Source organism: Tachyglossus aculeatus, chromosome X1, assembly GCF_015852505.1.
Source record: "Tachyglossus aculeatus isolate mTacAcu1 chromosome X1, mTacAcu1.pri, whole genome shotgun sequence".
NCBI lineage: Eukaryota > Metazoa > Chordata > Mammalia > Monotremata > Tachyglossidae > Tachyglossus > Tachyglossus aculeatus.
In genome coordinates this window covers 22,268,038-22,339,694 of record NC_052101.1, presented here as the reverse complement: position 1 = coordinate 22,339,694, position 71,657 = coordinate 22,268,038, and the positions used below count along the sequence as shown (strand labels likewise).

Genomic DNA, 71,657 nt, shown 5'->3' with positions numbered 1-71,657 from the left:
GTCCAGGGGATTTATCTGTCAGCCTGAAGAGTCTGGGATTGTCCAGCAGCTGAGGTGACTTGTAGTTTCAGATGAGGCTATTGTGGAAAAGCAATGTTTCAGGAATTGTATTATCAATCGATCAGTGGTGTTTATTGAGTGCTTACTCTGGTAGACACTTTTCCTGCTCACAAGGAGTTTACAATCTAGAGGGAGTTCCTGTGAGACTGGCTAAGGGGAAACCACCCAAATGCCCCTCAACTTTGCCCAGCCACTCTCTTCACATCCCTATTCTATGGCATTAAGGATGGGATGATTCCTCTTGCCCACAGGCCTCAGACCTTTAAAGCCTTTAACCCTGTTGCTGTAGCACACTCTGCCCCAGACTCAGTTCCCAAGGCAGCCCTGAGAAGATTGTAGGGAGGACAAGATGGGTCAGAATGCCTCCATGGCTGGCTGTTTTGGGGTGTGGGAGCAAGCCAATCACCCTGTTTTGATTCTTCCGAGGAGGGATATAGTCCTGGAGAGTTGGGACTGTGTGGATAGATTTACGCAGATTGGGCATTTGTATCATCTGGGATATCCTGGGATCCGAGGTCATGAATCCATCTGTTTGCATAGATTCATTCATTCATTCATTCATTCAATAGTATTTATTGAGTGCTTACTGTGTGCAGAGCACTTGGGAAGTACAAGTTGGGAACATATAGAGACAGTTCCCTACCCAACAGCGGGCTCACAGTCTAGAAGGGGGAGACAGACAACAAAACAAAACATATAAACAAAATAAAATAAATAGAATAGAACAAAGGAACCCTGGTCCAGAGGGTCTCTGGCCTATACTGGCCACAAACCCACCCTATAGGGATCATTCATTCATTCATTCAAACGTACTTATTGAGCGCTTACTGTGTGCAGAGCACTGTACTAAGCGCTTGGGAAGTACAAGTTGGCAACATATAGAGATGGTCCCCACCCAACAGTGGGCTCACACAGTCTAGAAGGGGGAGAACAGTGGTTTGAAGACCATTTTAAAGTCTGGTGGCAACTTGTGCTCTTCTCTAGACTGTAAGATGGTTGTGGGCAGGGGATGTATCAGTTTGTTGTTATAGTGAACTCTCCCAAGTGCTTAGAACAGTGCTCTGCACAGGGTAAGTGCTCAATAAATATGACTGAGCGACTGACTGACTCGGCTTGCCCACCCATGGTCCCGTCAGGTGCCTCGGCCCCTACTCCCGACTGCTGAGTCTGCTCAGAATCTTTCTCTGCTTGATTGGCAAGGCCTGGTGCCAATGATCCAGTTTGTCTCCTGACCTTTCCCTCTCCAGAAAGAGGGGCCAGGCCCATCACCTGATAGCATCGTTCAGAGGCTCTTTGTTGGATTTGCTGCAGACTCTGAGGTAGCATCTCTGCTGCTCCCTGGGTCACTTGTGCTTTATGACCGCGATCAGAGCACTGGAGGGCCATGCATGTGCTGATAGGTTGGGCTGATCTGGTCAAGAGCTTCATGACGTCACAACTTAAAATGTAAGAGAAAGAAGGAGGGAAAGGGAGAGGGAGACAAAATTCTTTTATTTTAATCTGTTCTCTCTATATAATTGTCTTAGTTTCTCTCAGTCTCAGAGAATAAATTGGGGCAGAAACTGAGAGACAGGAAGTCTCTGGCCATTTTCAAGATCATCAATCACTCAATTAATCAATCGTATTTATTGAGTGCTTACTGTGTGCAGAGCACTGTACTAAGCACTTGGGAAGTACAAGTTGGCAACATATAGAGACAGTCCCTACCCAACAGTGGACTCACAGTCTAGAAGTCACATCATCATCAGTGCTATTTATTGAGTCCTTGATGTGTGCAGAGCACTGTACTAAACATTTGCAAGGGTAAAAGATGAGTCTGCTATTTGAGGCCTTTTGTGAGTGTGAGATTTCCCGGCCAGACAGAACAGCTGGCTTTCCCCTCAAGGGTTGCTGTTGAGGAGGGGCTGGTTCTGGAGAAAGTACCAAGTCTTCAGTGTGCTTGCAATCTGGGTTTAGAACTGGTGTGGTTCTTGGTCCTTGTTAAGGTAGCAAAGAGTGCCGGGGGACTGGCCTTTCACAAATTGCTGTACTATTGGGAGAACTTGGGTTAGAAGTAATGCAGCCACGACTTCAGTTTCCACATATGTAAAATGGGAACAAAATACTTATTCTCCCTCCTTCTTAGCATGAGGCCCCTTGTGGGACAGGGACTTGGTCTGATGTGATCATTTTGTACCTACTAGAGAAGCAGCATGGGTTAGTGGAAAGAGCACGGGCTTGGGAGTCAGAGGTCATGGGTTCTATTCCCAGCTCTGCCACTTATCAGCTGTGTGACTTTGGGTAAGTCACGTAACTTCTCTGTGACTCAGTTACCTCATCTGTAAAATAGGGATTAAGACTGTGAGCCCCATGTGGACAACCTGGTTATTTTGTATCTACCCCAGCCCTTAGAACAGTGCTTGGCATATAGTAAGTGCTTAATAAATACCATCATTGTTATTATTACTATTACTTGGTGCTTAGGACAGTGCTTGGCACGTAGCCAAGCATGTAGTAGGGAGGACATAAGGCTGACAAGCAGAAGCCCAGAATGGGCCCAGGGCAGGTGAAGTCACCTGGCAGACTCAGGAATTCCAGGATTTCCTCAGGGCAGTACCTGCCAACAGGGAAGTGCATTGTGGCCTCGTAGATAGAACAGGGGCCTGTGAGTCGGAAGGATCTGGGCTCTAATTGTGGACCCACCACCTATCTGCTAAGTAACCTTGGGCAAGTCACATCACTTCTGTGCCTCAGTTACCTCATCTGTAAAATGGGGATTAAGACCGTGAGCCCTATGTGGGACATGGACTGTGTCCAACCTTACTGGTTGTATCTACCCCAGCACTTAGTACTGTGCCTGGCACATAGTAAGCTCTTAACAAGTACCATTATTACTATTATTATTTTTTAAAGGGAGGAACCCTCAAGGGAGCCCCGCCAACTCTGGTACTTGCTTCCACTTGTGCTTTGTTCTATCAGCCAAGGGACTTGGCAAGAGGCAAGTCTGATAACTTTGGGGTGTCCTTCACCCAAAGATAGCCAGGTGCCAAAGATTTCAGGCGTAGTTCAACAGGACTGCTCTGAGCACTGCTTCAAACTCAAGGTACAGACGTTCCTGGAAGGAAAGGGAAGGCTTCGTCTCTAGGGGAAGGGAGAAATGGGCACATGGCTGAGGGGAAAAGAAAGAGAAACTGGACAGAGAAGCCAAGGGGGAGGTTGGAGGGAGAGGAATTGGGGCAAATGGAGAAAAAGGAAGCTCAGAAGGTGAGCCCAGGATGCCAGAACCTAATGAATGTGGGAACCAGCAGGTGTTTATGTGGGAAGGTGGCTGCAAGCTGCCATGGCAGGGGCTGAGCTGAACAGGCCCAGCTCGGTATCTGCAGGGCAGGCTGCGGGCGGGGGCAGGGGCAGCCCAGCTAGCCACAGCCCATACCATAGGGCCTACTGGCCACGCGGGCCCTAGGGGGCATACGGCTTCCTTCTCTGGAGTGTGGCATCAGTGGAAAGTTGTACCCCGAGCCAGGGCGGCCTCCAGGGACTCAGTCTAGCTGCCTCACATTGTTCAACTCAACTGCAGCCCCGACACCAGCACCAACTCCAGCCCCAACCCCAGCTCTGACCCTCATCCCAGCCCCATCCCCACCCCAGTCCCGACTCTCATCCCAGCCCCAGTCCCAGTCCCATCCCCAGCTCCAGGGACACTGAGCGCCTGACAGAATGACTCAGTGGGGGTCCCGGTCCCCTCTCCCCACCGGGGGGCCGGGGGCTTGTGGGACAGCCAACTTCAATGAGTTGTTGATGGTTTTGGGAAAGTCACATCTTGTCTCAAGTGACAAGAAGGAGCCCAGGCAAGGCCCAGGCAGTGTGAAGGCCCTAACGGAGCGGGCTCAGTGACAGCCTGAGTCTGACTGGCTGGGGTGTCCTCTCCTGCCACTGGACCTTGCTGGTGGACAGCCGCTCCCACTGGCCAGCGGTTTGAACAGAGACTCCGCTCATTGTCCCGGGAATTTGAGCAGCAGCAGCAGCAGCAGACTGGAGGCAAATTTAGCCCTTCTGGCCTAGCGGCACAGCCCTTGGAGCTGGGAAGCAATTTCCATAGGAAAATGGAACGCGGGGAGCCTGTGTTTGCACAATTAACAAGGCTCTCTCCTTCCCCAAGAGCAGAATAGTTTATTGATTTCTCTGGTGGGCCCACCCCCACCTATTCAGGAATAATGACCCTTCCAACCCACCTCTAAATCATCCCAGCCTGACTGGCCATTAAAGCCCCATAATCTTTAGAGGTTGTCGTGAGTCCGGTTATGCTTGTGAAGCTTTAGGGTCTGTCAACACTGGATGCTGCTTGGCTTTATTTGTCCATTGGTGGCCCACACAGGGAGGGCCTCGATTACCATGTCTTCCTCGAGGGGCTTCAGTTAAGGTCACGTCAGCACTTCCAGTTTAATTTTGGCCGCATGGGTTTGGGGCTCTGAGGAAGAAATCCCGGGCAGGCTCCCAGCCCTGGGGCAGGCTGACCAGTCCAGCCTGGCCACTCAGCATTATGAGAGAAAAATCTTGTTCTAAAGGGAAGGGTTTTCTCAGAGAAACACTTGGCTTTAAACTGGCTTTAGATTTCTGTGCCTTGATGGAAGAAATGCAGTCAAATCTGGTGGTACTGGAGTTTTTGAAGTTGTGTGCCTCTGTATTTTCCTGACTGAAGAAACAGCTTATCTGTCAGTGAAAAGGGACCCATTCCTTCTTTCTTTTCTCTCTCTCTCTCTCTCTGTTCTCTCCAGTTCCAACCCTAAAATATGTCTGCAGTTGTCTATCTCCCTGGTTTCTATTGTGAAAGAACTTGATTCACGCTCTCTGAAAAATGTCTCATTTTCAGATACACCTGAGCACCTCTAGACCGGCTCTTGGGCTGCTGAATCTGTAATGTTCAGTTTCTCCAACACCCAGCTTAATTTGGACCCTGTTAGTACTGCATGTAGTGATTGCTAGGGTTGTAATTAGAATCTTGTCTTGCTGAGAGGAGGAGGAATGAGAGAGAGAGAGAGAGAGAGAGAGAGAGAGAGAGAGAGAGAGAGAGTATGTGTGTGTGTGTGTTGAGGGGAGGGTGACCTGGACAACAATGGCAGTGCTGCAGAGGAGGAAACCCTACATCCTAGCTAGAGTTCATACTCTGGCTCTCATCCTCCATTGTGTCCTGTCCTTTCCTCTGGGAAGAGGCAACCTCCGTCCTTAGGGAATGTTGTCCTTGAAGAATAGGGAATATAATATACTAGCAGGCTGTATGCAGGTGCTCCAGGACTAGGATAATATTGGAGGGAGACTGAGAGTCTGGCCATATTTTAACACAAAACTCTGCAGGGTAACAATCTGTTCCCCACTCCCTCAGCATTGGGGTGAAATTCCACCTGAAGTTAGGTGGCCTAAACACCTGATTCTAGCTGGGAAAAACTCCCCAATTCTTCCTGAGGAGAATTAAAGAGAGTCTGGGGAACTGGGGAAGGACAGTGTGAGGGAGAGAGAGAAAGAGAATCTCTCTGTCACACAGAGAGAGAGAGTTTATAGTAAGGAGGGAAAGTGGATGGAGAGTTTCAATGAAGACTGGAAGGAGAGACTTGGGCCCTAGACAGTAACTGCTTCTGAGGGGCTTGGATATGAAGGAAAAGGGCATCTTGAAGAACACTATGGATTATCACCCCTTGCATAGGTGCAAAGATTTAAGGACTCACTCCTCTGTGAAGAGGAGAGTTGAAGCCTAGGGTGTGGGGAGGGAAAGTGTCTACCAAGTTTATTGTGTTGTACTCTCTCAAGCTCTTAGTACAGTAAGTGTTCAATGAATGCCATTTCTTGATTGACTATGAATGATGTTTGAGTGAATGGAGAGAAAGGAACAAATTAATTATTAAGGTGCCTGGGGCACCTCCTGACAGTGGGGGAAGCAGAGAGGTTAAGGACGTGTTGGATTCATAAAACACCTAGATGCTTCTTGTCTGTATTAAATAGTGAATGGGAGGACTCTCCCATTCTTGGTTTTGGGTTGTCCGTGAGTCAAGGGACTGGGTTCTAATCATAGCTCACCACTTCCCTGCTATGTGACCTTGGGCAAGACACTTCCCTTCCCTGTGCCTCAGTTTCCTCATCTGAAAAATGGGGATTCAATAGATGTTCTCAGACTGTGAGTCCCATGTGACACAGGGACTGGGTCCCTCCTGATGATCTTAAGTCTGCCCCAGCACTTAGTGCAGTGCTTGGCACATAGTAAGTGTTTAACAAATATTATTATTATTATTGTTATTACTTTTACTATTATTAGTCTCCTTTAAATTTGTTGGGCAGGCATACCTCTGACCCTAGTAACCTGGATTAAGTGTGGCCTCTTCGGGAAAAAAGTTAAGAACTGATTCATTCAAAATTGGGCCTGAAGGAGATAGCACAAGCAAGCATGTATCTGACTTCTAGTGTCCAGAGGTGTCTATTCCAGGAGCCAGTGAGGATTGTTGCCCATCTATGTTACCAGCTATGGTGCCAAAGCCATCGTTTTTGCTCATGCAGATTTTTGAGCTGGACTGCAAGTAGGACTGAAAAGACACCAAAGTGTGGCTGAAAAGATCATCATCATCATCATCATCAATCGTATTTATTGAGCGCTAACTATGTGCAGAGCACTGTACTAAGCGCTTGGGAAGTACAAATTGGCAACATATAGAGACAGTCCCTACCCAACATTGGGCTCACAGTCTAAAAGGGGGAGACAGAGAACAAAACCAAACATACTAACAAAAAAAAAATAGAATAGATATGTACATACTAACAAAAAAAAAATAGAATAGATATGTACAAGTAAAATAAATTAATAAATAAATAGAGTAATAAATACGTACAAACATACATACATATATACAGGTGCTGTGGGGAAGGGAAGGAGGTAAGATGGGGGGATGGAGAGGCGGATGAGGGGGAGAGGAAGGAAGGGGCTCAGTCTGGGAAGGCCTCCTGGAGGAGGTGAGCTCTCAGCAGGGCCTTGAAGGGAGGAAGAGAGGTCTGTTCTTTTTTTTTTCTCATGGTATTTGTTAAGCACTAACTATGTGCCAAGCACTGTACTAAGCACTGGGATAGATATAAGCTATTCAGTTTGGACACAGTCCATGTTCCACATGGGGCTCACAGTCTTAATTTCCGTTTTACAGATAAGGTAACTGGCACAGAGAGGTGTAGTCACTTGCCCAAGGTCACAAAGCAGTCAAGTGGCAGAACCGGGATTAATACACAGATCTTTCTGATTCCCAGGCCCGTGCTTTATCCACTAGGCCATATTTCTTCATTTGCCCCACTAGCTCTCAGGTGTCAGCCTGCCTCTCTCCAACCTCATTCTGCCTGTGTTCCCCTAACTCCTGCTTTCCCCACATTTATGCTAATCCCAGCATCCCCCAAACTCAAGCTTTCATGCCTTTGGAACCATGAAAGTATTAGATCGAGAGGCAGGAAAGTGTTCAACATGGGGGTTAGTAGAAATTCTCAAGATGATTTGGAAGTGTGTGTAAGTGTTGGCCCGCACAGCGCTATGGGCTGAAAGGAAGACTGAGAAAACCCTTTCCACTGATCTTCTATAACCTAGCCCTTGGTCCTATTCTGCTAGTTTATCCGAATTCTGCTGTCTATGCCGTACATAATGCATAGATAGATGAGTGTGTATATATAACAGCCCTGTGAGATTCAAAAATGACACAAGTGATGGGGAAATTTAATCAGTTTACATGAGTGTGGCTGATGATTCTTTCCACCTTGTGAGCATGTAAAAATAACCTTTGTCACATTTCATTCCTGCCTTTTCTGACTTAACTTTCATTTCTGTCTCTTAGTGTCACATTTCTTTTCAAAGACTCAGTTCTAAGAGAGTTGTACTCAGTTCTAAGAGAGTTGTACTATTTCTAATTGCAGTACACCAGGTTGGTCTGTCTTTGGCTGCTGTCTTCCCAGCTGCCCTCAGAGCTTTCACTTTGTCTGAAGTTTTGCTTCATTATGTCTTTAAAATGTTACTTCTATTCTCTTTGTTTACTGCTTCCTCCCCACCTCCCAACTTCAGTTCACTAAACAGCAGCTGTTTGGGTTTCCGGCTGTCACCAACTCTCAGCCAGCTGTTTCTATCCAGAGGAGGTGTGATGTAACAAGTTTTGCTTCAGTACTGGTGAACTGACTGCAATTGAACAATTGGTTATGATCCTACCTTGCTATTTGATGTTGAGTTTGGCATATAGGTGACAATAATGAAAGTGCTCCAGCTAGTAAGAGGCCATAAAATTAAGGTGTCACAGTGTTTGGAAACAATTGCTCTCTAGATCTCAGATTCTGATTGAAGTTTGATGTCAGATTGGCACCACACTGTCTTTTGGTGTTCCAAAGGAGTTTCCGATTTGAATTTCTACTTTGTCTATTCTTATGTCATTGGATAATGTTCTATTTAGGTAGAAGAATTCGGTGACAGAATTAAACTCTGGGTTGCCAGGTTTACCAGGGATAGAATATTGATTTTCTTCAGATTACTTCTTAGAGTATAGAACTCTAAAGATCCTTCAAGCATGTCTCCTTGGGTGTGTGCTTCTAGTTCACAGTTAAAAGAAGTAGAAAAAATGAATCAAGAAAGTCTTTGGAGGTTGACAGACAAAGATTGGTGATAACCCAAGTATTGGGACATTATATGGCCCTGTTCATGCCATTACCATACATGTGAAGAGTGAAGATACCTCTCAGTCTCATAATTGTTAAGAATCAGTCAATCAACTGTATTTATTGAGCATTTATTGGGTGCAGAGCACTATAATAAGAAATTTACAGATAATTTAAGTGACTTGCCTAAGATTACATAACAGACAAGTAGGGAATAGGCGGGAATAGAACCCAGGTTCTTCTGACTCGTAGGCCCATCCACTAAGGCCATGTTGCTTCTCTTTCCCCACTCCCTTCTGTGTTGACCTTTTACGTGGATTTGCACCCTTTAGTCACCCCTTCTTAAGTCCCTCAACCCCACTTACATAGGTAGACATAATTTATTTTAAGGTCTGTCTCCCCCTCTAAAATGTAAACTCTTGTGGGCAGGGAAAATATCTACCAACTCCATTATATTGTACTCTTCCAAGTGTTTAATACAGTGCTCTGCACACAGCAGGTGATCAATAAATACGATTGATCGATTGATTGATCGAGAATCCCAGAGTCTGCTGTATGCAGAAGACTGTGTCCTAGAGGCACACCCTCAAAAAGACATGGAAATGACTGTAAACCACTTTACTTAATCAGCTAGACACTACTAACTGACGTCTAAAGAAAATTGAAATGATGTATCTGTCTGCACCAGGCAAGTCATATTCATAACCAAAATTTTATATTGGCAACACAAAGCTAAATGATGTCACAGATTTATTGTAGTAGTAGCATTAGTTATTGCTGCTTATTCACTCCTTCCTACTTGGGCTGAGTCCACCCTGATTAACTTATAACTACCCCAGTGCTTAGAACAGTGCTTGGCACATAGTAAGCGCTTAATAAATGCCATCATTATTATTAAGAAGTATCATAATTATTAATTATTATTTTTATTGAACTCCCATTACGTGCCATGTACTGTGCTAAGTTTTGGGCAGTACCCTGACCAGGGAAGTAATGATAGAAAAGCAAGTAGAAAATCAAGAAGGCCAGCACATCCTTTGGTACAACTGTCAAATGGGGCATGGAGCAAAGTGGATTCAGCCTCCAGACCAAACTTAAAATTTTCAGAACTGTGGTGCTGTCCAACCTCCTGTATGGCTGTGAGACTTTGACCTCACACAGAGAGCAAAGGATGGATTTTATCATTCATTCATTCATTCAATCATATTTATTGAGTGATTACAGTGTGCAGAGCTCTGTACTAAGCGCTTTGGAAGTACAAATTGGCAACATATAAAAACTGTCCCTACCCAACAATGGGCTCACAGTCTAGAAGGGGGAGACAGACAACAGAACACTGTACTGGGTGGTTGGGAGAGAACAATACAGCACAGTGGATAGACCCATTCCACCACATCTGAGTCCTCAAGTAGTTCTTTCAGCATCATTTATGGGCTATATTTAACATCAAATGGCAAGACAAGATCATAGACTATGATGTTCTGGAACCACATCAGTCTCCTACCTGGACTCATCTCACCACAACACTCGGTGGAATACATGAGAATGAAAAACAGTAGGCTACTTGCCTTGAGAGCTGAAACTGGGAAACCAAAAGTAGGGAGGATAGGGGTAACATTTTAAGGACGTGGTAAAATAAATCCTCAGATGATGCTGCATCCCAGCTAAAAACTGAGTGTCTATTGTTGAGGATAGACCAGCTTGACATACTACTCTTAATTTAAGATCTGCTCTTTTGGAGCAGAAACTTCATAAAAATGTGACAAGGAGGCAAAACCTAAGTGACAGGCCTTGAAAATAGCAAACATGATAACACAAGGGACAAACTTTTTGTGCACCCAATGTGACTAGGACTGTGGGTCCTAGTATTGGTCTTTTTAGTCACACACACATATATACACACAATAGGTGATCTTCATCATCAGAGTAAGCATGCTGTAAATATGACTGAATCAATAGGAGGCATCTTTTTCAAATATAAAGGACAATTCTGTAGGTGACAGCAGAACATCAAGCTTCTTATGAAACTGAAAGCCTAAAACACTATAATAATAATGATAGCATTTGTTAAGCACTTACTATGTGCAAAGCACTGTTCTAATCTTCTAAATGGCTTTGACACTTAGATCTGCCACAGAAGGTGTATCTTGCTTCTCAAGCATTTTTAACAGAGTCACCTATGACCAACATCCAACAACAAATTGCACCAATGGTGAAGATCTGGAATGTTGCCAATTCACCAGCGTTGAGGCCAGGCTTGTTGCAGTACAGCCTTGACAGGGGGGGCACGCTGGGAGAATGGATGAGAAGGCAATTGATTGATTGATTGATATCCAAGAAACTGCTGTTTGGTGAACTGAAACGGGGCACCCTCATGCAGAGGCTGCAGAAAACATGATAAATCGTTGTGCAGCAAAGAGCTACGGAATTCTTTCCTTGACAGAGGGTTATAAAGAAGCAGATTTGGAAACACCAACAGATGCTGCAAGTAGCAAATGATCAGCAGAGCAAGTGGCAAATTGTGTACACCCAATCACTGATTCAGTGCACTGAACTAAGCACTTGAGAGAGTAGAGAAGCAGCGTGGCTTAGTGGAAACAGCACAGGCTTAGGAGCCAGAGGTCATGGGTTCTAATCCCGGCACCGCCGCTTGTCATCTGTGTGACTTTGGGCAAGTCATTTAACTTCTTGGTGCCTCAGTCACCTCATCTGTAAAATGGGAATTGAGACCGTGAACCTCAGGTGGGACAACCTGATTACCCTGTATCTACCCCAGCACTTAGAACAGTGCTCAGCACATAGTAATCGCTTAACAAATACCAACATCATTATTATTATTATTAAAATACAATTAATCGATGGTATTTACTGAGCACTTCCTGGTTATGGAATACTGCACTAAACACTTGGAAAAGTGTTGGTAGACAAGTTCCCTGCTCACAAACAGCTTATAGTCTAGAGGGGAAGAATAGATTTGGTAGACTTGATTCCTGCCCTCAAGGAGCTTACAGTCTAGTGAGGGAGGCAGACATTAAAATAAATTACAGATAGAGGAAATAGCAGACTACCTACAGTGTGGAATAGATTGTCAGTTGGGCATTGTGGTTTTCAGAAACACTATAGTGTCACCTTCAAACACCAAGGACAGCTAGGTATATTCCAGTTCTATTCCTGAAAGAAGTGAAACCGAGGCTGTGATGAAGTAGCCTGGTGGACAGTCATGACAGCAAAGGCAACAGATTTGTTCGCAGCCCAGTGTTTGGTAGAGGAGAGGTAGATGTGGTCAGGTGTTGGGGCTACACACTGTATTCACACCCCTTATCCCTGTCTCTGATAGTCCATTACTACTAATAATAATGATGGTACTTGTTAAGAGCTTACTATGTGCAAAGCACTGAACCAATCAGAGAACTTGCAGGTGGGCTTCGCAAAGTGTTCACAATTCACAGGTCATTAAGCTCTCCCAGGACCCATTTCTCTAGATTCTTTAAGGGACAGGCATCCTGGGACACTTCAGAGAAAGGGAGTTATCTGTCAACCAGGATCATAACCCAAATGCATGAGATCCTCAAGAGTCAGGATGTCAGCACAAATGGATGCAGTCTCAGTGGATTCCAAAGATTTAGAGAAGGATGAAATGATGTGGGATGACTTTTTTCTCCCCGAAGTCTCAGGCTGATGAGGAAGGTTGCCAGAATGAAGCACTTTGGGAAAAGATGAGAGAACAATGGATAAAAAGGTGAAAGAGGCAAGGAAGTAATGGAAACTCTACTAAAGTAGCTGTGATTGAAAATGGAAAATCCATTGTTTATTTATTTACTATATTATTGTATTTAGTTATTAATTGTTTATTGTATTTGAGATCCCATGTACTCTGTTTTCAAGATATTCTAGAGAAGTGTGAAGAATAATAATGATGGTATTTGTTAAGGGCTTACTATGTGCCAAGCACTGTTCTAAGTGCTGGGGTAGATACAGGGTAATCAGGTTGTCCCACATGGGGCTCACAGTTTTAATTCCCATTTTACAGATGAGGGAACTGAGGCACAGAGAAGTTAAGTGGTTTTCCCAATGTCACACAGCAGACAAGCAGCAGAGCTGGGATTAGAACCCAAATCCTCTGACTCTCAAGCCCGTGCTCTTTCCACTAAGCCACACTGCTTCTCTAAGAGACTAGGGTACTAGAAACCCACACATACCATAACCCAATTCTCAGAAGGGATTCTGAATCTGTAAAGGAGACAGTGGAGTTGTGAGCAGCAGGAAGAACAAAGGGTTCACCAAGGGCAGAGTCTTCTGGGTAACTTTGGGGAGGAGCAGACGAAGGTAGCAGTATCCTTCTGAGAAATGCATTTAGGTTTGATGCCTGAAATATCTAAATGGCACAGACTAGTCTGAGGAGAGTCCTGCTGCTGGGAGGAGAACAAGGGGGAAGAGGCCAACTATTTCACTGTCACTGTGAGAAAAGAAGAGTTTTAAGATGGCCCAAGAGGACATCAGTAAGAGGTAGAGGGTGAAGTTGAAGAAGGGGCTGTTCTGATGCTCAGGGATCAGTCTCCCAAGGGGGTGGAGGTTGCGCCAGAGCTTTGGCCAGGTCACCAGGGCCTGGATGACAGCATCATTGTAGCCATTATCATCATCATCATCATCACCTCAATATTTATTGGACACTTACTGTGCCCACTGTACTAAATACTTGGGAACTTAAAATAGAAGTATAAGACATAGTCCTAGCTGTTGAGGGAATAATAATAATAATAATAATAATAATAGCATTTATTAAGCACTTACTATGTGCAAAGCACTGTTCTAAGTGCTGGGGAGGTTACAAGGTGATCAGGTTGTCCCACGGAGGGCTCACAGTCTTAATCCCCATTTTACAGATGAGGTAACTGAGGCACAGAGAAGTTAAATGACTTGTCCAAAGTCACACAGCGGGCAATTGGTGGAGTTGGAATTTGAACCCTTGACCTCTAACTCCAAAGCCCGTGCTCTTTCCACAGAGCCACACTGCTAGGAGAAATCACCAGAGTGTTGTCCAGTCAAGAATCACATATCTCATCACCAGGAAAACCATCCTGAGAAGTTCCTTGAGGGCCCAGTGCTGTTGCCCAGGGGAGCTGTGTGTCATTGATGGCTGAACAAAAGTAAGCTCCTTGTAGGCAGGGAATGTATCACTTGCTTGTTTTGCACTTAGTAATAATAATGATGGTATTTATTAAGCACTTACTATATGCCAAGCACTGTTCTAAGCGCTGGGCCCTGTTCTAAGCGCTGGACAGCACACTGAACCCACTGGGGAGTCAATAAATAGTAGGTAGGGATTGTGTTATACTGTTGTCTTGTACTCTCCTGCACATTTAGTACAGTGCTCTGCACACAGTAAGCATTCAGTAAATAAGTTTGACTGACAGACTGACTATGACTGATATTACTACTATTAGGACCCTGGAGAAAGCTTCAAAACTAGGGTGGGAGAGGAGCTGCCAGCCCAAGAAGGAGACTGTGTGTGGTTTACATGTCTGCTTGGCAGAATGGAAAGTGCTCCTGATATGGCTGAATTGATCTGAAGAGTTAAAAAAAAAGGAAAAAAAAAACAGTGTTGTGCCTTTCAAATGGAAATCAGACATATCCCTCTCATACTTCATCAGGGTTTCCTTGGTGATATCCTGGGATGGGCAGGACAGTGACCACAGCCCTTCCTTCCTGTGGGGGGTTTCCTAATAAAGGAGATGGGAAAGAAACAGACCCAACAAAGGAGAAAGGGAGATGAAAAGAAATAGTTATTTTGTGGGGGTGAGGGGAAGGCTGGGGAAGTTCCCTCTGGGAGCTGTCTCCTGTCATTCCAAACCTCTGTTTAGAGCCCAGTGCCATCCTAGAAAGGGAAAAAACATTCTCTTGTCCATGATTCTCTCAGCCTTGGGAAAGTTGCCAGCCCCAAGACAGAGCCCTGGTGGGAGAAGTGAGGAATATAGAATCAGGGGCACTTGGCTGATGTGATTTCTTCTGGTGCTCCCCTAAGGCCAGGAGGTCAAGTAAGTGCATCTATCATTTACTCACCTCTCTGCTTCTTCTCCACCACATCACCCTCCACTGCTTCACAATGCACTATACCATTGGCTTAAAAAGCAGCCAGAGGGATTTAGGGGAGACACAAGGAAGAGGTTTCTCACAGTTGTCAAAGGTGTGGAATTTCCTTTCTGGGAGAATGTTTATAATGTGAGAGGCCCTCATTTCTCTGGCTGTGGGTGACACCATCCTGCTGTATTGCTAAGATCCTGTGATTGGGTACGATGCCCAAATCTGAAAGTTACTGTGCCATCTTGCCTAGCAGAGAATCAGTGAGGTGCCTACTATGAATCTCAAGCAGGACAGGACTAAAACTGAACATGGATTCAATTCTGGTGGCAAAGGGGAGAGGGGTTTCCAGGATTCAACACTGAGAGGCAAGTGAGGGCTCTGAATCCCAAAGGGCTTAGCAGAGAGCCCTGACTATGGCTATTAGAATGTTCCAGACAATGGACCATACTAAGCTATTAAATCTGCAATTTTCTACCGATCCAGGGGCACCTCCAACATTTAAACTTTAATCTATACTACAAACTCACTGTGGGCAAGGAACGTGTCTACCAACTCTGTTTTATTGTACTTTCTCAAGCACTTAGTTCAGTGCTCTGCACACAGTAAGTGCTCAATAAATATGATTATCCCTTAAATAACTTTGCCAGACCAACACTGGAACTTAATCCTATTCAAGGGGAATTTAACACTCAATCTTTTGCTCTTTTTCACTTTATCCTTCTTTATCTCTCCCTCTCTACTTTTCTTTTAGCCATCTCTTTAATCATTTTCTTTCTTGAGTCCGAGAACAAAAGCATCTCTCTGAGAAAGATCAGTGCAGTATTCTCATTGTATTTCACCTGGGACCTCGGTTTACTAGGAGTGCATTTGAACAGTTGTACATTTTAACATGATATTTGATTTGGAGTAATTCATTCATTCATTCAATTGCATTTATTGAATGCTTACTGTGTGCAAAGCACTGTACTAAGTATTTGATTGCTACTTGCACATCAATAACCACCCAAAGCAGCCCCAAACAGTGAGATCATCAGTTTCAGAAGGCAGATTTTCTTCAGGGTGCTTAATGGCCCTTGTAGTGAGGCCTCCTGTTCCCAAGTCTGAAAGCCAAGGAACCAGTCCTCCATAGAAGCTAGAATTTATATTTTTCAGTTCAATGAAGACAGAATCCAGAGAGAAGTGAATAAAAAGTTTAAGACTGATAAATATGATTCTCTGCTAACTGCTCTCCTCTAGAGGTAGAGTTGACCAAGAAGAGTACTGAGGCATCATTTTATAGGTGTGAAGAGAAGAGCTCCTTTAGAGTCAAGTATGGTGGTTTTTGGGTTTCTTTTTGGCTGCAGGTAGAAACTGAAATGACAGATGATCATCATTGCTATTTGGTCTTGTGGAGAGCACTGTTCTGGTAAGAGTTGAGGCTGGCTGCAAAGGACAGTGGGGCTCTGACTGACTTTGTAACCCCAAACCACTTCCTGGTGCACTGCACCTATCACCTGAGGGGACCATTTCTATGCCAATCCATCACTCATTCAGTCAGTCACTAAGTCAGTCAGGGAAACACCCCTCCCCTCCCTGTAGAGAGGGAAGGGGAGAGAAGAGAAAGGTAAAATTCAGCTAGGGACATTCAGAGCTCTGGTCCCACACTCTCTCCTTGTAGAATAATAATAATAATTATTATTATTGTAGTATTTGTTAAGCACTTACTGTGTTCCAGGCACTGTGCTTAGTGCTGGGGCAGATACAAGGAAATCGAGTTGGATGCAGTCCCTGTTCCACATAGGGCTCACAGTCTTAATCCCCATTTCACAGATGAAACTCAATAGGTCCCCTCGTTCATGTCACCCTATGTGCCAGAGGTGCTGCTAAGGGTGTTCAGAACAGGTGGAATGAGGAGAAATGGTAAGCTGATATCTCCTCACTGCAGAGAGAGCTAAAATCCGGGGGTGAAACCAATTTGGTGCCCTTGTTCTCTGTCTCCCCAAACACCAGACTGAGGCGATCCAAATGGGTGCGTGCACAGCCCCCTCAGATCCATTAATGTGCCATTTCCAGGAGAACTTTATCGGATTTCAGCAACTACAGCAGCTTAAAATCTTTCAATCAATTCGTTTTTGAGCTGCTCAGAATGAATCAGCCTGTTCATGGGCTTGAGTGCATCAGAGCACAGAAGAGAATCCCCAGGAGATCCTGTCCATTGTAGGTATGAGTGGCTCAGGAAGCTGTGAACCCCACTCTTGACAGATTTCTGGGGTTCTTTGATTAAACAGGGTGGTTATCCCAGGATCATCTCTGATTGCTTGTATTTGCGTGTGAGTGTGGGTGTATTGTTTTGGGGACAGGATCAGGGGAAGTGTCCTCTGCTCTGGGCTAGGTCCCTTTGATTATCTGATGGAAACTTCTCTGAGAATGAAAGGATGGAGAGGAGAGGTGGGGGTAGGGAAGCCAGGCTGGGGCTGAAGAAAGTGTTCCTAAAGAACTCAGGTCCTGATGTGTGTGTGTGTGTGTGTGTGTGTGTGTGTGTGTGTGTGCATGTGTGCATGCATGTGTGCGTGCACACACACACACACGTGTGCATGTGTGCATGGAAAGGTGTGCAAGGAAGGGCAGCTAGGCTCAGTCAACCATATCTGCCTTTCAGCCTGTTAGAAGAAAACCACGTTCCCAAAGGGCTGAGAAATAATTATATCCCCTATTGGGAGGCAGTGAAAAAAGCCAACTTTCAAACTGCTCTCCAAATTACTATTTGGTCATTTGTTCCTTGGGCTATATTGAGCCCAGCTTCAGAAGATTTCCATGTTTTTCTTGTATCTAAGAACTCAAAGAATCAGGTTGAGTTAGTGGGTAAAACAGGTGCCACAACCTGTTAAAACCCTCTCTGTTCATTTGCCTTGGCTTTGCAGCTGGGAAGGGAACAGCTGTCTTATGGTAGTTTTGTAACTACACTGGATCTAGAGGTGGTCTTTGCAATTTTCTAATTTATTCAACCAAAGCAAATTTTGCCCAAACCAGAGAAGAAATAAGATGGATTGTTCCTTTTTACATTCCCAAGATAAACCCATCAGTTATTCTCCTATTGACCTCACTGCATTAACTTTGTGTGTTTAGAAGGTCATGGAAAAAATCATTATTATGAGGTTGGGTAAAAGACTTAAAGGTAATAACTGTTGCCTGCTTATCTGAGTGGGTTTTTGAAGGGACTTTGGATCACTTGATTTGTTTGGCCTTCAAAATCAATAAGTCCTTTAGTGAAAGAGAATATTTTAGGTTTAACAAGGCCTGAAGACTCTGAGGGATCTTTTCACTGATGTATTTTGAGGAAAAATGTTATTACCATTCAAAGCAAAGAACTGAAAAATTCAAGGAAAACGACTTCAATGCAATTTCTTAATATAATTGCATTTATTGTCAAAGGAAATTGCATAATATAAATGAAATTTTGCAGTCAATATATTTCAGTAAATTTAGGTGGCAGATATCAATCAATCAATCAATCAATCAATCAATTGTATTTACTGAGCACTTACTGCATACAGAACACTATACTTAGCATTTAGGAGAGGACAATACAACAGAGTCGGTAGACACTTTCTCTGCCCACAGTGAGTTTAGGTAACCTACGCTTAATTCTCTCTTCGACTGACTGCTCGCAGCTGCTTTTTCTCCAGTCTGATCTCTGAGGGAAGGCTTCTAGAGCTGTGGAATAGTCAGTTTGAGCTATAAAGAAAGGGAGGAAATTTTTTAGGAGAAAAAAAACTGGAACCATAGTAGCAATTGCTTCTCGATCACTGTGAGAATTTAGGAATCCCATCAGAAGTTAAAAACTATCACTGAGAAACAGTCTTCTAAACTAAGGTGTCCAAAGTGTGTAGAACAAAAGTGGAATTTCAAGAAGTGCTTTTAAGCCTGGAGGAAAATTGTCTTTTTTCTTCATCAATAGTTTGGTGAGTCGGCTCCTGAGCAATCTCCCAAGGCTGATTTTGTGGGGGTCATCTGTGAATGGAAAGGAAATAGCAAGCCTTGGACTGAACCTTGGTTTCTGTGATAACAGAGAAGTGCTTAATACAGTGCCAAGTGCTTAGTACAGTGCTCTGCATACAGCAAGTGCTCAATAAATATGATTGAATGAATGAATGACCAGGACTAGTGAGGTACAACAATAATAACTGTGATATTTACCAAGCACTTATTATATGTCAAGCATTATAGTAAGTGGTAGGTTAGATAAAGATAATCCTGTCTGACGCAGTCATGTCCCTCATGGTGCTCACAATCTAAGGGAGGTGATGAGCAGATATTTAATCCCCATTTTGCAAATAAGGAAATTTACAGAGAAGTTAGGTGCCTTGCCCAAGGTCAAACAGCAAGCAAATGGTGGAGCTGGGTTTGGAACCCAGGTCCTCTGAATTCCAGACCCATGTTCTTTCTATTTAGGCTATACTGCTCCTTGGTTGTAAGCAAAGTCAAAGGTACATGGAAGAAAATCCAGAATCATCTAGATTTTGGTTGCCATAAACTAAGTTGGAAATCATCTTGGAACATTCCTAATCAGAGTCTAAAGAGGCCAATATGCTCACCATTGCCTTGGCAGCTTTCATCATAGGATCCCTGTTTCACACTGGACTCCTAATCTAGGCAATAGGTAAAGCAGCTATATTATCCTCTTTTTATGGATGAGGAAACTTGAAATCTAAATGATAAGCTCCTTAAAGGCAGGTATCCTGTCTACCTACTCTACTGTATGGTACTCTCCCAAATTCTTTGTACAGTGAATGTTCTGCACATAGTAAGTGCTCAACAATTATCATTCATTGATTGATAAAATCTTAAAACAGTGGAAGCAGGACTTCACTGGGAATTCCACCACTCTGGGGAATTTTGCTCAGTTTCCTGATTTTGGGGAGGATATTTCCTTAGTGTTTTAATGTTTTTAAAAACAGCACTAAAAGAGAGTTCTCCTGTAGCAGCCCATTTAAGATTGGTGGTCATCCCTTTCATGGAATGACAGGTTAGAATGAGTGTCGAAGAATGCCAGAGGTGCAGTTTGCATTTTGAGCCTTTCCTGGCTATGCTTGAGGGATTAATTTCTGATTCTGTGTATTGAGAAACCCCCCTCCTCCCCAGGCCCCACTACCTTCTCCTATAGACCTGTAGGTGAGAAATGGGCTGGCTAATTTGGAGGGGTTCAGGCCCTGTTGTGAGGGAACTGTGAGAAAGGCCGTATTCACACTGCCATTTTTCTGTGAGTTTCAGGGTTGAGTGAACTTGAAGTTCAAAGAGAACTAAGCCAGTCTTGCTTGGTTTCCTCCCCAAAGCCATTCTGCCTCCTTCCCTTCCCCCCTGCCCCCTGGGGATGGGTAGGAGCGGCTTTGAGGGAACAGTTTACCAGGTTCTCTCTCTCTCTCTCTCTCTCTCTCTCTCTCTCTCTCTCTCTCCCTCTCTCCCTCTCTCCCTCTCTCTCTCACAAACACACACACACACACACACACACACACACACACACACACACACACACCCATACCCATCCTCCCCCCACCCCCTTTGAGGGAAATCTGAAGCCAAGACCAGTGCTTGTATGCTGGTCTTGCACCAAGATACCTCTGGCTGAGGTGATTGCCCCCAACCCCCAGTGAACAGCCAGACTGATTTCCTGGCTCCCTGCCCCGTGGTTTGCAGTATTTCCTGAAATCCAGAGGGGGAAGCCCTAAGGCAGTACTTTTCTTCTTAAAGTCCTTTCCATCTCCTGAATGTGTGAGTGTGTATGGGGGAGGGGGCAGGGAAGACTCTGAGTTTCTCTGGTCATGAAACCCACTTGAGGTAGTCCATCCAACTGGAGCTAGGAAGAATTAGGAAAGAATGAGGAGCTGATCTAAGATAACACTGAGGGTCAATCCCATTCTCCCTCCTACTTCATTCATTCAATCATTTTTATTGAGCACTTACTTTGTGCAGAGCACTGTACTAAGTGCTTGAGAGAGTACAATACAACAATAAACAGACACATTTATAGCAGCATGGCTTAGTGGAAAGAGCATGGACTTGGGAGTCAGAGGTTATGGGTTCTAATCTCAGCTCCACCACTTGTCAGGTGTGTCACTTCGGCCAATTCACTTAACTGCTCTTTGCCTCAGTAACCTCATCGTAAAATGGGGATTAAGACTGTGAGCTCCACGTGGGACAACCTGACAACTTTGTATCTACCCCAGTGCTAAGAACAGTGCTTGACACATTGTAAGCGTGTAACCAATACCATCATTATCATCATTGTAGACATAGAAATGATTAATAGACACATATTTAGACTGTGGGTCTCTTTAGGACAGAAACTGTGTCCCCCTCCCCCCCTACCTCCAATCAACTTGCATCTACCTCAGTACTTAGTGGAGTGCTTGTCATATAGCAAACCCTTAGCAAATACCACAGTTACTATTATTATTATTGTTATTATTCCAGGCAGAGAAGTCCCTGTGAAGCGGCCTTGTCCTGAGAGCTCTCTGGTTCTGGGGTGGGCCACATGGCCTCACATTCTGGGGTAGAGAGTCTGGATCTGGGCACTCATCCTGGTTTTGACTTTGGTGAAGCCTTGAATAATAATTGCCCTCTCTTTCTGGGCCGGCTTCTTCCCTGTGTTTTGAGGATAATACAGTTCCTCTGCCGCTTAATAATAATAATAATGATGGTATTTGTTAAGTGTTACTATGTGCAAAGCACTGTTCTAAGCACTGGGGAGGTTACAAGGTGATCAGTTTGTCCCACGGGGGGCTCACAGTCTTAATCCCCATTTTGCAGATGAGGGAACGGAGGCACAGAGAAGTTAAGTGACTTGTCCAAAGTCACACAGCTGACAATTGGCGGAGCTGGGATTTGAACCCCTGAGCTCTGACTCTTTCCACTGAGCCACGCTGCTTCTCAGCGTGTTCCTTGCTTGTTCTCTCTTCTTGGAGGCCCGTGAGAGTAAGAATACAACAGTCTGTTGTACTAGCCCTCTGACAGGTTGGAAAATCACAGGACCCAGAGATTAAGTGGCGAGGCCACTTTGTATCAGTGGCCCACCTGGGTACTCACTCAGGGAGACCTGGGTTTGAGCCCCCTGGGCAGTAAGCCTCCAGGTTGGACAGCCACTGCGTGTTGCCTTTCGCCACAGGATCTGAAGGAAAACTCAGTGGGTCCTGGCTAGTCTTTCTGAAGGGGGCCTCCTTCCAAGAATCACCTTGTTCATCCTCTCCCTCCTCCCCTCTCTCCTCCCCGCCCCCGCCCCCTTAGGTGTTGGTGGCTGAGGAGAATGTGGACTTCCGGATACACGTGGAAAACCAGACTCGAGCGAGAGACGATGTGAGCAGGAAGCAGTTGCGGCTCTACCAGCTATACAGCAGGACAAGCGGGAAGCACATCCAGGTCCTGGGCAGGAGGATCAGTGCCAAAGGGGAGGACGGGGACAAATATGGTAAGAAGAGTCCCCCGGGACAATACTGAGACCCTGCCCACTCCATCCCAGGACCTAGCTGGACTGCCTGCTGAAGTGAGAGGAGAATGGCTGTGTGCTCAGGCAGCTGGAGTTGGGGAGATCATGTTCAAATAGGCTAGAAGGCCATTGTGCCTGGTCATCATATCTCCAGCAGCCAGACTTTGTACCCATGGACAAGGAGAGGAATCTCCTTGCTGTCCCCTTGGACATCCAGTTGGGTCTTATCCCTGGCCATGGGAGCTGGAGAGGGGATATGTGGATCTGGGAGAGAGACAGGCAAGCTGGGGGAATTTAAGGAGGCTACAGAGAGGTAAGAGGAAGGGAGATGCTGGAAAGACAAGTAGTGTCCTTACCTCAGGTGGGTCATGGCTTCCTCAAGCAGAAGGGATTGTAATGAATAGCTTGGGAGGAAATTGATTTAGGGCTCTTTGGAAGAGGCCTCAGGCAGGGGCCAGAATAATGGTCAGTGATTTTCCTATGACAAGCTCAGAATAGAGCTTGATCTTTCTGAAAGTTGGTCTTGTTGATTAATAGTTAAAGGGATGCATAGAAATCAATCAGTGGTATTTGAGTGCTTACTGTGTCAGCGCACTGTACTAAGCAATTGGGAAAGTACAGTGCAACCTAGTTGAATTCCCTAGAGAGAGATATCCTTGGGGAAAAAAGGGCAGGCACTTCTTTTTGTGATTTGGATTAGCATGGAGAGATGACCCAAGGTTAGGGCTGAGGCTTGTGTCAGGAAATATAAAAACAGAGGGAAGAATTGAATCCTAAGGAGGAGAAAATGATCATTGCCTAGATCAAATAAGTCGTAAGGATTACTGGGGAGAATAAAGCAGTTTGGCAAAAAAGACCATCTTGACCAGCATTCCAGCAGGGGAGCACCTACAAACTATTCACTTGCTGCTCATTTTTATGCCTGACCAGGGGTTGGAGGAGAAGCTGATATAGATCAAGTGTTTGTATGCTGAAGGTTGAGGGGTAATTCCAGCCATCCTTTCCTATATGGTTCAGGTGCAGATGGGGAAACTGCCAGGATTGCAAAGTGGCCAAGCTCAGCCTCATATTTCTCAAGAAAGATTTGGTTCTTTGGGAAGAGAAACCTCTTCATGTAAGATGGAGGTGAGGGAGATGATGGCAGGAAATCAGAAGTGGTGGGTAAGCCAAGGAGTCTTGACAGGGAGTAACAGAAGATGGGGCAGAGGAGAGCTTCTGAAATGAGTGCTTCCCAGTTCCCAAGCTAGCCCGGAAGGGTGTCTGGTAAGTCCTCTAGGCCCCTGGAAGGATAACTTGGTGAAAGGCCTGAGGGTATATCGGGGGAGGTCTCTGGGCGCTGTGCCCCTGGACCTTTCTGCCTCTCTCATTGGGTTTGGATCAGTTTTCCTTTAAAACGAGCGGTTACCAGGCAGTTCCAAAAATCCTTGGCAGATTTCTGGATTTTGACAAAAGAGGAAATTAGTATGTTTGCCTTAAATTCTAGCATCACAGAATCAATCCTCCAGAGGTCACCTAGGCCACTTCCATGAAGAACGACCCTATCCAGGCTAGGCCCAAGATGGCCATTCATCCAATTTTATACCAGCTGGCTTTTAGCTAGTCTCTCTGGAGTCTGTATGGTGCTGGAGATCTTTATGTCCACTCCTCTCTGCCTCCCTCCTGCTTCTGAGTTCCAAGTTCTGGATGTGGCACTGGGTTCAGGGGGACCTGGTGGGGAACGCAATAACTCTGGAGCAAGTGGGAGGGTTAGGTGTCTCTAGGTCCAGGACAAACTTGTTATACTTCCTCAAAATGGTGCCTGTGATATTACCATGTTACTGTGCATGCCCAGCAAAATGCAGGCAATGGCATGTGCATCTCCATATCCAGTGTTTTTGATTGCCATCAGGGCCACCCTAGCCAGACTTCCTCCTCCACCTTGGCTGCAGAACCCATACAAGATTTCATTTTTAGGCAGCTCTTTGTGGAAAAAGGAGGCCCACACAACCATTTCAATTCCCTAAAGAGTTCTACAGGAGGAAGAGCCTCTTGGGAATGGACACCAAGTCTTAGCCTTGACAATATATTCTGTCATAGTTCTTCTCCTTCTTTTTCTCCTCCTTCTCCCCAGTGCACTTAGGCCGAGAACAGGGGAATTCCCGGGATAGAGGTCTCATAAGAAGGCTCATTTTTTTTTTTTTTCTGACAAAGGAAGCCTTCCCCAACCCTCTGAATGTTCGTGTGATCAGAAGTAGCAACTTGTGGGAGATTAGTGGAGTGGGTAAGAAAGATAAAGGGATTGAGTCCCACACGACAGGGCCACCTCTCCCCTTTCTAAACAAGGGCCTGACCTCATCCTTCAGTGTTTACTCACCCTGCCTGGCAATTTGATTCCAAACTGGCTTGATGGGGTGAGATTTCTGAGCAATGAAGTATCTCTACCCAGTGATAACTCTTCATTGCCGAAGGGCCAGTATGTGATGTGTGAGTTGCCGCTGAATATGGAGAAAGCAGGAGAAGTGCAATATGTGCACATGTGAATATGAATGGAATGAACATCTGGGCCACACACACGTGAGCATGTATGTACATGTGTCTAGGGTGAATGGTCGAGAGAGAAAAGCAGGCACCATCTGTCTCTTGCCACCCTCACCCTCTAAAAGCTAGGGAGCCATACCTTGCAGTTGGCTAGGCAGCCCAGTGACCCAAAATGTAGTGATATGGGCAGGTGCCTCCTGGCCCTCAGGGGGTACCCTGAGAGTTGCTTCCTGGGTTGAGACCAGTATGGTAACTTGCCCCCGAAACAAGGCCCAGTGAGGAAAGATAACAGGCCACCAAGCCAGCTGTGACCCTTAGGCTCCTTGTACTCATCTCACCAGTGACTCATATTCATCTTCTCTCAGACTTTGGAAATGAGCCTCAGAACATGCCAATATCCTGCCTCCTCTGCTCTCTTCAAGACAGTCGGCCTCTCCCGCAGGGGTCCCTGAGAGTGAACGGGGCACCGCAACCCTGACCCCTCTTGCTTCTGGTACAGGTCCCTTAGGAGGAAAGTGGAGTGGATTACAGGAGGGGGGAAAAAACGTCTTCTAGTAGGGACAGAGTTAGAAGTGTTTCGCCATTGCAGAGGGAGGAGCTGGCTGGCTTCTTGTGGCCATTTGGTCTCTAGTTCCTACTCTACCCTGTGAACAACCTGCTTCCCAGGACCCAAGCATAGGTAGCAGCAGTAGCAGCAGCAGCAGCAGCAGCAGAAGCAGCAGGCATGAGCATTCTGGGCCGGGAGTACAGGTGGGGGCTTTCTGCTCTGGGATCTCTCCAGCTGAACCAGCAGGGTGCTTTTTCCCATTACTCTGCATGCACGCTGCCTGGCCCTGAGTCCCTGCCCATTACAGTTCTGACATGACAACAAGACAAATAATTTCTTGGACCTTTTATCTTCTAAACCATTTATTTTCACTCACTCAGCCCCGGGGCAGGGCTGACCTCATCCCAGAATCACTCAGTGTGGCAGCTGTACAGTCACCCTGGGCCAGTGAGTGGGCGAGCCACGGAAGCCTGCGCTGCCCAGCTGCTTACGCAGCGGGCTCTCTCTGCCTCTTCCCGGACGGGCTTGCTCTACGCCTCTGTTGCTGCCCGTCTCTGGCTCACGTTCTGAACCCGACCCCCATCTTGGGGCTCTGGAGGGGGTTTTCTCCCTCTGGGATGTAAACTTGTTGTGGGCAGGGAATATATCAACAAACTCTCCAAATGTTTAGTATAGTGCTCTGCAAACAGTAAGCGCTCAATAAATACAATGATTGATTTGGTCTTGCCTTCAGCCCCTGCCATGTTATTCACCCAGGTCTGCTCCCTCCCTCTCACATCCCTCAGCCCTCTTGTTTGGCAGCAGGCCTCGTTTTCTTTTAGCAGACAGGGAGATATTGAGAATGATGGGGCAGCTGGAAGAACTAGGTGTGCTGGGAGATGCTCATCTCTCTTTGAGCCCCTAAGAGGCAGGCTCTCCCTGGATCTTCCAGACTGGGCTGCTGCAGTTACCGCTGCTGCTGCTGTTGCCAAGCAAGCTCCATTCGCTTAACCTTGGATCTGGCTGGAAGTTGATAGGCAGCCACTCAGGAACAAGGGTTAAGAATCTCTACGTGAACCATAAGTCTCACGTGAACCATTTCTTGGCTGAGGTCTGATTTTCTGCTGAAGCTGGGAGACTTTGACTCTGGATGAACCAAGAATAAAATCCACCTATGCCAAAAGCCTCTTTGGAACTAGACTGGTAACTTTTTTTCTTTTTTCCTTTTCTTTTGGAAAGTGTCCTTTTCCCTTTTAAAGAGGCATGGGGTCTGAAAACATGGCTGCTGTCATTTGAATGTCTCATTACAAATGCAGACGAGGAGATGGGATCCCATCTGTGAGCCGTGGAAGAGGAAGTGAGACAATGGAGTCAGTTGATGCTACAATTTAGATAATCAATACAAATATTATTAGTATTGTGATTTATGTTGCCAGGCATTTTATGAAAATGGGAATGCCCGGCTGTGAGACCAAGTCAATACTGCATTATGCATCTCTGCCTGTAGTGAGTCCCCTGATTGCCCTTTGCTGAGAAAGGGGGTCCCATCTGCCTGCTTCCTCCTCCTCCTCCTCCTCCTTGCTGGGGCTCCCCTGCTCCTCGCTGTTAGTTCTCTGCTCCACGGCTGGGAGTGAGGGGCTGCCCGCCCCCCCCCCGCCTCCCGTATTGTCTGGTAGGCGGTGTCCTTGCTCATCTGTGGTCATTTGCTCTCTAATCCTGATTGAAATTATTAATGTTTTTCAAGGAGAGCTCCATTCATGTGGCTTGGCTTTGGGAAAAAGAGACTCAGCACCTCGGGGTTTGGGGGATTTAAATGTCCATAAGGTCATCTGTAGGATGAGCAGATACAAGAAACTATTTGTATTTAGACATGTTTCTTTGACCTTTGGCTCCCCAAGCATTTGCATTTATGTTGTTTTGAACTTTCCAAGGCCTCTCTTTGCATGAGACCATTTAATTTCCTACAGCACGATCCAGAGTAAATGGCTAAAAAACCCATTTATAGTGTCATTCACCACATGTGTTTTTCAAAAGTTGCACTAAAATTTTATTTTACTTCAGTGCAGGACATTTTTATCAAAATCTATGTGGGGGTTGCCTTATTAGCCAGTGTGTGGTCTCAGATGGGTCCCAATTAACCCACTCGGGAAGTCCATAAGATGCTTCCTGGAGAAAGACCTCAGCTCAGAGATGTTTCCCAGAAGCCCCTGCTCTGCGGCACGGAGCTGACAGCAGCCACAGCATGAAAGGAAAGTCAGGTTTTTGTGTTCCATGTCAAGTGCTGAGGCCATTCTATGTGAAATAAAATCCTTATGAACTTTTTCCTCTGGCAGACACAGGGCAGGCTTCCACCCTCTCACTCCACCAGTTTTCTAAAACAGACCCACAGTGGGGTAGAGAATCAGAATTATCTTAGCTAAACCTGTTATACATCATGGCCAGTCTTCCTCTTCCCTCCCAGGGATTCTGATCTACTGCAGAACTCTGGCTAATAATAATAGTAATACTAATAATGGTAATAGTAACTGGCATTGGTTAAGCACCTGCTATGTGCTAAGTCCTGTTCTAAAGACTGGAGTAGATCCAAGAGAATCTAACCAGACAGTCCCCGTCCCACATGGAGTGCACAGTCTAAGGGGAAAGAGGACAGATATTTCTTCCCCTTTTTACAGGTGAGGAAACTGAGGCCCAGAGAAGTTAAGTGACTTGCCCAAGATGATCCAGCAGGGAAGTGGTGGATCTGGGATTAGAACCCAGCTCCCTGCACTCCCAGGCCCACACTCTTTCCTCTAGCCAACGATGGGTAAGTTCTCTTCCCAAGCGGTGGTTTCTCAAGAAGGAAATGCTGTTTACTTCTGACCAAGCTGCCCAAACCGTTACTGACCTGCTGCAGTATAGGTTACAAAGGTGGTACAGGTGGATTTGCTACAGAATGGTCTTCCAAGCAGTGGCTACTGACCCCCAGAAGATGGCTACTGCATCCAGTGAGGAAAGGGCGGCCCCCGGGGTCAGCTAAGGAGTGACTACCGTGTGTTCCTGCTGCTAAAAGCATCACCCACACTCTGGGAAAAAGCCATTTTTAGAAAGGACTGACTTGACAGAGCTTGCTACTCCCCTCTCTAGTATGAGTGACCCAGGAAGCAAGTCAATCTGTGGCTACTACAGTGTCTTTCAGCTCCCCCTGCAGGTCCTCTTTCCGCTTCTTTCCCTCCTTCCGAAGCTGCAGCAGAGGCGATTGAGGGAAGGGGAGGGGAGGTACGCCCCAGAGCCATCCTGGGGCAGATTGGAGGAGCTGAGAAGTTGTTATGATAACAGCCAGAAACTCTGAGGAGGGGAGTTTTCTTAAGATTCATTCATTCATTCATTCAGTAGTGTTTACTAGTCAGTCGTATTTATTGAGGGCTTACTGTGTGCAGAGCACTGCACTGAGCACTTGGGAGAGTACAATACAACAATAAACAGACACATTCCCTGCACACAATGAGCTAAACAGTCACATTCTAAACACCTATTGGGTGCAGGGCACTGTACTCAATATTGGGGAAACAAACTACATAGATGAGATTTAGACACCATCTCTGGCTCACAATCTAAGAACCAGAGGGAAGGTTATTGCGAGGGAAAGGTTGGCAGTGGACACATGGAGAGATGACATGAGTTCATGATTCCTTTTATTTTCCTCCTCTGACTTAGGGCACCTTTACAGTGCCTTGTTTTGGCAACAAACAGTAGAAGTGAAAAACAATTTGCACTGCCTTCTCCCACAGACTGTGCTCATAACATGCAATTCCAATGATGAAAATCTTAACAAGCATCTACATTTTCTGGCTTTATCCCCTTGAAGTAAACTTAAAGATGGGGACCCTGTTGCCTAGTTGAGGGAGAATTTGAGAAGGTCCATTTTACCTTCCCCAAGAAGTGGCGTTCAGTAGCCTGGGACTCAGAGAAGCCAGGGCTACCCATCTCATCCTCCTTCTGTTTTGGTTACCTAGGTTGTGTATCCTACATTGCTTCCATACTAACCAACTTTAATGTAATAACAGCAATGGGGCTGAGAGATAGTGGGGCATCATAGAAGCATTTGAGGTCCCTCTGGATGATACAGCCTTTTGACTCTCCAGTCACTGCCACCACTTGGGAGTTGCACTTGTATCTGGCTGTGCCAGGAAAACGAGGCCTGGAGTTAGAGTTCTCATTTTTTCAGGAAGGCTGGAGAGCATTTTGCCTCTGAATTTTCCACGGATATTTGCCATCAATTCTACAGTTTCAGTGTCCATGGATAATACCCTCTCAAGCAAATACCCAGTAGCAATTTCTGCCCCAGAAGTGTAGAAACCTAGGTCTAGATCCACTCCTCTCCACCCTAGACCCCTGCAGATCAAACATCTTCTTCCACTTTCCCCCTTCCCTCCCAACCCTCTGCTCTCTTCTGAGGGAGGTAGAGAGGTCCACAGATAGGATTCTGTTCTGAGGCCCAAGCCTCTTTCACCCACTCTTCCACACAGTTCGATGGGAGAGACGAGCCTCGCTGCCGCTTCCTACCACCGGCCCCACTCTTCCTGCCTACTTCCATAAAGTGAAATCACTTTCTGATTGGCGTGACTGTGGTAACCACTGAACCTGGGAATGCAATTACGGGCAGCTCAAAAGAGTCAGTGACCAGCGCTGGCCATATGCGTCGTTGGGATTCTTCTGTTACATCCTGCTGAGTTCAGCCGCAAAACCAGTGGCTGCGACCAGAGCAGTCTCGTTCCTAATACTGCCGACTGGCATGTACGCACACTTTCAGAATGCTTACGCTAGGTCAATGAGTCGGAATTGGAGAAGAGAGTCTCCCCCTCTAGACTGTAAGCTTGTTGTGGGCAGGGAATGGGTACAGAGCTCTTAGTACAGTGCTCTGCACACAGTAAATGCTCAATAAATATGATTGCCTGACTGATTAGGGGTTGAAATTGTAGAGTTTTTTTGTTTTGGAAATACATGAGTAGCACACCTCCCAGTCAGTTAATCAATCTATATTTCCTGAGTGCCTAATGAAAATATAATAATAATAATAAATAATAATAATAATGGTATTTGCTAAATGCTTACTTTGTGCCAATCACTGTACTAAGCTCTGGGGAAGACACAAGTTAATCATATTGGACATGGTCCCTATCCCACATGGTGCTCACAGTTTTGAGGAGATTGAGAATGAGTATTGAATCCCCATTTTACAGGTGAGGAACTGAGGCACAGTGAAGTGCCTTGCCCAAGGTCACACGGCAAGCAACTGGCAGAGCCAGGATTAGAACCCAGGCCCTCTGACTCCCAGGCCCATACTCTTTCCACTAGGACATGCTGCTTCTCAAATATTCTCCAAATATTTGCCTTGAGTGAGCACCAAAGGTCAAGGTCTTTTCACCAATAGGAAAGTGAGTTCCTCATTAAGAGGCATTTAGCTTTAGGACTTGTAGTGGAGTCGTCTGTCCATTTTTGGTAAACCCATCGCCAGACCTGGATCCTGGAGAAATAACAATCTTGGTTGAGCTCTGAAGGGAGTTTTCTCCATTCTTTTCACTATTTTTCTGCCACAACCACTTCTTGACTTGGCTTCCTCAGTCAGTCAATCAGTGGTATTTATTGAGTGCTTACAGTGTGCGAGTGCTGTACTAAGCACTTGGGAAAATACAACAGTTGATAGATGGACACGGTCCCTGCCCACAATGAGTTTACAGTCTATAGTCGATCTGTACCCCAGGTTAATAAAGACGGAGTGCAGGCTAAAATATAAACCTGGTAGGATGCTACCCATCTTTGATGCTTACTTGGAAAGTGTTGACTATTTCTTAATGTGAAATTGGTAAAGCACTCCGGCATCTCCTTAAAGTTCTTGGAGATCTGGAAGACGTTCTCACCCAAGTCAACAGAATCTGCTTTTGTCATCCTGGCAGGGGAATCCGACTTTGCCATCCCTGTCCCCTCTTACCCTCCATCTCCCTCTCTTCTTTCATTTACCTCCTGCCTTTCCACTCCACCTACACACAACTGACCTTACGCTTTTCCCAAGGACTTTCACAAGTGCACAAATCCATGATGCAGAGTCCTGTTCAAGTTCTTTTTATGCCTTTAAAATGCTGCTTTCCCCTACTGTTTCCTAAACTGAAATCCCCCAAATCCAGTTTTCCAATCGATCAATCAATGAATCAGTCAATGGTATTTACTGAGCACTTACAGTATGCAGAGCACTATACTAAGATGCTTTTTTGGAAGCTCCCCAGTCTTGAAACCACAAGTGGAATAGACAGCAGGTGAGGGGGAAATAGTGGAACTACTACAGGACCAAGGACTTCTACAGGTCCTTCTGCAAGGTCTTCGCCAAGAGGTGTTGACTCCAGGGGAATCATTCTTTGAAGACTCAACTGTCCACAGACACCTGTCTTCCTTCCTTCTCTGGCTCTTCTTCCCTTCTCACCACCCCCAGGACCTTTCTCCATTGATTTGAAGGGGATTTGGGGTCAGGCCTTGCTCTGTGATTTCTCTCTCCTTGTGACTGTCTCCCTATTGTCTGCTGTGTGCTGGGGTATAATCAGCAGGCTGGAGAGCACTGGCCACTAGCCTGGTTCATTGTTTGGACCAGAGGCTGGGAGGAGGAGATTCCGCTGGCTTTGGATTTTGTGATGTGGGTGGATGAAAGGCAGGGAACAGAGAGTTCTTGGTAAGGAGGCAGAAATGTTGTCAGACAACTGCTTCCCCTCTCCCTTTGTAAAAATTTTTATGGTATTTGTGAAGAGCTTACTATGCTAGGCACTGTGGTAGAGCATGACCTGGCCCCCATTCCCCTTCAACTCAATGGAGAAAGGTCAGGGAGAAAAAGAGAGGGAGAAGGAAGGAAAACAGGTGCCTGCGTATAGCTGTTTCTCACAGTGGCATAAAAGAATGGTTACCCTGGAGTCAGCAGTACCTGGTGAAGACTTTGCAGAAGAAGAATGAGTCATCTACACTCACTGCCTCAAATTCCTGAACTCCAATGCTTTCCTAGACCCCCTCCAATCTGGCTCCTGTCCCTTACACTCCACCAAAATTGCCCTCTCAAAGGTCACCAATGACCTCCTTCTTGCCAAATCCGATGGCTCTATCCTAATCTTCCTCGACCTCTCAGCTGCCTTCATTCATTCAATCATATTTATTGAGGGCTTACTGTGTGCAGAGCACTGTACTAAGTGCTTGGGAAGTACAAGTTGTCAACATATAGCTATGGTCCCTACGGGCTCACAGTCTAGAAGGGGGAGACAGACAACAAAACAAAACATATTAACAAATAAAATAAATAGAATAGTAAATATGTACAAGTAAAATAGAGTAATAAATCTGTACAAACACATATACAGGTGCTGTGGAGAGGGGAAGGAGGTAGGGCGGGAGTATGGGGGGAGAGGAAGGAGGGGGCTCAGTCTGGGAAGGCCTCCTGGAGGAGGTGAGCTCTCAGTGGGGCTTTGAAGGGAGGAAGAGAGCTAGCAGATGTGCGGAGGGAGGGCATTCCAGGCCAGGGGCAGGATGTGGGCCAGGGGTCGATGGTGGGACAGGTGAGAACGAGGCACGATGAGGAGGTTAGTGGCAGAGGAGCGGAGGGTGTGGGCTGGGCTGTAGAAGGAAAGAAGGGAGGTGAGGTAGGAGGGGGCGAGGTGATAGAGAGCCTTGAAGCCGAGAGTGAGGAGTTTTTGCCTGATGTGTAGGTTGATTGGTAACCACTGGAGATTTTTGAGGAGGGGAGTAACATGCCCATAGCATTTCTGCACAAAGATGATCTGGGCAGCGGCGTGAAGTATAGATTGAAGTGGGGAGAGACAGGAGGATGGGAGATCCGAGAGGAGGCTGATGGAGTAATCCAGTCAGGATAGGATAAGAGATTGAACCAGCAGGGTAGCGGTTTGGATGGAGAAGAAAGGGCGGATCTTGCCTTCGACACTGTGGACCACCCCCTTCCCCTCAACACACTATCCAACCTTGGCTTCACAGACTCCATCTTCTCCTAGTTCTCCTCTTATCTCTCTGGCCATTCATTCTCAGTCTCCTTCTCAGGCTCCTTCTCCTGCTCCCATCCCCTTACTGTAGGGGTTCCTCAAGGGTCAGTTCTCAGTCCCCTTCTGTTCTCCATCTATACTCACTCCCTTGGTGAACTCATTTGCTCCCATGGCTTCAACTATCATCACTACGCTGATGACACCCAAATCTATATCTACACCCCTGTTCTTTCTCCCTCCCTCCAGGCTCATATCTCCTCCTACCTTCAGTACATCTCCATCTGGATGGCTGTCTGCCATCTAAAACTCAACATGTCAAGATTGAGCTCCTTATCTTCCCTCCTAAACCCTGTCCTCTCCCTGACTTTCCCATCACTGTGGACAGCACTACCATCCTTCCTGTCTCACAAGCCCACAACCTTGGTGTCATCCTTGACTCCACTCTCTCATTCACTCCACACATCCAATCTGTCACCAAAATCTGCTGGTCTCACCTCCACAACCTCATCAAGATCTGCTCTTTCCTCTCCATCCAAACCGCTACCTTGTTGGTTCAATCTCTCATCCTATCCCGGCTGGATTACTGCATCAGCCTTCTTTCTGACCTCCCATCCTTCTGTTTCTCTCCACTTCAGTCTGTACTTCACTCTGCTGCCTGGATTATCTTTGTACAGATACACTCTGGACATGTCACTCCCCTCCTCAAAAATCTCAAGTGGTTGCCTATCAACCTTTGAATCAAGTAATAACTCCTCACTCTCAGCTTCAAGGCTGTCCATCACCTCATCCCCTCCTACTTCACCTATCTTCTCTCCTTCTACAGCACAGCCCGCACCCTCCGCTCCTCTGCCACTAACCTCCTCACTGTGCCTTGTTCTCACCTATCACTCATTCATTCACTCAATCATATTTATTGAGCACTTACTGTGTGCAGAGCACTGTACTAAGTGCTTGGGAAGTACAAGTTGGTAACATATAGAGACAGTCCCTACACAACAGTGGTCTCACAGTACAGAATGTCCCGCCATTGACCCATGACTCACGTCCTACCTCTGGCCTGGAATGCCCTCCCTCCACACATCTGCCAAACTAGCTCTATTCCTCCCTTCAAAGCCCTACGGAGAGCTCACCTCTTCCAGGAGGCCTTCTCAGACTGAGCCCCCCCTTTTTCCTCTCCTCCTCCTCCTCCCTTCCCCATCGCCCCCCCGCCCTATCTCCTCTCCCTTCCCCAGAGCACTTTGTATATATTTGTTCATATTTATTACTCTATTTTATTTGTACATATTTATTACTCTATTTACTTTATTAATGATGTGTATATAGCTATAATTCTATTTATTCTGATGGTATTGACGCCTGTCTACTTGTTTTGTTCTGTTGTCTGTCTCCCCCTTCTATACTGTAAGCCCAGTGTTAGGGACTGTCTCTATATGTTGATGATTTGTACCTCCCAAGCACTTAGTACAGTGATCTGCATACAGTAAGCATTCAATAAATATGATTGAATGAATGAATGAATGAAGAAGCTAATCAGGTTGGACACAGTCCTTTTCTCACCTGGGGCTCACATTCTTATTCCCCATTTTCCTCATGAGGTAACTGAGGCACAGAGAAGTCAAGTGACTTGCCCAAGATCACACAGCAGACTCTCTTCCCTAATTGGGGTCCTAAACAGACAAATAACCAATCAATTAATCAATCAATGGTATTAATTTAGTGCTTACCATGTGCAGAGCAATGTGCTAAGTGCTTGGGAGAGCATAATGCAATAAAGCTGGTAGACCTGATTCCTGCCCAAAAGGACCTTACCGTCTAGAGGAGGAAGCACATTAAAATGCATTACAGAATGGAAAAGTGACAGAGAATAATGGTATGGACATTAGTCCTGTGGGGTTGAGGGTGTGGTGAGTGTCTCGGCTGGTGAAGCCATGTTAAGGTGAAAAGAGCTTCCTTCGATGATCAGAGACTGGTGGCATTCTAGAACTTTCTTGTCCATGATCCTGTCTGGCTGTTGGATATTTAAGTAGAGCATCAGGAAAAGCCCAGGAAACTGTCCCAGAGGTGGCTTAGTGGAAAGAGTGTGGGGCTGGGAGGCAGGAGAGCTGGGCTGTGAGAACTGAAGCCAGGCTAGATCCCACAGACTTAGCCTGTCACATGGACACCTAGAGCAGACTTTATTTTCATTGTCTCCTGGACCTCAAGAGCACGGGGCCCTCAGAGATGATCTTAGCGGACCGTGCCCACGACACGGTCTCCCTCCGTAATTTTCCCCTGCCCAGGGTTCCCTTTCTGGCAAGTCACATAGCTTCTCTGTGCCTCAGTCTCCTTATCTGTAAAATGGGAATTAAGACTGTGAGCACCATGTGAGACAGGGACTGTGTCCAACCCAATTTGCTTGTACCCACCCCAGTGCTTAGTGCAGTGCCTGGCACATAGTAAGCACTTAACAAGGACTACAATTATTGTTGTTATTATTAATATTCTTCATTGTGAGTTTTAGGAAGGTGATTTTGGTCAAATGGTGACCTATAAAGTTAGACTTCTTCTCTCCGCTCCCCTTTTCAGAGGTGGGATGAAGGCAGCTTGCAGCTGTTCACTGGGAGAGAGTTGGGTAGAGCCCTCAATCAGTAAATCAATCCATGGTATTTATTGAGATCTTACTCTGGGCAGGGCACTGAACTAAGCACTTGGGATGGCCCTCTCCACAGGGCAGGGATTTCCATTGAATAGGAGGGTGGACGAGTTGTTTACTGTTGTATTGCCCTCTCCCCAGTGCTAAGAACAATTCTTTGCACTAAGGAAGCACTCAATAAACATCACTGATTGATGGATTGTGCAGCTTGAGAAGATTGTACCCTCACACTGGGTCCCATTCATCTAGAGAAGCCCCTTGAGGGACTCAGGCTTGGACAGTCTAGCTCAATGGCAGATGCAGTACTATTGCTGGATTCTTAGGGCCTCAGACCAGTTCTCAGGGATCTGGGTTCAGAGGCTCTTACCTGTTCTCAGAACTGCTCTGGATTCCTGTTACTGAGCACAGGCCTGGGGGTCAGAAGGTCATGGGTGCGAATTCCAGCTCTGCCACTTGTCTGTTGTGTGACCTTGGGAAAGTCACTTCACTTCTCTGTGCCTCAGTTACCTCATCTGTAAAACGAGGATTGAGATTGTGAGCCCCACAAATGACAGGGATGTGTCAACCCGATTTGCATGTAGCCAACCCAGCACTTAGTAGAATGCCTGGAACATAGTAAGCACTTAAGAAATACCATGATTATTATTATTATAAGCCTTGCTGGGGAAAATGGGACTTACAGCAGCAGCCCAGATGCACCCTTCCCCACCCCCGGACTAAATAAAAGTTGACCCTCAGCAGGAAGTGACTAGGAGATGCAACCCATTTTGTCTTCTGGGGTTAAATTGCCCCCAGCAACTTTTGACTCCTTGGATTAAATTGCTGAGCTCTTTAGCTGCAACCAGCGTTGAACTAATTGACGACTGGCATTCAATCTAACCCTTCTGATCAATCACATTGATTGGTTTTTTTCTCTCCTATTTTCTCAAGTGCGGAGCCGATTCCAGCCCAGCATCCTTGTTGGGGACTGTGAAGTGAAGGTGATGGAGTCGGGCCATCAGGCCCCTGGCTTCTTTTTGGGGTGGGAGTGGGAGCTTTGGGGTGTCTGTTGCTGAGGCTGCTAGCTGAGTGTGCATGTAGAGCAATTAAAGGGAAACAACAAGCACGAGATGATAAATTTTCTCCAGACGCCTTTGAAAGTACCTTAGCCAGCTTCAGAGAAGAGAGGCTATTGATTTTGCTTGACCTCCAAGCTCCCTGAGGTCAATGCAGTGTTTTCCCTATTGGAGACTGATGCATGAAAAGTGGGCTTAGACTACAGTGTCAGCATTTGTATTGTATTCGAGTGGGATCTGGGGCTTCCCCAACTGCCTACAGGGGTGACAGCCCCTACTCTGCTAGACCAAGTCCTTCTTCTCCAAATATCTTGGCCAGGTAGGGATTTAGGACAACACCCAGAAAAAAAGATCTGTTTTCCAACCCAGCCCTAAGGGGAGGTTCTTTGATTCTGCTCCAAACCCTGCTCTATCCCTCCATCGTTGTGTTACCCACTCTTCCCCTTCTGCCCATTCCACTTTCCACACACTCTAATGGCGTAATTCTACCCCAATGACTTCTTTCTTACTGATCTCTCTAGGTTCGTCTTCTTCATATATTTTCATATATATTCATTCATTCAATTGTATTTATTGAGTGCTTACTGTGTGCAGAGCACTGTACTAAGCGCTTGGGAAGTACAAGTTGGCAACATATAGAGACGATCCCTACCCAACAGTGGGCTCATGAGAAATAGTATGGCCTAGTGGAAAGAGCATGGGCCTAGGAGTGAGAGGAACCTTGGTTCTAAACCCAGCTCCTCCACATTGTCTACTGTATAACCCTGGGCAAGTCACTTCTCTATGACTCAGGTTCCTCATCTGTAAAATGGGGATTAAGACTGTGAGCCCTCTGTGGGACAGGGACTGTGCCAACCTGATGATCTTGTAACTACCCCAGTGCTTAGTACAGTGCCTGGCACATAGTAAACACTTAACAAATAACATGATTATTATTATTTTCATTTTTACTACTAGTATTATTAGTATTTCCTCTGTCCCACAGTCAGCAGCAGTGACTTTTCCCACTTAATCAAGGTTGGGGCACCCAGCTCCCTCCCAAGACCCTCTGTGGAAATGGTGCTAGCATTCAGCACTTAAAAACAGTGCTTTGCACATAGTAAGCACTTAACAAATACCATCATTATTATTTTTCTGAAGGACTGCTGGACCCTTCCCAGAACCTCAGAGGTGGGGCAACACCCCCATCGTACCCTGCGTTTTTAGGTTGGGATCTAGAATTTTCTTCATTTTGAACCTCCGGCCTGAGAGAGGAGGTGCTGTTGGAGAGTTTGGTACTCTGGGGTGGACTATCAAACTGCCACTGCGGCTCAGATTGGGTGTCCTGAGTTCACCGAGACATGACTGAAAGGGAAACTCTGCCTCCAAGCCAGTTCCCCACTGTCCTTCCAACCCTGATTCCACAGAGATTGTCCCCATTGGGAATTTTGCATCTTTTCTCAGGGCTTGGAGGACTCTAGTGTACTCTGGTGGAGGACCGACATGGGCGATGGAGAGAGATTTACTGGAGGGCTGTGCCCCAGAGGGTTTTTATTATGTTCTACAGCCCTAGCTGGAATAGATGGGAGTTGAAATAAATTCCAAAATACACCGCTTGTAATTTAGAAAAATTAGTTGTCTTTGGTGCCGAGTCTCTCAGGCATGTACATTGAGTGAACTTTTCCCCTCTGGGAGGGGAAATCATTGAAAAGAGTCCTGGTTCCCCCCCACAGATACAAAATGGCAGACCCCTACCCACTAAATGCTTCATTTTTCCATTCTGTAAAGCCCACATCTTCATTGAAACAGAGGTGCATCACAGGCATACTGGGTCTGTGCCAACACCATGAAGATAGTTCCTTGCCCTTGGGAATAGCTGGGATGTCAGAAGGCAGGGACTGTCATCAATGTTACTTATTGAGCACCTGCTATGTGCTGAACACTGTAGTAAGTGCTTGGGAGAGTATAATCCAATAGAGTTGGTGGATATGATCTCCTCTCACAAGGAGCTTACAATCTAGAGGGGGAGACATAAATTAAAATCAATTACAGATAGGAGAAATGGCAGTGTAAGGAGATGTACATAAATGCTGTGGGGCTGATGGTGAGGTGACTATTAAGTGCTTAAAGGGTAGAGGAGATCCAAGTGCATAGCTGATACAGAAGGCGATTAGGGGAAATGGTGGCTTAGTGAAGGCCCATTGGAAGAGGTGTGATTTTAAGATGACTTTGAAGGTGGGGAGAAGCCAGAACTGATTCTAGCTCATTTTGGTTTCCTCCAGGACATCTCTTAGATTCACAGGAGTAGCTTCGGGATGAGGAGCAAGGCACTGTGGGAGGGCCTGACCAGCTTTGCCCCTAGAATTGAGAGTGAGTGTGTGTGGTGAAGGATGAGCAAGAAATGCTTCCAGTTGGAAGCAGATTCTGGTCTCCTCACAGAGACCGAGGAATGAATGGGGAGGAGGGGGTGGTGGCTGTACCATAAGCAGCCTAATGTGTGGTCAGGGAAATTGTGAGAAATCTTGGCCCAAGTGATTACTTTTCCTGGAGTAGTGTGTGAGGTTGTCCTAGTTCTTACCTGCTTGCCCAGGGCATAGGTGTATTCATTCAGGTAGAAACTGGCTAGGTACCTATAATATTCCTCTGGGTATTGCTCCTTCCCACATAGGCTTTTTCCCCTAGGGTAACCATTCTGGGCCCAGGCCCTCCGACTACCATGTCATCCAAGAATGGAGAGGAGCAGGATAAGGTGGAGGTGGTGGAAGGAATGATAATGGTGAGAGAAGCACTTAATTTAGACTCCGCTCACCATGTCTTGCTGCTGGTTTTGTCTCCAGTGTCTTTCTTTTCAAATCTGAGTTTCAAAAATAGCTGTTCTAACCACCAGCCAAGTGTATCTGTTGAACAGGACACCAGACTATCAAAGCCTGATCTCTAGTCCTGCTGATTCCGTTTCCTGGCCTTCTCGAAGAGCAGTTCTGCCTTGTTGGCGGGAGGATGGGCAATCCAGGGACTCTGGGAAGCCAAGCCCAAGAAGGAAATGACTCTACCAACAGCTGAGCCATCCTGTGACAGTTTCCAGTAGCTTATTTTTGTTACTGGAAGCTGCAAAGCTCCAAGCTCAGAGCCCAAACTTTCACTGCGGTTGAGCCCGGACCCAAGGTCAGAACGATTGAGCAAGGGATGGAGGAAAGGGAAGAGGGTAGGACAGAGAGAAGGGAGATGTCACTCCCACACTACTGATGGCAGGGTCTCACACCTAACCCCATCTCTCCTCCTCCTCCCCAACTCCCAAATCTTACCAGGTGATGTGAAGTCTCAATCAGCAAAAAGAAATCAGCAGGTGAGGTTGCAGCACAGCTGCTAATTAACCTCTTGGCACTGGAAGTGGAGCCTTCCTGCCTGGCAGCACTAATGCAAGATGCATTAATAGCACTTAATGGACGAGGGGGTTGGGGGGGACCCAGGGGTCAGTTTGCTCTGTAATGAAGAAGGCTGCTCTCCAAGGTCTGGCTGGGAAATGGCTGAAACCCAGGAAGCCCGAGATGGGAAGCTGGCCGTCTGTGGGGAGTGGTAACTCGCCCAGTTCTGCAGGAGAGGAAGGGAGAGAATCAATCAATCATATTTACACACACTGTACTAAGTGCTTGGAAGAGTACACTACAACAATATTACAGAGTTGGTAGACATGTTCCTTGCACAAAAAGGACTGTATGCTCACTCTGGGCAGGGAACCTGTCTACCAAACCTGTTGTATTGTACTCTCCCAAGCGCTTAGTACTATTCTCTGAGCACAGGGAGTGCTCAATAAATACCATTGATGATGATGATGATGAGAACAGCAAGATTGTGAGGTGAGGAAGTTGAGGACTGGGAGTTTCTTAAGCTCGTGGAGCTGGTCCCAGGGAGGAGCCCTATCTCTCCCTCTCAGCTTGCCTGATAGGCCATTCTTTAGCCTATGAGTATCTTGCCTGAGAGGCCTCTTACAGGCCACAAGAAATCCGTGAGGTCTGTACCAGCCTTGATCACTGATACATAGGTAACTCAATTTCCTTCTCTGGACATCAGCTTCTGCCTCAAGGAGCAACTCTACTGCCCTCCTCTATACAGCTGCTCTGGAATGTAACACAAATGTCTAGCAGTAATGGTCTAAATTAAGCACTGATTGTGTGCAGAGCTCTGTACTAAGTGCTGGGAAAGTATACAGAGGTGGGAATTAGATATGGTCGGGGGACGGGGCCCCACTTCTAGACTGTAAGCTTGTTGTGGGCAGAGAATGTGTCTACCAACTCCAGTTGTTTTGTGCTCTCCCAAGGGCTTTGTACAGTGATCTGCACACAGAAAGTGTCTCAATAAATGCCATTGACTGAAGCAATTAATCACAGAAGTAGCATAAAAATCAAGAAATATGCCCCCAAATAAAAATCAAAATCAGTGGGTGTTATTGCTAGAGGAGAAGAATGTCAGGCTCTTTGTAGCTCAGAGCCCAAGGCACACTGTAGTCACGCAATTGCTGAAAGGATTTTTTTGGGGAATGGCTATAGTAATGCTCCATTACATTTCACTGAAAGAAGGGTAGCCTCAGAGAAAGCTGGAGTCCTTCACTCACACAAGAGCCCGAGGCATGCAGGGGACCAATTTTTCTGGACTCCTGGGCAGTTTAGCCCGGGGTCAGGACTTTGGTCTTGACTTCTTCTGGGAGTCAGCCTAACTGAAACAAGGGGCAAGGTGGGTCTCAGCCCTTCTTGGGGAGATGGCAACACCAGGGTTCTGCCATTACTTTCTACTTTTTACTGGACACAAGGAATGGTGCAGAACAACAACCGGATCATTGAGAACTGGTGCCAGCAGAAGGAAAATTTGCAGTTTCCTCATTCTGTCCATAGTTCCATCTCTTAGAGACTGAGCCACATGGCTCCACAGTCGCAGGCCAAGGTTCTCCCCTGAAGCAAATGCCTTGCAGAGTTTTCTGTACCACATCTTTGTCCAGTAGAGAAGACCACCTGAATCCTTGTTTTGTTGCCTGTCTACTTGTTTGTTTTGTTGTCTGCCTACCCCTTCTAGACTGTGAACCCGTTTTTGGGTAGGGATTGTCTCTGTCTGTTGCTGAATTGTACTTTCCAAGCGATTAGTACAGTGCTCTGCACATAGTAAGCGCTCAATAAATATGACTGAATGAATGAATCCTCTTCCCCTACAGCCCATGCCAGAAGCACGGACAATTTGTGGAATATGTAGACATGTTCTTAATTCCCTTGTTTCCCATTCTCTCTCTAGATTTCAAGCTTCTCAAGGGAAGGGATCCTGTGTACCAATTCTATTGTATTGTAGTCTCCCAAGCGCTTACTATAGTGCTCGGCATTGATTCAGTCAGCCTGCCCTCCTTGCAAAACAGTGGCTCAGGTAGTTCATTCAATCATTCATTCAATCAATCGTGTTTATTGAGCGCTTACTGTGTGCTGAGCACTGTACCATCACTTGAGAGAGTACAATACAATAATGAACTGATACATTCCCTGCCCACAACAAACTTACAGTCTAGAGGGACTAGGGTAGTTGCTATGGCACCCTGCCCTTGGGAAATGGTTCCTGTGTTGGGCTGGAGGAGAAACACTGTGAGTTGGAGGAGAAGCAGAGCTCTGTTAATCTATCAGTCATATTTATTGAGCACTTACTGTGTGCAGAGCACTGCACTAAACTCTTGGGAAGTTACAATATAACTGAGTTGGTAGTCACATTCTCTGCCCACAAGGAGTTTACAGTGTGGAGGGGGAAAGCTCTGGGCTTCCCATCTGAAATGGTGAAGCTCAGAAAACGTGCAGAATTTCAAAAACGACTCAGCCTGGGCTTGGTAGATTTGCTGTTGTTCTGAGCCCACGGCTGTTAGTACTCCCTGAAGACCTGACATCATTTTGGCCCGATTCCCTCTTCATTATGTCATAAACATGAAGTGGAGTCAAGGTCATTCCATCGCACGTTGTGGTCGTGTAATAGGATTCAACCTTCCCTGGCAGCCTGTGTTTGACTGGTTTTTAAATATCCTCAGGGTGGAGGGGTGTGAGTGTGGGGGCTGGGGTTTGCACCGGGATAAAGGGAAAGCGGGTTCCTGATTTGGGGAACAGATGCATCCTGGATCCACAGGCTGCCTCCTCCCTAGCCCCTTGGGAGCAGAATCAGGATCCTGGGCAAGTGGGCTTTCCCCCCCCAGCTAATCAGTATCATTTTGGCAAGCCAATTTCCTTCCTGAATTTTCTCAATTGATGCTACAGATGGTTCCCCAGCTAATCACATCCGCCCCTCTTTCCTGGAGCCATGGAGACACTGCCATAAGTGGAGCATTTTGTCGAGAGGGCAGATGGGTCCCCAGCGCTCTCTGCCTCAATCGACTGAACTGGAAACAGATTGGCACCAAAGCTGTGGACATGTCCCAGACACCTCATCCTCACTGGGTCCATCAGATACCCGGATTTAGAGACACCATCTTCCGTTGATCCGCTGGCCAAACTTTAGCAGCTCTGGGCCAGACGCCTCTTCAGGAAGCGGGGCTGGCTGGGGCCCTCACACCTGTGCGCTCAGGACCGGCCGCCAGATCAGGACGGACAGCATGTTTACAAGAACGCTGTCCGCTCTTCACCTTCTCTTCCCCACAGAGCTCACGTGCTTTCCGTCCTGCACCCAATTAAGCTAGATTCCAGTCTGGGCCCTTTCTGCTGGTGCCTCCACACTCCATTTGCTACTTTAGACAAACTCCCCTTCCCCCTCTCACCATTTCAGTTCCCACCCTCTGGCTCAGGGGAGACATTTGAAAGGTAACTTGGCAAAGGTTCTGCCACTTTCGTCCACCCTCCTGGCTCTGTGTTTTCTTAGCTGGATGATGACTTTTCTGCACTTAAACACAAAATCCTCTTCCCCTCGACATTAGAGAAATGTCTTTGTCTTCCAGGGAGAGTCGGGGTAAATGGGCCAATGAGGGGAAAGTGGGCAGCGGCAGGAGATTTTTGCCCTGGAAAGAAATGTTTTTTTATTTTATTTTTTTTCATTTTCTCTTTAGGAAAGCGTGTCTGACTATGTAGCTGTTAAGGAATTTAAACAATAATAGCTGAGTCAGCTGCGGTGCTGTCTGCCCAAAGCCAATTGCTTGCTTAGGGATATGCCTGGTCCCTTAAGCGAGTTGTGCTTGGAAAACTACCTTTTTAAAAAAAATGATACTTGTTAAGTGCTTACTACGGGTCAAGCACTGTTTTAAGCTCTGTAGTAGATACAAATTAATCAGATTGGGCACAATTCCTGTCCCACATGGGGCTCACAATCTAAGTAGGAAGAAGAATAGGTACTGAATCCCCATTTTACTGTTGAGGAAACAGGCACAGAGAAGTTAAGGGACTTGCCCAAGTTTGTCCAGCAGGCAAGTGGCAGAGCTGGAGTTCTTCTGATTCTCAGGCCTGTACCCCTTCCACCAGACCGTGCTGCTTCCCTTGACCTGTAAGGAACAGTCCTACTTTAATAATAATAATTGTGGTATTTGATAAGCATCTGCTATTTACCAGGCACTGTGCTAAGGGAGAGGGAGACATTTAATTACCATTTTATTGATGAGGAAACTGAGGCCCAGAGACTGATGTGACTGGCTCAAAGTTGCACAACAGGAGAAAGGCGGAGTTCGGGTTAGAATCCAGATCTCCTGACTCCTAGTTCTGTGCTCTTTCCAGTAGGCCCTGCTGGGCTGGAGTGACCCTGACACAAGTCACCTTTGGGAAACCCAACATCAAATGCTAACTGGAGCTCTAGCTCGAAGCCAGGGTGTGGCTGGAGACTGGAGAGAGAGCTGTCCCATGGAGGATGGGGAGCTGAGGCTGGTGGTGGGCCTGGGTTCTTGGAGGCTTCTGGACAAAGCCCACAAAGATGTTGTGTCTGAAGTAAATGCTAGTAAAAGACAAAACAGATCAAGACTGACATGAGACTTGCTTGGAGGGGCGGGAAGCTGTGCAGGATCCAGGACCCGAGTTGGGGGAGCTGGAAAGAGAGGAGGTATGCTGAGTTGGTTGCGGGGGATGGACGGGCCTGTTCAGAGTAGGAGGATGGCCAGGTGCTTAGAGTTCCCTGCTTGGGGGGAGCGGCAGAGAATCGGAGGCCTGGGTCTCCTTGGGAGCTGGTGATTTCTCTGTGTCCATTAATGTGATGTTGGTTTTCATTCATTCATTCAATCGTATTTATTGAGCGCTTACCATGTGCAAAGCACTGTACTAAGTGCTTGGGAAGTACAAGGGGTCTTGGGGCTGGGCCTAGTCCCAGGAGGGAGAGGGTAGCGAAGTGAGAGCTTTTCTTGTTTTGGGAATTATTGAGACCTTATATGATCTTTACATTTTATGTAAATTCTTCCATTGTGAAGGAGGGATGTCCTTTTAATTAGTAATGGTGTCAAAGGGGGGCTAGATTAATTATTGGAAATCACTAGCTCCAGATGGTTTTAATTTTCCCAGCGGGGTACTGGCATCTCTTAAGGTGTTTTTTTTTTATTAAAATCGGTCGGGATATTATTCATACATGTTATATTTTAGAGGCAAAATGGTCTGTTTGCTCTGGATCCAAGGAAACAACACAGAGGAATGTGATTTAGGGATTTGTGTTACAAAGAAGCAAGTTGCTTATCATTAAAATGGGATTTATCTTTGTAAAGGAAATGGGGAAAGGGAAGAAGGGAGAAGAGAGAGGTAGCAGTCCTAGGGATATGGCCATGGGCTAGAAGCTTCGGCTTTTCAGTCTCCAGTCCAGGCTAATCTCTGAGAAGCAGCATGTCCAGTGGAGAGAACACAGGCTTGGGAATTCACGGATCTGGGTTCTAATTCAGGCTCTGCCAATTACCTGCTGTGTGACCTTGGGCAAGTCACTTAGTTTCTCTGTGTCTCAGTTTCTCATCTGTAAAAAGAGAATTAAGTACCTATTCTCGGTCTTACTTAAACTTTGAGCCTCATGTGGGACAGGGACTGTGTCCAACATTAATTTGCATTTATCCCAGCATTTAGAACAGTGCTTGGCAGATAGTAAGCATTTAATGTAATAGTACTACTACTACTACTACTAATAATAATGACTAATGTCTTGAATACTTCCTGACCGCCTCAGAATGGGATCCTCAAAGACTCCAGTCTCCTCCAGAGTGCCACCCCCTACCATCATAAATTGGGAGGGGGGCTCTGGGCTCTGTCAGGGAGGAGCTGTGGTCTGGGAAACCACAGGGTGGCTGAAAACAGTGACTGTCCCAGCTACTCTGTCCCTACACCCAGACAAATGTCCTCCTTTTCAATAATCAATCGACCAGGGCTATTTATTGAGAGCCTACTGTGTGCAGAATACTGTACTATCTATCAGTGGTATTTATTGAGCACTTACTGTGTACAGAGCACTGTACTAAGCATTTGGGAGAGCACAGTACGACAGAGATGGTAGACACATTCCCGGCCCTTAATGAGTTTACCGTCTAGCCTGGGAGACAGACAATAATATGAATGAATTACAGATATTGAGTTTACTGTCTAGCGGGGGAGACAGACAATAATATGAATAAATTACAGATATGTGAGGCTGAGCATAGGATAAATATCAAGTGCTCAAAGGATGCAGAAATAAGTGCATAGACAACCCAGCAGGGAAAGGGAGTCAGGGAAAAGAGAACTTAACCAGGGAAGGCCTCTTGGAGGAAATGTGACTTTAATAATGCTTTGAAGGTGGGAGAGTGGTGGTCTGGTGGATATGGAGAGGGAGGGAGTGCCAGGCCAGAGGGAGGAAGCAGGAAAGGGGGAAATGGAAAGATAGACAAGACTGAACGAAGCCCAGTGTACTTGGGAGAGTATCGTAAAGGCCAATATCCCTGCCGACAAGAACCTTGCAGTCTAACTGTTGGAAGATGACACACGATTATTTACAAATAGGAGGAAAAAGAATGGAAAGATGGACAGGTGAATACATGTTTACCTAATCTAGTACATAAATTGATATGTTGGGTAGGGACCGTCTCTATATGTTGCCAACTTGTACTTCCAAAGCGCTTAGTACAGTGCTCTGCATGCAGTAAGTGCTCAATAAATACGATTGAATGAATGAATGAATGAATGTGCACGAGAGCCCTGGTAAATGAAGTGGCTCTGAGTGCCTAAGTGCTGAGAGGGTAATTGAAGGTTGTGACCTGGAGAGAAGGAAATTAATTGGGGAAGGTCTTCTGGAGGAGATGGGATGTCCGGAGGGATTTGCTAAGCAGGGACCGGGTTGGAGGGAGGGAGCTGCTCTAAGGTGTTTTAGATGTCAGTCTCAGGAGATCTGATTCAGAGCAGAGGGAACTGCAGGACGACCCTCCCCAGGGGGGTCCACAGCCCTGTCACAGTCTCCTCCAGTCGTCATTGCTTCTTTTTCCTCCACTACTTTCCATAATCACTTGCCTGGGGCCATTACCCACCTGCTGGGGGCTAGGGTTGGAGGGAACGGACTGAATGGGCCAAGTTTTTTCAATCTGTCTCTGATTTAGCCACTGATTTTAGTTGTTTAGACTGGAGTTGGAGGGGACGGGGGAAAGGGTTATGTGCACTCTGGCAGAAGGGGAGAGGGGATCCAGCCTCTTTCCTCTAGCTCCCCTAGTCCTCGGCTTCATTCTTCTCTGCTGTTAATTGGGGCTCCCACACAGGAGAAAGGGGGGTTGGGGGGGGACATAAGGAGAGAAGAGGGAGGAGAGGGGCAGAGGGAGGGGGAGAGGGAAGGAGAGGGGGGAGGGAAGGAGAGGTAGAGAGAGTGAGGAAGGGGGAGTAGAGAAAGAGAAAGGGAGGGGGGAGAGAAATGATCTCCCAAGTCAAAGGGCCAAATGGGAAGATGCTGGAAAGTCTGGCCCAAGGGGCCTTGAGGATGGAGGGACTGGGGGGAAGGGTCTGGGCCCAGGAGAGAATGGCCAGGCTCACCTCCTGATATGTTGAGCTGCTGTTTGGTAACAATGCCTTTTCTCTTCTCCCTTTCCAAGCCCAGCTTCTAGTGGAAACAGACACATTTGGCAGTCAAGTCCGGATCAAAGGCAAAGAGACAGACTTTTACCTTTGCATGAACAGGAAAGGCAAGCTCGTGGGGAAGGTAAGTGTTTCCTATTAATTCATTTGTAATATGAGCACTACTTTTAGCAGTGCCTGTGAAGCCGTAATGATGTGTTCAGAGCTCTGCCTGTCAGCCCCAAATGAAAAGCAGGACGGGTGGAATGTGGAATTCTTAAAGCCGAATGTCCCTTTATCACTGTTCTTCCTTCCCCACTTCTCACCCACCCCAAAGAACCATAAAACCAAGCACTTCAGCCAGCCACCAGGATTTTATTACTGCTGTGTGGGATAAGCACAGGTTTCTGTTTTACAGTTGTGTAGGTTGATAAAAGGAGTATCCATTTTCCAAACAATTGAATGCAACAATGTATGACCTAACTCTCTTTCACCTTTGTGGTTAGAAATGGATCAACTCACCAGTGTGTGTATTGCCTGTTTTAATAATGGTGACAGAATATATTGTAGCAAAGCTAATATTGAACTCTGAATGTCTTGTTCATTCATTCAATCAATCGTATTTATTGAGCGCTTACTGTGTTCATATCACTGTACTAAGCACTTGGGAAGTACAAGTAGGCAATATATAGAGACGGTCCCTACCCAACAATGGGCTCAAGGTTCTAGCATTATCAAAGGATTTTATTACTTTGGATCCCTGCACAATAGGAGCATGTAACAAATTACAGCCAGTGTGCCTTTGATGAAGTTATGTTGTTTATAAATTCACTTGTTTTTGTAATTTACACCATTTCTCTGAGTTACTGGTCATTCCAGCATCTCCATGATTACACAGTAGATTATTCAGAATTAAATCACTTCCCCATGCACAATAACCAAAGATTACCCAAACCCGGGCCTGTTGCAGTGGGGCAGAGAAAGATAGGCTGGCTGAGACTGGATGGACAGCAGGTGCCATGCTCTGGAATGCTTAATGGCAGGCAGCTATTCTCAGAAAGATGAAGGTTGGGCCCAAAATCAGGGAAATGTGTTACTTGATGGTGCTCCTCTTAGCCATTCTGTGTGGTTTTCATTGAGCAACTCCTGTGTGCAAAACACTGTATAATAATAATGATGGCATTTGTTAAGCGCTTACTATGTGCCAAACACTGTTGTAAGCACTGGGGTGGATACAAGGTAATCAGGTTGTCCCACGTGGGGCTCACAGTCTTAATCCCCATTTTACAGATGAGGGAACTGAGGCACAGAGAAGTTAAGTAGCTTGCCCAAGGTCACAAAGCAGACACATGATGAAGCTGGGATTAGAACCCATGCCCTCTGACTCCCACACCTGGGCTCTTTCCATTAAGCTATGCTGTATCAAGCCCTTGGGAGAGTTCAACAAAGGAAGAGGATACAATCCAGCCCAAGGACCGACGTTCTAATCCCTGCTCTGCCACTTGCCTGCTGTGTGACTTTGGGCAAGGCATTTAACTTTTCTGTGGCTCAGTTTCCTCTTCTGTAAAATGGGGAATGTGTCCGTTTATTGTTGAGTTGTACTCTACCAAGCACTTAGAACCCGTACTCTGCACACCGTAAGTCCTCAACAAATACAACTGAATGAATGAATATCTGTTCTCCCTTTCACTTAGACTGTGAGCACTGGGACTGTGCCTGACTTGATTGTCTTGTTTCTATCCCGGCACTTAGTACAGTGTGTAGCACACAGTAATGCTTAATAGGGAGCATTATAATTACTACTACACCATTCTTCTTGCAATGGAGACAGAAAAGTCTGTTTCGTCTGTTTCATCTTTTTCAGCTCTCCCTCTCCTGCAGACTTCAGAGCTGCCTTCATGGCCACCCCCACTCCCTCTCTGACCCCTTCCACCTGCCCCCATAAGACTGTAACAGCATGTCAGGTTTTGGTGAACATAATCAAGAACCCTTTCCTGGGGAGGGGGAGAATTCATCTTTAACAGTCTCTGGAAGAAATAGGCTTCAGACACACTGCCCATATCAACAGCTTCTTGGGAGAGAAAAAAAATAATAGTATGCAGTCTTGATGTTCAAAAGTATGTTTTTAATTAGTCCTTGGTTTCAGCTGTGCCTGCGGCCAGGCTTGTGGGAGGGACCACTGCAGTGTCTTGCACCAAGCCTGCTAGTGTTCAAACTGCAGTGTGCACCAGGCACCGGCCAACTCTCCTGTCTCCCTGGCCCGGTCAGCAAACCCAGAGAGATGTTCCAGCAGCCGGCAGCCATGGTCTCTTGGCAAGGGAAGACCCTGGGGCAAAAATGACTTCTTCCCAGCTCATTTTCTATTGCCTTTCGCTGTGGAATCCCTCACACCCCCAGCATATGCCATCCGGCTTTGTTCTCCTTCCCACTCGGCATTTTGGGACTCTTCCCAGTTGAAAACCTGCTTTGAATTTAGTGCTTTTTGTTTCCCATAATGACTTACAAAGAGCAGGACAAATCAGAGCAGGTTGTTTCCCTGCTCTCCCAGGGTGGCCAGGGACACTTGCCTTTGCAGATCCCAGCCCGCCTGCTCTCTCCACCTCTTTGGTCCTCGGCAGGTTCCTGCCCAAAGCGACAAATCTCTGAGGTCAAAAGAGCAGCCTCCCCCCCCCTACCTTCGTCTGGTCAGACTGCTTTCACGCTGATTCCTATGATTCAAACCTTCCACAGGAGCCGTCCTCAAGATCGTGAAGTTTCCTGTTTCCAAAATTCCTGCCCGCTCTCGGTCATTAATATTGGTGCATTCACAGCTGGCTCTGGTGGAAGACGTTGAAGCAACGAAGCTTTTCCTCCTTCCTTTTTCAGGTTCCCTTCTTCCCTGCTCTCCTTACCCTGCTTGCCCTCCAACCTTTGATTTCTGATTTGCCCCCCACCCCTCCTAAGGGGCAAAAGGAATAAGGGCATTTATAAGAGGTGGAGGAGTAAGGCATTTATTGAGAAGCTACAGAGTGCAAGTACTAAGGACTTGGAAAGAACACCAGATGCTCAAGCACATTCTCTGCTCACAAATTTCCCCTGTACGGGGGGAAATGGACATAGAAGTAATGAGAAGGAATGGAATCAGAAAAAATTGAATTTTTCAAAAAATATACGTACAAAGGTGCCTTGTACTCCCCCATTCCCATATCAGGAATTTATCTTCATGTCTGTCTCCTCCTCTAGACTTTGAGTGCCTTGAGGGCAGGGAACGTAACTGTCAACTCTACTGTGTTCTCTCCCAAGAGCCCAGTGCAGTGCTCAGCACACAGTAAGCACTCAGTATATACATATGATTCATAAGGGCAATACCTGGCTGAGTGGTTGATGAGATTTGGGGTACTGATGATTAATTGTAGGGGCTTGTTGGAGGAAGTGGAGCTTTTAAGGGAGCTTTGAAGGTGGGAAGGGTTCAGGCCTGGAGGTTTGGCCGGTGGAAGAAATCCTAGGCAGTAGAGACAATGGGAGCAGGGCATTTAGAACTGGGCGAGATGGGAGGGATACATCTGGAAGTCCCCTAAGGATGAGCAAAAAGTGTGAGCAGGGATTAGTGGGTGAGCAGAGGCAACATGGTGTAGAGGGCTCTTAGAGAACCTTTAAGTCAATGATAGTGGAATAATACTAATAATACTACTATTCCCCTTTCTAGACTGTGAGCCCATTGTTGGGTAGGGACTGTCTCTATATGTTGCCAATTTGTACTTTCCAAGTGCTTAGTACAATGCTCTACACACAGTAAGTGCTCAATAAATACAACTGAAAGAATGAATACTGCTAATAATAACTGTGGTGTTTAAGCCCTTACTTTGTGCCAGGCACTATACTAAGCACTTAGGTGGGTACGAGCAAATCAGGTTGAACACAGTCCCTGTCCCACATGGCGTTCACAGACTGTATAGTTGAGGTAACTGAGGCACAGAGAAGTGAAATGACTTGCCCAAGGTCACGCAGCAGGCATGTGGTGGAGGTGGGATTAGAACTCAGGTCCTTCTGATTCCCACTAGGCCACTCTAGTTCTGGAAGGAGTGAAAGGAGATGAGCAACCTATGGAGGGTTTAGAGGACAGAGGAGATATGTGCTGAATGATGTTTCAGGAAGATGATCCAGGCAATGGTGTGGAATAAAGATGCAAGAGAGGAGAGACTGAAAGCAGGGAGACCAGCACAATAATCCAGACATATGATGGGTGCTTGAAACAAGTAGTGGCTGTTTGGAGGGGAAGGCAGATCTGTGAGATGCTGAAGAAAAATTGGCAGTCTAGCAGAAGATTGGATGGTGGGGTGTCAAAAGAGATGGTGATATTGGGAGGAGGGGCAGGTATCGGAAGGAAATGAATTTGGATGGCCGACCAGCACATTAAATTCAACTAGTGAAGATGTCCTGGAAGCCAGAACAGTGGTGGGATTGGACAGCTGGGGAGAGTTCGGAACTTGAGAGGAGTGGGAGTCACCTGCATCGAGTTGGTAGCGGCAGCCATGCGAGTGGATGTGTTCCTCAAAAAAATGAGTGGAAAGGGAGAAGAGCAAGGGATAATAATAAATAATAATAATGATGATGGCATTTATAAAGCCATGTACAAGGCACTGTTCCAAGCACTGGGGAGGTTACAAAGTGATCAGGTTGTCCCACAGAGGGCTCACAGTCTTAATCCCCATTTTACAGTGAGGTAACTGAGGCACAGAGAAGTTAAGTGACTTGCCCAAAGTCACACAGCTGACAGTTGGTGGAGCCAGGATTTGAACCCCTGACCTCTGACTCCAAAGCCCATGCAACTCAGAGTTTTGAAGGACAAACACTCTTAGTGCTCTGTCGTGCCGCCTGTTCCTGGCACAAGCGTTGTGAGGGAAATGCCCCAACTTCTGAAAAATGCAACTGTCCTGTGCCTATTCCAGTGGCTTCTCCTGCTGTATCTGTGCTGCTGTGCCCACCTGCCACTTAGAATACTAGGTGCCACTTAGCTGAGCTTCAGTGAAGACAGTGGTTGGAGAGGGGTGCTAGCTATGGTAGGAACTGTGTCCTCTCATGTGCTCCACACTTCTTCTCAGGGTGCGACCCAGACCACATTTGCCATAGGTTTGGCATGGCTATCTTTGTGAACGCACTTCCTCAGTCTGTGGTTCCAGCCTGCAGACCTCCTCTGGTGGTTCTGGCCCTGCAGCAAACTCTCTCCTGCCTGCAGGTTTAGGGGGAGCCTAGGAGTGGCCCAGAGAGCTCCATGCTTCAAAGGGACTGAGAGGCAGCAACTGAACTAACCCTCAGTTACTGCTGGCTACAGTTCTGCTCCAAGAACTCTGGGGGCTTAGGCCAGGGGCTCCCTCCCCTCATATGTCAGCGTTTCCACTTCTCACTGAGTCAGTGGTATAGAATGCACCTAATTCCCCACCCCCGCCTGGGTGGTGGTCATCTCTTCCTGACAGTCCGGTGGGTGGCATTCTGCCAATGATGTTCAAGTCTAGATCCTGGGTTTTGGGCTCCCCCTGTTCCTCCCATTGCTCCGGGCCTTGAGGCCCTCCCTTCCCAGGCAAGCTCATGGTCCGTGGCCAATCTCACTCAGATTTCCTTGAAATTATTTTAATAAAGTCACAAGGTAATATCTGTCATTTCACACCAACTAGCATTCCTCATTTTTGTCTCCTTGCTCCTGGTTTTATTTAAAAACCACGAGGACTTGAAATCCACACTCTCCAGGAAATCACCTTAATATCTTCACCATTCCTGGAGATGCAATTGGAATTTGGTGATTTTTCTTCTTTTGTGTCTTGGATAAGCAGCTCCTTTCTTACTCACTTTACAGTGTGGAGAACACCCAGGCAGCCAGCACAGGCTGGCCAGGAAGTCCCTGAACAATAAAACCAGATGAGATGAAGGCTCCCCTTCAGAAACAGATTTTTTCTGGCCAACTTGTGTCCCGCCCAGTGGGCCGAGATGACTTAGTCCCCCGATGATGGTTTCGTCGACTTTTCCAAACCACAAACATAACCACTGTTGTCTCCCCTGGTGCTCCTAGAGGGGAATGGGGGGATTGATTATGATGATGGCATTTGTTAAGCACTTACTATGTGCAAAGCACTGCTCTAAGCACTGGGGAGGATACAAGGTGATGAGGTTGTCCCACGTGGGGTTCCACAGTCTTAATCCCCATTTTCAGATGTGGTAACTGAGGCACAGAGAAGTGAAGTGAAGTGACTTGCCCAAAGTCACACAGCTGACAAGTGGCGGAGCTGTGATTAGAACACATGACCTCTAACTCCCAAGCCTGGGCTCTTTCCATTGAGCCATGCTGCTTCTCCAGCAGCAGGGATTGACATTGGGGGCTCTTGCTTTCTCTTCCCTCTGAGGTAGGACTGTCCAAACCAAATGTCCAGACTCACATTAAGTGCCCTTAATCTGGAGCATGGGGGAAAGAGCATGTCATGATGATGGTAAACCAAAGAATTGACAGCAATCAGTCATTTAATGGTATTTATTAAGAGCTTACTGTGCCGAACACTGTATTATGTGCTTTGAAAAGTACAAAACAGAGTTGGTAGAAGTGATCCGTGCCCACAGACAGCTTACAGTCTACAGGGAGAGATGGACATTTAAATTTGATTAGGGATTGGGGAAATAGAGTACAATAATATTTGCATAAGTACTGTGGGGCTGGGGTGAGAATCACAGTACTTAATCACAGTTATCACAGTTCATAATCACAGTTGACTTAGAGGGGAAGGCAGATGAGGAAATGAAGGGAATAGTCTGGGAAGGTCTCTTGGAAGAGATGTGAAGGTAAGGAGAGAGGTGGACTATGAAATGTAAAGGGAGAGGAAGTTAGAGCCCTGAGGGAGGATGTGGGCAAGGAGTTGGCAGATTAGAAGAGATTGAGGTACAGTGAATGCGTTGACATTAGAGGAGTGGAGTGTGTGGTTTGGGTTGTAGTAGCAATGTGAAGCAGCGTGGCTCAGTGGAAAGAGCACAGGCTTTGGAGTCAGAGGTCACGGGTTCAAATCCCAGCTCCACCAGTTGTCGGCTATGTGACTTTGGGCAAATCACGTAACTTCTCTGTGCCTCAGTTACCTCATCTGTAGAAACAGGGATTAAGACTGTGAGCCCCCTGTGGGACAACCTGATCACCTTGTAACCTCCCCAGTGCTTAGAACAGTGCTTTGCACATAGTAAGTGCTTAATAAATGCCATTATTATTATTAGTAGTAGTAGTAGTAGGAAGTCAGCGAGGTAAGATAGGAGGGGGCAAGGTGGTTTGAGTGCTAAGGAGTTTCTGTTTAATGTGGAGGTGGATGGGCAACCACTGGAGGTTCATGAGGAGTGGGGAAATATGGATTGATTTTGTAGAAAAATGATCGGGGCAGCAGAGTGAAGTATGAACCAGAATGGGGAAATGCAGAGGGCAGAGGAGTCAGTAAGGAAGCTGATGCAGTAGTCAAAGTGGGAAATGACGTCTGCTTGGATCAGTGTTGTAGCAGTTTGGATGGAGAGGGAAGGACAGATTCTAGAAATGCTGTGAAGGGAAACCTGACAGCGTTTCATGAGTTTGAATATGTGGGCTGAAGGAGAGAGTTGAGTTGAGGAAATCAGGAACAACTCTTTTAACAAACTCTATAACTAGCTCTTTGTCAGGGAAAATGTTTCTCTGACAAAGAAACAGTGTAATAATAATAATAATATTTGTTAAGCGCTTACAATGTGCAAAGCACTGTTCTAAGCACTGGGGGGAATACAAAGTGATCAGGTTGTCCCACGTGGGGCTCACAGTCTTAATCCCCATTTTACAGATGAGGTAACTGAGGCACAGAGAAGTTAAGTGGCTTGCCCAAGGTCACACAGCTGACAAGTGGCGGAGCCGGTATTCGAACCCATGACCTCTGACTCCCAAGCCCATGCTTTTTCCATTGAACCACACTGCTTCACTAAAGTGTACTTTAGTGGATAAAGTACAGGTGTGGGAGTCAGAAGGACCTGGGTTCTAATCCTGGCTCTGCCACTTGGGCAAGTCACTTCACTTCTCAAGCACTCAGTAAATATGATTTGATTGATTGATTCTCTGTTTCTCAATTACCTCATCTGTGAAATGGGGATTAAAACTGTGAGCCCCATGTGGGACATGGACTATGTCCAATCTGATTATCTTGTATCCACCCAGCTCTTAGTACAGTGCCTGGAACAGAATAAACACTTAACAAATACCATTTTGAAAAAACAAAACAGAAACGGCTCCACAAAAATCCAATTGATAAGGTCTATACGACATCTAGGATAAGGGGTTCCAGCCCACATCTTCTAGCCGAGGAACGGCCTGTTCAGCCTTTCTGATCCCCTGATCAGTCAGTCCCCCAGACCGTTCAGGCTAGCTTCTAGTCAAGGCCCTGGCTTTGACAGGAGAGCAGTGGCCCGCTCCATCTGAAGACCCAACCAGGCTAAGTATTGCCATGACAATTTCCTTTGATAACCAGCCTAGCCCCAATGCAATTCCACTAGTCACTCCAGGTGGCCCAGCAACCTCAGGAGAGGTTCAACCTCTCTAGAGGTCTATGGATTTTTAATCAGTGAAAGTTAATCAATGGTATTTATTGAGTGCTTATGTTCAGAGTACTATACTAAATGCTCATTCATTCAGTCATATTTATTAAGCGCTTACTGTGTGCAGAGCACTGTACTAAGCGCTTGGGAAGTACAAGTCGGCAACATATAGAGACAGTCCCTACCCAACAACGGGCTCACAGTCTAGAATGGGGAGACAGACAACAAAACAAAACATGTAGACAGGTGTCAAAACCATCAGAACAAATAGAATTACAGTGATATGCACATCATTAACAAAAGAAATATGTACAAGTGAAATAGAGTAGTAAATCTGTACAAATATATACAAGTGCTGTGGGGAGGGGAAGGAGGTAGGGCAGAGGTGGGGGTGGGGAGGAGATGAAAAAGGGGTCTCAGTCTGGAAATATGTAATGATAATAATGATGGCATTTGTTATGTGCTTACTAGGTGCTGAGCACTGTTCTAAGCACTGGCATAGATTAAGGCCATCAGGTTGTTCCACGTGGGGCTCACAGTCTAAATCCCCATTTTACAGATGAGGTAACTGAGGCAGAGAGAAGTCAAGATGAGGAAACTGAGGCCCAAAAAGTTTAAGTGATTTGCCTAAAGTCACATCCCTACTACCATGCACTTAGTTCCAGCCTCTAAGCACTTGGTTACTTATGCCCATCCCCAGCCCTAGCGCACTTATGTACATATCCTTAAACTCAGTTTGCTTCCCCTACCTGTAATTTATTTTCCTGTCTGTCTTCCCCTCTAATCTGCAAGCTCCTTGTGGGCAGGGATCATCTATACCTGCTCTTTGGTATTTTATGCTTAGTACAGTGCTCTGCACTCAACAAATGTCACTGACTGCTCATCTAGCTCAGCAGGTTCAGGGTTCCAGCAAACCTCTTCTAGTTCTGTGGTAGGTCCTCCCAGGGTCCAGCCTGGGATGCTGGAGTGTGGTCCACTGCTGGAAACCTCCAGAGAAGTTCAATCAATCAATCAATCAATCATATTTATTGAGCACTTACTGTGTGCAGAGCACTGTACTAAGCACTTGTGAAGTACAAGTTGGCAACATATAGAGACAGTCCCTAACCAACAGTGGGCTCACAGTCTAAAATTCAATCAATCAATCAATCAAGGGTATTTATTTGAGTGCTTAGTATGCTCAGAACACTGTACTAAGCACTTGGGAAACTACAAATACAATCGAGTGACAGAAACAGGGAGCTTACAGTCTAGAAGGGAAGATAGACATTAAAATAAATTATGATATGCACATAAATGTTGTGAGGCTGAAGTTGTGGTGACCCTGAAATTCCTTGTAGTGTCCTTACTGTGGGCTCTCAGCTCTGACTGAGGAGAGGGTTGGGAGGCAGATTAATATAGCTCAAGAATTTATTGAGAAGCAGTGTGACTTAATGGAAAGAGCCTGGGCTTGGGAGTCAGAGGTTATGGGTTCTAGTTCTGGCTGTGCCACCTGTATGCTGTGTGGTCTTGGGCAAGCCACTTAACTTCTCTGTGCCTGTTACCTCATCTGTAAAATGTGGATTAAGACTGTAAGCCCCAAGTGGGACAACCTGATTACCTTGACTCTACCCTAGCTCTTAGAACAGTGCTTGGCACATAGGAAGTGCTTAACAAATACCATAGTTATTATTGTTATCATTATTATTTAAGCCCATCTTCGGCATTCTTGTACCACATGTCTATTCAATTGTGCATTCAGTTATTTATTTTGACTACTTCTGTCATATTTTTTGTAGCTTGCCTCCCCCATTAAATTTAAATATATTGAGGGAAAAGAACATGTCCCTTCTTTATTCCATACTTCTCAAGTGCCTAATACAGTGCACGGCGCTGAGTGGGCATTCAAAAACCACTACTGCTGCTCCGTCTGCTCCCTGGGCGTGGCCCCGTGGAAAGAGCACGGGCTTTGGAGTCAGAGTTCATGGGTTCAAATCCCGGCTCCACCAATTGTCAGCTGTGTGACTTTGGGCAAGTCACTTAACTTCTCTGTGCTTCAGTTATCTGTAAAATGGGGATTAAGACTGTGAGCCCCCCATGGGACAACCTGATCACCTTGTAACCTCCCCAGTGCTTAGAACAGTGCTTTGCACATAATAAGCACTTAATAAATGCCATCATTATTATCTTTTATGACAGACTATTTTGTAGTAAGGAAGTATTCTCTGCCCTGGAAGCAATTTGCTAAATTGGGTGCATTGCACCTTTTTAAACGTAGTTCCTTTCATAGAAAGAGAGAGAACAGGCCAGCCAGCATTCCATCATTTCATCATCATTATCATCATCATTATTCTCTAAGCATCTGACAGGGGCAGAGGAACATACCCCAGAAGAAAAAGGACGTTGTCCCTGTCCTTGAGGAGCTTCCAGCCAAACACACTCCCACTCTTCTCTTCTGTCATTTTTTTCTTAAATGTAGCCTGTGGTGAGCAGAGCAAGACCTTGTCTCCTTTTTTTTATGGCATTTGCTAAGCGCTTACTATGCATCAGTCACTGAACTAGGTGCTAGGATAAATACACGCTTATCAGGTTGGACACAGTCCCTGTCCCACTTGGGTCTCAAAGTATTAATCCCCATTTTACAAATGAGGCAAATGAGGCACAGAGAAGTGAAGTGACTTAACCAAGGACTCACAGCAATCAGTGGCAGAGCTCGGATTAGAACCCAGGTCCTTCTGACTCCCAATCTGTGCTCTATCCACTAGACCACGTTGCTTCTCAGTATTTGGGTTGCACTGTGAGCTATTGAAGCTTTCAGCTTTGCATCCCTATTCATTCATTCAATCGTATTTATTGAGAACTTACTGTGCGCAGAGCACTGTACTAAGCACTTGGGAAGTACAAATCAGCAACATATAGAGACGATCTCTACCCAACAACAGGCTCACAGTCTAGAAGGGGGAGACAAACAACAAAACAAGTAGACAGGTCTCAATACCATCAAAATAAATAGAATTATATCTACATACACATCATTAATAAAATAGAGTAATAGATATGTACAAATATACACAATTGCTGAGGGTACGGGGTAGGGTGGGGGGGGTGATGGGGAGGGGAGGAGGAGGAGAGGAAAAGGGGGGCAAGGAGGAGAGGAAAAGGGGGGCTCAGTCTGGGAAGGCCTCCTGGAGGAGGTGAGCTCTCAGTAGGGCTTTGAAGGGAGGAAGAGAGCTAGTTTGGCTGATGTATGGAGGAAGGGCATTCCAGGACAGAGGTAGGACATGGGCCAGGGGTCGACGGTGGGACAGGCGAGAATGAGGCACAGTGAGGAGGTTAGCGGCAGAGGAGCGGAGTGTGCCGGCTGGGCTGTAGAAAGAGAGAAGGGAGGTGAGGTAGGAGGGGGTGAGGTGATGGAGAGCTTTGAAGCCAAGGGTGAGGAGTTTTTGCTTGATTTGAAGGTTGATAGGCAAGCTCTCCCCTGGGGTGGCTGTGGGAACTTCCAGGCAGGCATCTTCATGCTGTGACCTCATGCTTCCCTCTGGGGACTCCTGAGACTGACTAGGATCTGAAAACTGGGAAATGTTCTGGGGAGTTCGATGAACAGTTAACATGCAGGGATGGGGTTTGAGAGTTTGGTTTAGAGTTCTGGTTGGTATTTGAAGCTGTGTTCCCCTGGTATCTAATCTCACAGCAGTAGGAATATTGAGTTGCAGTGGGCCCCTCCAAGCAAGAATGAATGCAGTCATCAATAGTATTGATTGAACACCTACTGAGGGCAGAGCACTGTACTAAGAACTTGGGAGAGAACAATAACATTAGTAAATATAATTCCTGCCCTCAAGGAGGTTCCAGTCTTCTGGGGAAAATGGATACTAAAATCAGGCTCCCTCCAATGAGCCTGAGAGAAGGGCAATGGTCTTCCATCTGGGCCTTGACTGTGGCCACTGGCCAGGCCCAACTCCCTACAAACTGGAGTAGCCAAGAGGCCAGATTGCAGGGACACTACAGAGACTACTTCTCGAATGGGATCCAGAGTAGGCAGGAGAGAATGATAATACAAATGGTATTCTATAAGTGCTTTCTATGTGCCAAGAACTGTACTAAGTGCTGGAATAGATACAAGATAATCGGGTCCTACCTGATACTAAAAGTAGGAGGGAGAACAGGAAGCAAGTCACATCTCTTTGCCTCAGTTTCCTCATGTTTAAGATGAGGAAGAAATCATTGTTCTACCTTCTGCTTAGACTGTGAGCTCCATGCAGGGCAGGGACTATGTCTGACTTGATATCATGCACCTACTCCAGCGTTTAGCACAGTGCTTGGCACGTAGGGTTTAACAAACATTCTTATTATTGTCATCATCATCATTATTTTTATTGTGGGAGTCCCCAGAATCTTAGGGGGGGTACCTGCTTTTCTGTCCCTTTCCCATGGAGTGGCTCAGGTGGCTTCTGCTGCAGCTGGTCGGGGGGTGGGAGTGGGGTGAGAGAGTGAGCAATGTGTGCACCTGCCGAGACCCCAGAAACGGCAAGCAGCAGCAGTAGCAGCAGGCTGTTCCCATCGCCTGCCTATACCTTGGAGCTCTCTCTGCTACAACAAAGAGCTCTTTGATCCGTGGCCTTTTGGAGAACTTAAAACAAGAATGCACCAGGACAATGCGACCAATTTGGGCTGTAAATGGAAAGTGAAGGGGGGAGGTGTGGAAACAGACAGCCCCCAAAGAGCCTGGGAGTGTAACGGAAGGAGAAGCCAGGGTTTTGGCACTTTAGAACTGCTTAGTGTCAGCTCAAGATGTTTCCTGGGACAGGAATACGGGGGGCACAGTCACCAAATGTTCTGCAGACACAATAGGCTGCTGCTTTGCAGCAGTATAGGGGAGTGGAGAAAGCCTGGCCATTGTGGGTTGGATCTTTGCAAGGCTGGGAGGTGGACATTTCTGTTTCCAAGCAATCAGATGAAGACACAGCTACCATTCCCTGCCCTTCTGTTCCCCCGCTCTGGGGCAGGAGAATTTGGAGACAGGTACCAATTTGTCTTAAATTCAGTCTATCAGCTCCAACTGCCAGGTCTCTTCTCTCCCCCGGTGCCTCACTGAGAAGTGTGGGAGAGGTGGTTCCTAAAAGCCCAAGCGAGGAAGGAGATAAGTCCAGAGTTGATTTCATTTAAGAAAACAACACAAAACCTTACCAGAGGATCACTTTGGAACACCTACCTCCTTAGTTTCTGTAAAGGGTTGGGCCTATTTGAACCAAAAAGCAAAGAATTCCCATGCTTTCAGCCCAGGGGCCAGGATTTCCTCCCTGCCAGCTGGACTGGTGGATGATTCACTCATTTGTATTTACTGAGTGCTTACCGTGTGCACAGCACTGTACTCAGTGCTTGGGAGAGTACAATGTAACAATAAGCAGACACATTCCCTGCCCACAAGGAGCTTACATCCATCTCTGATTTAGTAGACTACTGAGGAAAATATGATTTCAGTGTCAGCAGGGGAATCCTCAAGACTGCAAGTTCATCCTCTTGTAAGCTCATAATGGGCAGGCACCACGTCTACCAACTCGTACTACCCCAAGCACTTACTGCAGTGCTCTGCATGCAGTAAGAGCTCAGTAAATACCATTGATTGATTGATTGGCTGATCCCCGAACTGAGAGAAGGTCTCAGTTGGCCAATCAACTATATTTATTGAGTCTCCTGGGTGGTATCATGGGGTGGGGAGGAGGTGGGATCAAAGGAGGAGCAACAAGAGCTCTGCTTCTCACTCCTGTTCCCTCTATCAGGACTGCTGGGCCCTAAGGACTCTCAAGAGCTCTAAAGGAGTCTGTGTCCAGAGCACAGGTGTTGGTGGCTGGGATGGGGGTGGGCGTGGAATGTTTGCACAAAAAAGTCAGAGCCTTGACTGACCCTTGAGCCATGGTGCTGGTCTGAAGACTTGAAAGGAGCTCGTTGGGTCAGGGAGACTGTCATTCCATCCATGACACTTTTCAGAGTTCCTGACCTGAAGCACCATCCCTTTCTCTAGAGAGGATGACTCTTCCAATCCCCGGCAGGGGCTTTTGAACCACCCCTCCTGGGCCTTCATGATTTACTCAGCATTGGACTTTGGAGGCAATCGTACTTGTTCACTTCCCTCTAGCCAGCCAGGACCCTGAATTTTCCCCTTTTCTTCCCCTCCGGCTCCTCCTAGTTTTTGCTCTTCCCTAAGACTCTGTCCCTCTACTCTAGGAATTAGGTTTTCCCTGAGAGTCTCTTTCCTGTTTAGCCTTATCCCTCCTGCCTCCTATCAGAATCACTCTCCTATAAATCTTGGTGCAACATTTTTGGGAGGGATGATTGGAGTTTTGAAGGAAGAATAAGGAAGGGAGGGATTGAAAAGGAGTAGGGCCTAGCGGAAAGAGTCTGGGAGCCAGAGGATTTGTCTTTTAATCCCAGTTCCCTCACTTGATTGGGTATGGCCTTGGACACGTCACTAGACTGTCCCACCCTAGAAACAGATAATAATTGTAGTATTTCTTAAGAGTTTACTAAGCACTGTAATTCTTATGGTATTTATTAAGTGCTTACTATGTATCAGGTACTGTACTAAGTAGTAGGGTAGATACAAGAAAACTTCTCTGTGCCTCACTTTCCTCATCTGTAAAATGGTGATTCAATACCTCCTCTCCTTCCTACTTAGACTGTGAGCCCCATGTGGCACAGGGACTGTGCTCAGTCTGCTTGTGTTATAAGAACCCCAGCATTTAGTACAGTGCTTGGTGCATAGTAAATGCTTAATGAATCAGATAATCAATCAATTGTATTTATTGAGAGTTCACAGTTGGTAGACACATTCCCTAACTCCAGTGAGTCAGCTACAGTTCTTCCTCAGATAGATGGAGGGCCCTAAAATCAGACCAATAGCTATAGCTTCACATTAGAGTGACATCTGCTCCATTCCCTGATTTTTGCCTTTAATATCTTTTTACCAGGTGTCCATCCACACAAGACCCTCACGTGACTAGACCCTCTAGACTGTGAGCTCATTGTGGGCAGGAAATGTGACTGTTGTTGTATTGGACTCTCCCAAGAGCTTAGTATAGTGCTTTGCACACCATAAGTGCTCAATAAATACTATTGAATGAATAACTACCATCCACAAGCCACATTCTTGGCAATTTCCATTCAAATGTTTCCCTGTAGGAGGGTGTTTTATAACATCTTAGAGACTGTCCTCTAGACTGTAAGCTCAGTGTGGGCAGGGAACATGCCTACCAAATCTGTTTTATTATAGTCTCCAAAGTGCTTAGTACAGTGCTCTGCAATAAGTGCTCAATTAATACCATTGATTGATCTATAGTATGTGCTTCTGTGGTGAGTTTACCTACTTGCCTCAACTCAGAGATATCTTTTAGGTGAAGACTTGGGGAGAAATTCTGGGAGCTCTTGTTGCATTAAGAGAAATTGAAAGAACAATATGCTTTTTTTGTCCACTTACAAGACTGGGACTCTAGTTTGTCACAAAAAAAACAGGGGATTTTGAGATTTTTCAATTTGGCTGATACTTAGAACATGAAGAAGGAGTGTGTTCTTGGTAAGTTTGGAAAAAAAGCATTGCACTCTGGCCTCTAACTGTTTTCCTTTTAATAATAATAATAATGATGGTATTTGTTAAGTGCTTACTATGTGCAAAGCACTATTCTAAGTGCTGGGGAGGTTACAAGGTGATTAGGTTGTCCCTGGGGGGTGTCACAGTTTATAATCCCGATTTTACAGATGAGGGAACTGAGGCCGAGAAGTTAAGTGACTTGCCCAAAGTCACACAGTTGGTGGAGCTGGAATTTGAACCCATGATCTCTGACTACAAAGCCCGGGCTCTTTCCACTGAGCCAAGCTGCCTTTTCCGATTTGCACATACATCCTGGGTCATTTGATTAGAGCTGGGCTCTGGGAGGTTTTGCATTTAATCAATGCAATCACTGTGGGGTTTATGAGCTAACTCACCACCCAGAGTCAAAGGCTCAGAATCATGTGATACTCTTGGGAGGGAAGTGATGGTACCATCACTTGAGAAGCAGCGTGGTTCAGTGGAAAGAGCACGGGCTTTGGAGTCACAGGTCAGGGGTTCAAATCCTGGTTCCACCAATTGTCAGTTATGTGACTTGGGGCAAGTCACTTAACTTCTCTGTGCCTCAGTTACCTCATCTGTAAAATGGGGATTAAGACTGTGAGCCCCCTGTGGGACAACCTGATTACCTTATAACCTCCCCAGCGCTTAGAACAGTGCTTTACACATAGTAAGTGCTTTACAAATGCCATCATTATTATTATTATTACCATGTGTTCTCCTATGGTCATGGCGCTAGGTTTTCATCTTGTTCTGGGGGTGACTTTAGGATGGAGTGATGAGGAGGTGGAGCTTCCAGTGGAAGAAGCACTCCACTCTGTCCTCTCCCTGGGCCTTCAGTGGAGAGCACTGGAGCTTCTAACGACGTTCTTGAGCTGGGCAGGGGAGAGCAAAAAGCCCTGGACAACCCCAGAGCCTGTTGGGGGGCTATGAGTCCCAGGGTTCAGGTTCCTGCACTTACCATTGTTAAGAGATGCACCTGGCTCAGCTGTGGAGTCTGGTTGAGGCTAGCTCATCTCCCCCTGGTCCCCCCACCACACACTCTTAGAGAACCCCTTTGGGGTCTTGGAGCCCCAGCCTGATAGCAGAAGACAAAGTGAAGGTATCATCTTGGCTCTGCTTCATGCTTCCTTCTAGTTTCAAAGGGCTGTGCTGAATAGGGTAGCTGCCTGCCCTGACCAAGCACACTAAGTCATTGAGATCAAAGGCCACCTCCGACTCTAACCATGGAGCTGGTGCCTAGTAAAGATGGCAGTTATTCAAATAAGATACAGCCCCCGACGGGTAACAGCAAAGTAAGATTTCTGCATGAACAGTTGGGATCAACTTGAAGATGAGACTCATTTAATTGCCTAGCCATCTGGGAAGAAAGCCTCGAAAGAACGGAACTCTCAGCTGGCGGGGTTTGAGGCAATAGGGATAGTGATTGGATGATTGAAACCAAGATCCTAGACCAGTAGTTGTTGAGTGAGAGGAAGATGAGCAAGGCGGACCCAACTTGAGGGTTTGGGGTTCCAGCAATACCAGGTCCCTCTCGGTGTGCAAGAGAGAGAGAGATGCATTGGGAGCTAGGGAGAGAAGTCAAGGGGTAGCTGGGAGGAGAAGCCTCTGGTTCCTGCACCTCGAACCACCTCCAGTTCCCTGAGCATGAGCAGAGCAGGACTGAGGAAACATGGTGGTAGGGGAGGGCAGGGAACAGGACAAGATGGAGGGAGGTGAGTGGGAATTCAATCATTTATTGAGCGCTTACTGTGTGCAGAGCACTGTAGAGTTGATCGTCAGCCTTTTGGCTTGTGCAGAGAGTTTGTGCTTTCAGCTGCGGTGTCAGCCAGTTGACAGGCTCTTTACTCATTCAGTCTTTCTCCCTCTTCCTCTCCTCAATCCTACAGCCTGACGGCACCAGCAAAGAGTGTGTCTTCATCGAAAAGGTGCTGGAGAACAACTACACGGCCCTGATGTCAGCCAAGTACTCTGGGTGGTACGTGGGCTTCACTAAAAAAGGCCGGCCTCGTAAGGGCCCCAAGACCCGCGAAAACCAGCAGGACGTGCACTTCATGAAGAGGTACCCCAAGGGGCAGGTGGAACTGCAGAAACCCTTCAAATACACCACGGTGACCAAGAGGACTAAACGCATACGACCCACCAACCCCAGTTAGGAAGGGAGACTCAAACCACAGAGACCGGAATTATGTCCCAACGAGAAACCACAAAGAACTGCATCAGAGGAATATTTTTACATTAAAAATAAGGAAGAAGCTCTATTTTTGTACATTGTGTTTAAAGAAACTGAACCAAACGCTGGGGGAAGCAGTCAGGATTTATTGTTGACTTGAAAAAAAAAAAAGACACTTCTCTAATTTAAACAGACTGGTGTTGCTGACACCCAGGTGCTCTTTTGAAACAGACAACTTTCAGCAGATTCCCCAGAGGAAAACTTTAAAGCGAAAGCAAAAAAACAAAAAACAAAAAACAAACAAAAAAAGAACAAAAAAAAAAAAACCAAAGAAAACCCAAGTTGTTTTCCAAAGTTCTGAAAAAAACGAAAACAAAAATCTCTGGTTTGCAGTGATCTATTTATTGTCTGCTGCAAGCCGGCCCCTGACAAGATGGTGCACACCCCGAGACCCCTGGGTTCCCGGGGAGTTCTCAGCGCACTCACCTCCTCCTTCTACGTTTCTGACGACAGACGGCGTCGCAGCCCGTGACCCTGCAACGCTCTCAGTTCTGGAGAATGCTGCTAATTACCTTCAAGTGACTCAACCGATCTAGTACACCAATGATAAGGGAATATTTTAAAACCAGCTATATTATATATTATATATATATAAGCTATTTATTTCACCTCTCTGTATATTGCAGTTCCATGAACCAAGTATTACTGCCTCAACAATTAAAAAACAAATTATTTAAAACTCCCCACCCCGTGTGGTTGCCAGCCCTGGTGGGGATTAGGAGTGGTGTGCAGTTCGATTGGTGCCAACTTGCTCAAGTGTGTCCTTGAAAGGAAGAAGTGTCTATCTAGGCTCTGTGGCGAAGAATGGTTTTGGGGTTCTGTAGGCCCCTGTTTCCCTGACACTAAATCCCTAGAGTGTCCCTATGGGGGGGGAGGTAATTAGTATCTAGTATCTAATTCTGCTCTTTCCCCCGTCCCTTCCATTAGCACAGGAGCCTGGCCTTGAGCCTGAGCTCTTAGAATCGGAGAGTATAATGGGACTTTGGGAAACATTACCTGACAGGTCAGGAGTAGAAGAATGGTCAGAGCCCCTCCTTCTTTCTCTCTCCCATTCGGGTTTCTCTCAGGCCCTCCCGGAATCCAGACCCTCCAAGCCGGGGAACACGCTGTGCTGAACGATGTGGGAGATGGGGAGGGAGGAGGGGTGCCAAGCTTCCTAGGTAACACCCACTTTGCTTCCTTATGTCTGAATCAAATCGATTTCCCATTCATCACCCTGGTCCAGTGGCCTCTACAGTTCAGGAAGGAACTGTCTTTCTGTTAATGCTGCCAGTGTCTCTTAACCTCTCCAGAGGATCTGAGTTCTAATCCCAGCTCTGCCATGTACCAGCTGTGTGAGCTTGGACAAGTCACTTAACATCTCTTTGCCTCAGTTCCCTCATCTGTAAAATGGGGATTCAAACCTTTTCTCCTACTTAGAATGTGAGTCCCATGTGGGCCTGATTACCTTGTATCCTCCCCACTGCTTAGTACAGTGCTTGGCAGGTAGTGAAGCTTAAATACTAGAATCAATCCATCAACCGGTGGTATTTATTGAGTGCCTACTGAGTGCTAGAATCTGGGTCATTTGATTCCCAGGTCCACGTGCTTTCCAAAAGGCCACACTGCATCTCAGGAAAGTGTTGAAGTAGAAAGCTGTGGCCTGATGGATTTGGGTGGAAAAGGGGTTTTAGCCTTGGGAGACAGCCTGAGCAGGGTCGGGTGAGAGCGAGGAGAGTTGAGAGCAAGCTACAGGTGGAAAGTGAGCTTGGGTTGAGTGAAGAATGCTAGCTGGGAAGTAGTGGGTGAAGAGAGCCAATGTCTAAGGTGAAGAGAACTGGTAGAGAGGCAATGGTAAGGATTTTTGCTTAGATGTGGAGGAGGTGGGCAGCCATTGGAAGTGTTTCAGGAATGGGGTGATGTATGCTGAATTATACTGGAAGATGGCAATTTGTACAGAAGCTTAGAGTAGAGAATGAAGGGTGAACGAGGCTGGAGACAGGGAGACAGCAAGGAGGCCGAGATTGTGGTCTGACTGCAGGATGGCAAGAGCTTGTACCAGGGTGGTGACTTCTTGTGTAGAGTTGGATGGGAGGATCTGGTAGAAGTTATGAAAAAACATGTTTTCCCTGACCTTAACCTTAGCCTCACCCAGTCCAAGTGGCCAGCCCCTCCCAGGAAACCTGGATTCCAGACAACAAAGGAGGAGAAGGTAGGTCTGTTTTGGATTCCCTGTCCAGGATGACTGATGAACTTCGTTTCTGGACCAAGAGCCTGTATGGAGGAACTGTTAGTCCTAAGTGTTGCTTAATCCTTGCGGTTTGCAAAGTGCCATTTTCACCCTCTCATCCCTGGCATCCATATTCCCACTGGAGCACAGAATGCAGTGGGGAAGTAGGTGAGCAGGGGTGCAGCCAACTGTGAAGTGAATGCCAAAGATTTTTTTTAAACTGGAGTTTGTTAAGCACTTACTATGTGCCAGGCACTGTACTAAGCACTAGAGTAGATACAAGCCAATCAGGTTGGACACTGTCCGTGTCCCAAATGGGGCTAAGTCTTAATCCCTATTTTTCAGATGAGGTGGCTGAAGCCCTGAGAAGTTTAGTGACTTACAGTTTTTCATTCAATCGTATTTACTGAGCGCTTACTGTGTGCAGAGCACTGTACTAAGCACTTGGGAAGTACAAGTCAGCAACATATAGAGACGGTTCCTATGCAACAATGGGCTCACAGTCTAGAAGAGGGAACATATTTAGAGTTGAAGTTATTATTCATTTATTCATTCAGTTGTATTTATTGAGCACTTACTGTGTGCAGAGCACTGTTCTAAGTGCTTGGAAAGTACAATTCAGCAATAAAGAGAGACAGTCCCTGGCCACACAGGACTTGCCTTGGCACTATAACTTGAGAGGTGTTTGGCTGGCTAGCTGCCTTCACTAGCCAACTGTCTCTCAGGATTCTTGCTGGGCCTGTCTGCTTCGTGCAAAACCTTAGCAGTTCTTCTATTAGAAGCCTTCATCACTAAGACATAGCCCCAACAGGGAGAGCCAGACTATTCATTCACTCATATTTATTGAGCGCTTACTATGTGCAGAACACCTAAATCTCCTGATTCCCAGAACTCAAAGTAGGTGAGGTTAGGGCTCACATTAGAATGAATGGAGTTCCATGGGCTTAGTTTTGGGAATCTTCATCCTGCCAGCTCTGGGCTTACTCTGCCCTTCCCCAGCTGGTGGCATTCTCCTCTATGTGATACAGACAGGAATTCATTCATTCAGTTATATTTATTGAGTGCTTACTGTGTGCAGAGCACTGTACTAAGCACTTGGTCTGGGTTGGGTCCCAGATTTCTAGCTTTGGTGCCTTCAGCTTTCAATCAGTCAATTATATTTATTGAGCACTTACTGTGTGCAGAGCACTGTATTAAGAGCTTGGGAGAGTATGGTATAGCAATGTAATTGACCCATTCCCTGCCAACAACTGTCTAGAGGGGGAGACAGACATCAATATAAATAAATATGATATTTACATAAGTGCTGTCAGGCTGGGAGGGGGATGAATAAAGGGAGCAAATCCAGGCAATGCAGAAGGAAGTGGAAGAAAAGGAAAAGAGGGCTTAGAGAATGCCTCTTGGAGGAAAGGTGCCTTCAATAAGGCTTTGAAGTGGGGGAGAGTAATCGTTGGATATATAGAGGGAGGGTGTTACAGGCCAGAAGCAGGATGTGGGAGAGAGGTCAATGGTGAGATAGATGAGATTGAGTAGGTTAGCATCAGAGGAATGAAGTCTGCAGGCTGGGTTGTAAATAGGAGAGTTAGCGAGGTGAAGTAGGAGGGTGCAAGGTGATTGAATGCTTTAAAGCCAATGGTCAGGTGTTTCTGTTTGATGTGGAGGTGGATGGGCAACCACTGGAAGTCCTTGAGGAGTGGGGAAACATGGACTGAACGTTTTTGTAGAAAAATAAACTGGGAAGCCGAGTGAAGTATGGACTGGAGGGGAGAGACAGGAGACAGGGAGATCAGTGAGGAAACCGTTAAGACGGGAAAGAGTAAGTCCTTGGATTAATGTGGTAATAGTTTGGATGGAGAGGAAAGGGTAGATTTTAGCGATGTTGTGAAGGTTGACCTGACAGGACCTAGTGATAGATTGAATATGTGGATTGAACGAGAGAGATAATGCCAAATTTATGGACTTGTGAGACAGGAAGGATAGTGGTGCTGTCTACAGTGATGGAAAAGTCAGGGGAAGGACAGGGTTTGAGTGGGAAGATAAGGAGTTCTGTTGTTGACATGTTAAGTTTGAGGTGACAGCAGGACATCCAAGTAGAGTTGTGTAGAAGGTAGGAGGAAATGCGAGATTGCAAGAGGGAGGGAAATTGGGGCTGGAGATGTAGATTTGGGAATCATCCGCATAGAAGTGGTAGTTGAAGCCATGTGAGTGAATGAGTTCTCCAAGGGAGTGAGTGTAGATGGAGAATAGAAGGAGACCCAGAACTGAAGGTTGAGGGACACCCACAGTTAGGGGATGGGAGGCACAGGAGGATCCCATGAAAGAGACTGAGAATGAGCGGCCAGAGAAAGACAGGAGGGGAACCAGGAGAGGACAGTGTCAGTGAAGCCGAGTTTGGATAATGTTTCCAGGGGAAAGGGATGGTTGACAGTATCTAAGGCAGCTGAAATGCCAAGGAGGATTAGGATGGAGTTAGAGGCTGTTGGATTTGATAAGAAGGAGATCATTTGTGACCTTTGAGAGGGTGGTTTCTGTGGAGTGAAGGGGACAGAAGCCAGATTTGAGGGAGTCAAGGAGAGATTTGGAGGAGAGGAACTTGAGATGGTGGGTGTAGACAAACTCACTCTAGGAGTTAGGAGAGGAATGGTAGGAGGGAGATGAGGTAAAAACTGGAGGGAGCTGTGGGGTAAAAGGCTTGGGCACAAGTCACTTAACTTCTCTGTGCCTCAGTTACCTCATCTGTAAAATGGGGATTGAGACTGTGAGCCCCATGTGAGACAGGGACTGAATCCAACCTGAATAACTTGTATATAACCCAGCACTTTGAACAGTGCTTGGCACATAGTAAACACTTAACAAGTACTATAATAATAATAATTGTTACTATTATTATTATTTTAGGATAGGGGAGATGTGGGCATGTTTGAAAGCAGTGGGGAAGAAGCCATTGGAGAGTGAACAGTTGAAGACGATGGTTAGGGAGTGAAGAAAGGAGGGGGCAAGTGTTCTGATAGTGTGAAAGAATGGTGGCAGATGAGAAGGTGGAAGGGGTGGCTTTTGAGAGAAGGCAGAAGATCTCTTGAGATACTTCTGGGAAAGACAGGAGAGTTGAAGAAAGGCCAGGAGGAAGGAGGGACTGAGGGGCGGGGAAGGGGAGATTTTAGGGAAATTTT

The 71,657-nt window shown here is 46.3% G+C and overlaps 1 protein-coding gene across 1 annotated transcript; it reads left to right on the top strand.

Moving 5' to 3' along the window:
* Positions 1–15,049: 15,049 nt before the first annotated feature.
* On the top strand, positions 15,050–66,961 carry FGF18 (fibroblast growth factor 18). Its single transcript, XM_038771674.1, has 9 exons — positions 15,050–15,140; positions 15,527–15,594; positions 16,119–16,180; positions 16,828–16,971; positions 19,713–19,780; positions 19,897–19,922; positions 22,036–22,216; positions 47,949–48,055; positions 65,935–66,961. The coding sequence occupies exons 1-9, from the start codon at positions 15,050–15,052 to the stop codon at positions 66,199–66,201; spliced, it is 1,014 nt and encodes a 337-aa protein (XP_038627602.1). The 3' UTR covers positions 66,202–66,961.
* Positions 66,962–71,657: the final 4,696 nt, after the last annotated feature.

What these genes read in the sequence shown, in the direction of transcription:
- FGF18 (XM_038771674.1), top strand. Translation starts at nt 15,050, where the DNA reads ATGAATCTCAAGCAGGACAGGACTAAAACTGAACATGGATTCAATTCT. An exon ending in CCAGGATTCAACACTGAGAG is followed by an intron (nt 15,141 to 15,526) that starts GCAAGTGAGGGC and finishes CTTTTCTTTTAG; the next exon opens with CCATCTCTTTAATCATTTTC. An exon ending in TCCCTTTCATGGAATGACAG is followed by an intron (nt 19,781 to 19,896) that starts GTTAGAATGAGT and finishes CCTCCTCCCCAG; the next exon opens with GCCCCACTACCTTCTCCTAT.